Raw genomic sequence first — 72,089 nt, forward strand, 5'->3', positions numbered from 1 at the left:
ATTACAGTTCCAAGTGTATCAGGAATTCTCACAAACCACAGATCGTTGCATTACCAGCAAGCTGCGCCTCTTTCACATACCATCGCGTCGTTATCGCTCCGTTTGGCATTTGAACTACACTAATTGGGGTGAACAGAATTGTCCATTGGAGGTGAATCACTTTTTGGACTTTCTCGAAGAACTGAATTCCGTGCGCATGGCTTCGGCAAACGAAGTGCCACCGGGACATAACACCAATCCGCCAGTGTTGATACATTGTCTGGAGGGTGGTGGACGCTCGGGCGTAACGTTGACCGCTGATTTGTTACTCTACACGCTGGATCATAATGAGGTGTGTATTGCTGTGTATCTGCGGTACATTGTACTTCACAATTATTTTAATGCAAAATTTTCGTGTGTGTTTTCAGGATTTGGATATACCACGCGTTATAGGTCAACTACGTGATCAGCGCGATAGCATAATACCGTCCTTAGCGCAGTATAAATTTATTTATAGTCTACTCATAACATATTTAAAGCGTACGCGTTTAATTTGAGCGCCAAAATGTGCCTTATAAAAACAAAAGAAAAACAAGCCCTCCAAATCCCAAACTCCTCACTCCCCACACTTGTGGCCATTATTACGAAATTTAAGCAATTCTAAATTGCATTAGTTTTAAAACAGCGCGCTAACGAAATAATATGCGTATCGCAGTTTTTTTAATTTTAATTTACAGTTAGCTTAAGTGACGATATTTATATTTATACAAAAACAAAATGAGTAAGCAAAAAAGAGAAACGAAACAAAAACAATAATAATTTAGAACACAATGTGAACGAACAATTAAAAATATGCGATAAACTATTGATTAAGCAACATTGTTTACAATACATTTTTTTTATAACCTACATACATGATATATGGTGCTTCCATCGAAAAAGTGACTGACCGATAAATACACTGTAGACCCCTAAACACATAAATAATCTGTTGATAAGACACTATACACCCTAAAACACGTAAAAATTTGTTGATAACGAAGCTTTGTTGAAAATATTGAAAACCAATTATTAGGCCAAATACTTTTGAAAATGCGAAAAAGTGGAAAAAATTATAGTACAATGAAACTCATTGAAAAGCAAGATAAAATATAATAACAAAAATTATAGGAAAAAATTACTGCGATGAAAGCCATTGAACAAGCAAGATAAAATATCAAAAATGAGAAAAAAAAATTACGAATGATCTGTGGTCCGGAAGTGGAAGATTAGTTCTCCGTGGTTGAATTTTTAAGGTTTAAAACGTTTAATGTCGATTTCGAACAAAACTATGAGTCCTTTAGAAAAAGTTATATGGCAAAGTTGTAGTAAACCAAGAGATTTACGACTTTTGTATTAACACCTTTCTCACATAACCTCAAAATTTATTTTTTTCCATTGGAAAAGCAAAATAAAATACCAAAAAAAAAAGAAGTACGGAAGATTTGAAGTCCGGAAGTGGAAATGAAAAGAGCTACGGCTTTTTTTTATTAATACTTTTCACACATAACCTACAAATTTAGGTGAAAAGTATAATAATACTTATGAATAATACTGCGGAATAATAGGTATAGATATTTTTGCTTTTTCTGAGAAAACTTTCCATAGTAGTGCATATATATTTTTCATGGTATTAGAGAGTTTAAATTTCAGAGACGACATTTTTGAAAAGCAAGAGTTTTTGAGAGAGAGTCAAAAAACATAAAAGTCATAAAAATGTTTCACAAGAAGTTTACACAAAGTAAAGTTAAAAATAAAAAATCCAAAACAATTTTAATTCAAAAAATAATTTTTTAAAGTTGAAATTAAAAATAGAAATTCCAAAACTTTTATAATTTTTCGATGATTGAAATTTGGGTTTTTTTTCCGATATGAAGTCAAAGTACATAAAAAGGTTACACAAGAAGTTTACACAAAGTGAAATTAAAAATAAAAATTTCAAAACGATTTAAATTTTAAAAAATAAATTTAAAAATTCAAGTTAAAAATAAAAAATCCAAAACTATTTTAATAAACAAAATGTTTAAGTATAAGTTAAAAATAGAAATTTCAAACCTTTTCGAATTTTTCAGTATTTTGAGGTTATGTGAAAAAAGTAGATCTCATCATTGCCAACAACATTTTCATGTAACTTTATTCTATAGAACACGTAGTTTTGTCGTAAATCGAAATAAATCGTTTTTAACCAAATTCAAATACACCCCGCAGCTCTCACTTCACGACCTTAGATCTGCCGTAAATTATTTTTGCTTTCATTTTTGTTGTTTTATTTTCGTTTTCCAATGCATTTCAATTTACTTTAATTAAAATTTTTTTTTTTTTACACTTTTCACCATTTCAAAGATTTCTACACTTTCCTAAATCAATTATATTGAAATTTATAAAACTTGTTATTATTGTACTGCTGACCTTTCATGCAAGTTTCACACCATTTTACCACTATTTATATTAATAAACAAATTTATATAGCATTAAACGCAATCACTTTACACATTATACAAAATTATACGAGAATTATACGAAAATTGGCATACCATTTTATAGCCATTATGTCATTGCATTATTGAACACTAAACACACATAAACATAAGTTATGTATTTAATAGCCTGTTTACTTGTGCGCTTTTAAAAAGCCCATTTATCAACATAAAATTAACTTAATTGTATGATTTGTGTAATTGTTAAAGTTATGAAGTTTTCCATATATGACGTATTCTATGTATGTATGTGTGCACGTATGCATGTATTTAGTTAGCGTTTAGTTTAAGTGCATTAAGTGCCTGTAGCCGCATTGGCGGTACAAATCCGTAGACAAGAAATTTAAAATTATTGTTATGAATTAAGTAAGGCGTTTTTTTTGGCAGCGTCATGCTAACTCAGCGTAGCTGATTAGAGAAATTTTGTTTTTTTCTTTTGTTTTTAACTTTAAAGTTACATATCATTATAGTCAGTCAGTATCGTATTTGTAATTGAAAGCAATATTGTGTTGCATATACGTCATACATACATACATATATATAAATAAAATTTGTAATAGCAGAAAATACCGGCTTTTTAGTTACGTTAATCGGTAGGGGAAATTTGTATAGTTGACTATTAAAAATTTTGTACCTGATGAATTCCACGATTCCGATGTCGAACTTGTCATAAAGCTCGGCACTCAAAGAGGAAGTAAAGAACCGTTTATTTACTCCCTTCTAGTTTCTAACTTTAGCGCTTGCTTTTCAAAAGAACACTGCCCCGTTAAAGTTGCTGTAAGTCTAAAAATACTATTACCGGACTTATGTAATAAGCCCTTGGTTCTAGTCTTATCATACTTGGGTCATATCTGCTTCGTTACCTTGCAGTTGGTTATTGATTTCCATTTACAATTAGCTATTTATTCAGTGAGTATGAAGCTCTCTTTTGATGTTGTTGTAGTGGCAATATTCTGTCGAGTTGACAGTTCTTGACCGGATAAAAAATTCGGGTCCGTTCCGGTTACGTAGACCTCTCTTTTGATCATTCACAGCGAACACGCTTCGGATTTATTTAAAGAGGCTTCTAGTTTGGCCAACACGTCTGTCTTTTCGTTAACAAAAATGCTTCTGTGGCCGGGAACCCAAATTAAGGACAAGTGAAGTTGACTCGGCAGTGAGCTAAAAGCCTTGTAGCACCCCCAGAGTTGATCTAGTGACTGATGCTCAGAAACACTGAGCATACTGAAATTATGGAGGCAACTGTCTTCTGAATGGCAGTGAAAACATAACACCAGGAGATGGTGAACCCGATTCCCCAATCGATGTCGATGGAATAGATGTTCCATTGCGTGACTATGATGAGATTTTAATAGCAATTATCCGCCTGAAGAACAACAAAGCGGCAGAGTCCGATGCATGCATAAGCTTTTTTGTAGAATATGATCGGACGAAAGCATGCCAGACAATTGCAATTTAAGTGTGCTTTACCTATTACACAAAAAGACTCCACAATATGCGCCAACTACCGTGGGATAAGCCTCCTCAACATCGCATATAAGGTTCTATCAAGCGTAGTGTGTAAAAGACCGAAGCCCACCGTCAACAGACTGATTGGACCTTATCAGTGTGGCTTTAGGCCCGGAAAATCAACAAACTACCAGGTTTTCACCATGTGCTAAATTTTGGAAAATACGCTTGAAAATAAGTCCGACCCACACTACATTTTCGTCGATTTCAAAGCTGCTTTTGACAGCACGAAAAGGAGCTGCCTTAATGCCGCGATGTCTGAATTTGGTATCCCCGCAAAACTATTACGGATGTGTAAACTGACGTTAAGCAATACCAAAAGCTCCGTCAGGATCGGGAAGAACCCCTCCGAGCTGGAGAAAATAATTCGAGCTGAACAGCGAAGGTACAATATTCTAGAGACGTGTAAAATTGCGGTCGTACGCTGACGACATCGATACCATTGGCCATAATAACCGAACCGTTAGTTCTGCTTTCTCTAGGTTGAACAAAGAAGCGGATTAAATGAGTTTGGTAGTGAACGGGGGCCAGACGAAATATCTCCTGTAAGCACCCACGTCACTGTTGACAGTCATAACTTCGAAGTAGTGGATAATTGAGTCTATCTTGGAGTATTAACAGCAACAACAATGTCAGTCTCGAAAACCAAAGCAGATTGACTCTTGCCAACAGCTGCTACTTCGGACTGAATCGGAAATTGAGAAGTAACGTCCTCTCTCGACGAACAAAGACCAAATTTTACAAGTCACTCATCATCCCCGTTGTTGTACGTCGTGGGAACTGTCCCCGTCCTGCTATATGGTGCAGGGGCATGGACGATGACAATATCTGATGAGTCGACGTTATGAGTTTTCGAGCGAAAGGTTCTGCGGAAGATGCATGGTCCTTTGCGCATTGCCCACGGCGAATACCGTATTCGATGGAACGATAAGCTATGTAAGATATACGACGACATTGACAAAGCTCAGCGAATTAAAAGACGGCAGACACGCTCGCTAGGTCATGTCGTCCGAATAGATGAAAACACTCGAGCTCTGTGTATTCGACGCAGTACCCCTCGGGGAAAAAAAAGATCTCCACTCCGTTGGAAATACCATGTGGAGAAGGACCTGGCTTCGCTTGGATTCTCCAAGTGGCGTCACCTTGCGAAAAGAAGAAACGACTGGCGCTCTGTTATTAACTCGGCTATAACCGCGTAAGCGGTTTCTACGCCAGTAAAGAAAAAGAAGATGTATATTATAAAATGGAAAACACAATTCCAATACATTTATGATATTTGTATATTGATTGTTTTTATTGATTTATTCAATGTTATAATTAATTAAATAGCGAGAGCAAATTTAAAAGATTAACTTACTTATTACTACTACAAACGAAATGGTTAGCGATTGAAGGCGAGAGAGCGCGTTTAGCAAAATTTTACAGGCGACGTACATATAATTAGGTCTTTTTTATTATACTTATGCTTAAAAAAACTAAATTAAATTAAACTAAGATAATTAAAAATTGTAATTAATTACTTTAAACAAATTAGCTAATTTAAAATGAATTTTCACATGAAAAGAAAATGACTATAATGCATGGAACCAAGAAGGGCTACGAAAATAAAATTAAATCAAATAATAATTTTTACAAATAATTTCGAAATTGTAAAAATTTCTAGTTAAAAAAATATATTTTTTTAAACAAATAAAAAAGTAAAAAATACATAATTAAAAATTTTATTATTAAAAAAATAAATAAAAAATAATAGTATTGGAAGAAAAATAAACAAAAATATTTTTTTTTTTAAATAAATTTGCATATTGTAAAAGTTTCTTGTAAAAAAAATATGTTTAACCCAAAATAATAATTTTACAAAAAAAAGTTATATTAAAAAAAAGGAATTAAAAAAATATATATTTCTTATTTAAACACAATACATATAAATAATTTTTATTAAAACAAGCAAAATTGCTTGTAAAGGAATTATTATTATATTATATAATATTATTTTTAAAAACCATTTTTATCAAAAAACATAATATTAAAAAAAATAATAATAAATTTTTTATTAAAAAAAAATTATTTGTTATTAAAACATAAAAAAATAAAATTTCAAAAAAAATTTAAATAATAAAAATAAAATTACCAAAAACAAAAAAAAAAATTCACGTAGTGATAGTAGTGGCGAAAGGCAAAAAATGTGTGCAGCAAATGCGACTAATATTAATATTAATAAATTACATATATGTACCTTCATAAATATATTTATATAGTATGTATAATATAACATAATAATATGTTTCATTCATTTTTAATTTGTTTGCTTGTTTTTTTTTTAATTTTTTTCAAAAATTATTTTTTTATTTTTTTAAGAGTTTCATAAATGTGTAAAATATAGATTCTTGCTAATATTTGAGTCATGATTTAACGTTTTTCAACATTATTATATACGTATTTGATTTGATTTTTTTTATGCTCCGTTATTTGTATTTGCTGTGCGACAATTAACTAGCTGAACAATAAATTCATTACATTTAAATATTTACAAGTATAAATTTGTTCGAAAGAAAAGTGAATTTCAATTAACTTTTTAAATATTTTCAATTTTTTAATTCGAACGACACAATAACTTCATTTTTGTCTGCTTGTTTTATATTAACGCTTATGCTTAAAGATGTTTTTTTAAACATATTTAAATATTTTTAAAAAATATTTTCTTTTTTTGTATACATTGAATGTAAAGCCAGCTACCGGAATCCACATATCCTCGGTTTTACAAAATAATATGAGAAAAAAATAATAATTATGAGAATTAAATTTCTGTAAGATAAAAAGAATAAAAAAAAACATACTAAAAAAATTTTATTTTTAAGAAAAATTAGTTTTCTAGTGTTTTCGAATAGCAAAAGAATAACACTTCATACAAAAATACATTTATATTTTTTTCGAACAATTATAATACATTTTCGATACAATGCAAATGTTTGCACATTTTGCACAATTTTCTGTTTCCGTTTGCTTTTGAAATACATCGTGTGGGGGAAAAACTGTAAATTTTTCAAAAAAAATCATTTATGCAGTTTGCACAATTTGCTATTTGCTTTTGGTGTTGAAATAGTATGAGAGGAAAACTGTAAATTTTTCAAAAATTTCATTACATTTTATATAGAGCTGCAAATTATTATTAAAATGTTTGTTTTGTTCGATTCGGCGATTCTCTACTCATTAAATTTAAGTTTAACTTTCTTATGCGAAATAATGAGAAACTAGAAATTAATTCAGTTGGATTTAATGAAATGGTGTAACCAGTTTCTTGACCTTTATTCCCATGTTCGATTCGCCCCTCTACCGGTTCGGTAAATCGTATAGCATTTTTAACCTCGCTTTTTAATTTTTTGCCAGCAAGTATATTTTAGGAATTAATTTGGCGATAAAAAACTCTAATTTCCAAACTTTTAAAATGTTTAAACTTTTCTGCTTTGTTTGGTGGGACGGTAAATCGAATACTGCTGAAAAGATATTACTTTTAATTTTTTTGGTGATAAATATTATTGGAATTTCACTTGGTGAGTAAAAATTCAGAATTTTTTCTTAACTTTTATTAGTTATATAATTAATTCTGATATATTATATATGTATATGTACATATATATGTACATATATATATTTTTTTGGAATGTAAACATTAGTTAAATTAAAATTTAGCAGCGCTTTCGCAGAATTCAATTTTGGAATATTTGGGGTCATGAGAAAAGAAATACTGTCATTTTAAAAAAAAATATATATTTTTATGATTCCAAAACAAAGTATGTACATATATTTTTTAATTCATAATTTTTTGATAGCAAACATATTTTAGGAATTTCTTTTGTCGAGAAAAACTTCTAAAATGTTAAAACTTGTTAAAAAATGAGATGATTTTGAAATTTTTGGTATTAACTATTTTATGAATTTCATTTGTTGAGCAAAAATTCGGAACTTTTTGAAAATAAATTTCGCTTGTTTATAAAAATAATTTCGATATATAATTTTTTTTTTGAATTTAAACATTAGTTAAATTAATATGTAGCATTAAAAAAAAATGTAAAATTATATTTTAGAATATTTGAGGTTGTGAGAAAAAAAATATTACTGTGATTCGAAAAAAAATAAAAAAATATGTTTTAATAATTACAAAAAATATATTTTCAAATATTTAAAATTTTAAAATAAATTTACAAAATCCAAAAACAAATATTTTTAAAAATTGTAATTATGATTCCAAAAAATATACTTTTTAAATTTTATTTTAAATTAAAATTTTTTTTTTTATTTAAATTTTTATGACTTGAAAACAATACTAACAAATATACGCATTAAATTCAATTTCCTGAGTCAAAAAGCATAATTGAAACAAAAAATCCTTACAATTTTCGGAGTAAAAATTTAATATACACAAAACTAAAAAAAAAAAATATAAATAATAGTAAAAAGTCTGTGATTTATGCTGCTATGCAATAGTTTTGAAGATTTCGAAAATATTGTAAACTATTTGATTAAAAAATATAATCATTTTTTTAAGTATCTTCTCACACTGTCTTACAATAATATATGAAAGTAAAGCTTTATTTATCATTTATCCATAACACTAAAGAAATAATGAAGGATTTGAATAGAATAAAAACAGAAATAAAAATAAAATAGTACATTTTTTGATGATAAATTTTTTGATATACATATGTATGTACATATATATGTTTTTTTTTTTATCGAAAATAGAACGAAATGCCAAAACTTACTTTAAACATTTATAAGAAAACTCTTACTCACTCAAAAAAAGTTCGAAAACGTTTTTGAAAAATAAAAATAAATATTAATTTTTAGTTCAACACTTTGCAAAAATTAATTTATATAATAATTTAAAAAAATATGAATTAGAATAAACTAATAAAAAAAAATATATATAAATTTTTTAATATTCTTCCATGATGCAAAATACAAAAGTAACTTGTGTAGTAATAAGAGCATGAAATAATTTCCCCAAAGTATTTTCAAAAACACTTTCAAAAGTTTTTTGGCGACAAAATTAAAAAAAAATTAAACATCAGTGATGAAAAATGAAATACATACATACATATGTATGTACATAGAAGCTTGTGCAGATAAAAAATTATATAATTCTTTTTTTTTCAAAAACATTTTTGAAAATTTTTTGATGGCAAAAAAATATTAATTTTTAATGCCAAAATTTTCTAAAAATAAAAGCAAAAACTCTTACTCACACAACAAAAAATGATTTGAAAACGTTTTTGAAACAAAAAATAATTTTTAGAGCAAAACTTTGCAAAAAATAAAAGCAAAAATTCTTACTCACTCAAAAACAAAATTTCGAAAACGTTTTTGAAAAAAAAATTAATTTTTTGTGCAAAACTTTGCAAAAAATAAAAGCAAAAATTGTTACTCACTCAAAAACAAAATTTCGAAAACGTTTTTGAAAAAAAAAATTATTTTTGGTGCAAAACTTTGCAAAAAAAAAGCAAAAATTCTTACTCACTCAAAAACAAAATTTCAAAAACGTTTTTGAAAAATAAACATTAATTTTAAGTGCAAAACTTTGCATACAATGCAAAAAAAACGAAATCTTTTTTGAAAAATAAAAATAAATTCGAAAACTTGTTTTTTTTAAATAAATTAAAATGAAGTATTAAAAAAAAAATAAACTTAATAACAATGTTTTTCCTCCAGGCTTTACATTCAATTATACTAAGTTGCAAATTATATGTATGTATTATTGAGAGCTTCTTCTTTGCTTGCTTGATATGAGAGCGCTAGCTAGCACGTGCCCTGCTAATTTATGTAGTGTAACCAACTGTCTACTTAACAACTGCTTAGTAAGATATTCCATATTTCTTTCTTTTTATGATATTAAAAAGCAGTGCAGAAAATAAAATTACAATTTTGATTGCATTTCGAAAATTAGCAACGCACATGCGTGCTATGTGCTCAACTACTGGCCTGGCCCTCGCTTGATTGACTTCACTTAAATATTAAGCTATACACTTGTACTTTATAGCCTACATATTTGTATGTAGGCAGTTTACTTTTCGCTTTTGCTCAACCACACACACACAGACACATTAATGTTGGCATGCTTAAATACTAATAAAATATATGATTTCTTGTTTTTGTTTTTTATAAATATTGAATGTTTGCATTTAATGCTGCTAGCCAGTTAGCAATGTTATGAAATACATATATACATATAATATTTTATTTTGTAATAAACTTATTGATGAAAATTTGTAAATGCTATGAAGGTTTGTTGCCAGTTTTATGGTTTTCGACATGAAAATGTGCGCGTCAGAGATTACTTATTTGCTTGGGATTATAAATAGTTATAAATTGTCAGTCAGCTTAGTTGCAAAATGACAACTTTTTGTCTTTTGCGTAAATAAAAGCATGATTAATTATTGAGTTTCCAGAGCTAAACAACATTTAGGCATTATGTGACTTTATTTAAACGCAGCTGCGTCCAAAGAATGTATATTACTCGCTTACTAGACCAGGGTACATAATTTTTGAAAGCGAAAAATAATGATAGTTAAAACTCATTGGAAAAGAAAGATAAAATAACAAAGATTAAAAAAATTATTAAAAAAATGATATATTTTTATCTACACATAAATAAAAATAATAATTTACGGTCGATCTTTGTTCAGAAAGATGATGGAGAGAGGCGTTTAGGATTTTTAAGGGTTAAAACGTTTTATCATGATTTCCGGGATAATAAAGAATAGCATCTTTAAAAAAAAGAGGTCATCTTTTTCACATATCAAATTTTGTATGACATTTTGAAAAAGTTTTAGATTTTGATCTTAAACAAAAATAATTTTTTTAAAAATTGGTATAAGCTTTTGAAAAAAATAATATTTACAAGTTATAAAAAATTAATTTTAATGGTTAAAATTGAAACTTTCAAATACATTTTTTTTTTAGTTAGGTTATGTGAAAAAGGTGTTCACACAAAAAAATTTGTGTGAAATTTTGGAATCCCTAAATTTTAGTGATTTTATTTTCATCTTGAACAAAAAATTCTTTCTCTCACGAAATTTGGTATAAGCTTAGCTTCTGGTGAACCAAAAACAATTTTTATTTCAAATATTCATTTTTATCTCATTTTGACTTAATAATCAAAAATATAATAAATTTTTTCTTTCAAAATTGTTCTTTAAAATATCAGATTTTTTAAGAAAGTCATTTTGAGTTCGTTGAAATCTTTATCTTGAAATGGTATAAAAAATGTTTATTATTGCGTTTATTTTTCGGAAAAAAATTCATAAAAAGTTGATCATTTTGGAATTTAATGTTTATTTAAAATTTTCACATACATTTTGAGGTTATGTGAAAAAATTTGTTAGTAAAAAAATTTAGAAATTTTTATTAACTGCACTTTGCCATATACAGTTTTTTTATAGAATTTTGCGGAAATTGTTTATTCGAATTTTTCACTCAATTTTTGAGTTTATGTGAAAAAGGTCTTAGTACAAAAAATACATTTTATGTTCGTCGAAATCTCTGTCTTGAGATGCGACCATTTTTCGCAAAAAAATTCATAAAAAGGTGAAAAATTTTGGAATTTAATGGTTACTTCAATTTTTTATATACATTTTGAGGTTATGTGAAGAAGGTGTTAGTACAAAAAATGTTTATCTTTTCATTACCTGCAACTTTGCCATATAAAGTTTTTCTACAGAAGTTGCAATTTTGCAGAAAATCGGGATAAACCATTTTAACTGTTAAAAATTCTACGCTTTCTTCCTCTACCCGACCACAGATCGCCCGTAAATTATTGTGCCTTACATTTTTGTTACTCTATCTTTCATTTCCAATGGGTTTTATACTACTATGAATTTTTTTCAGCTTTACCATTTTCAAAGGCTTCTCATTAGCCTATCAAAAGTGTGCTCGCTTACAGTGGCGCTTTTCGTATACACACACGGGTAGCACTGGCTCTTGATTTGAGGGTAAATACTCGCGTACATTTAGTATTTATTATTTATTACTATATTAATAATTTAATATTTTTCACAATGTGCACTTGTTTTTTAGCAACTTTAAATATTTATATTTATTTTGTATTTTTTTTTCTTTACATACCTAAAATACAATGCGACAAAAAGACAATATTGATTAATTATATTAAAAATAGCGTGCTAAAAGCGCAATATTTCAGTTTAATTATAAGCAAAAACTAAGAAAGAAACAAAAAATTAAAATCACTTTGATTTATTAAACCTTAACTTACAACTAACTATTTTTTATTAGCAATAAAATAATTTTGGAATTACTATTATTTTAATTAAATATTTTTTAATGTGTGTTTACTTTCAAAAAGGTAAAAAGTTAAAGTATGGTAGAAAGTATAAATATATTACTTTCCATAGCGATAAAACTTAAAAGAAAAAAAAGTTGTTTTTGTAAATATATTATGTATACATTATATAAAAGATCGCACAAATGCCATTGATTATGTGGGTGTGTCTATAAAGGTAAGTGTGTATGTGTGTAAATTTTGTAGTTTTTAGTAATTTCTTTCCTTTCAATAAATTTCCTTACTTTAGCTATATACTTATGTACATTCACACGCATGTCTTATAAACTTTAACAAGCAATTCTTTAATTTTAAAACATTTAGTTTGCTTTCTTCAACTTTTTAAATTTTTTTTTTGCACTTGCTGTCAGCATATACATACATATGTGTAGGTATGTATTACTTTCTCTCATTTGGTTACTTTGCTTTAGTCTCAGTTAAATACATACGAAAATAAATATTTGTGTATATTACGTTCAAAAACGGTGGTGGCATCTTGCGGAGTAGGCTTTTTGTTTGCGTTTTTCACTTTCAATGGACGACAAAGTTTCATTTAGCATCTCATTACCGAATAGGAAGAACAGATTGGCTTATTTTTGGGGTATAAATAATTTGCAGTCAATTTGGTTTCCAGTGTGTTTTTGTTTGTTGTTGTTCTAAAATAGTTTGGTTGTCACTTATTTGCATTTTCAACACAACCAAAAAGTAGTTTTGGCATTTTTGGTTTTTTTTTATCCTAAACTGAAAAGAAAAGAAATAAGTAATTGAGTAAAAATATTTCAAAAACATTTTTAATATATGACATAATATACATATATGTGTATTTCTTAATAAATAAAATTAATAATTTTTTTATAAGAACCTATTTTTTCTAAAAAATTTGTTGTTTAACTATTTTTTTTGAAGCATTTTCTACTAAATTTTTGTTTTATAAGAACATTCGTTTGTCCTTATGATAATTTTGGCTCGATGTAATATACATAAATGATCATGATGACGAGACGAGTTCAATCCCGAGTGACTGTCTGCCTGTCCGTTCGTCCGTGCAAGCTGTAACTTGAGTAAAAAATGAGATATCTTAAAGAAATGCGCGTTCCTAGGCAAAAGCACAAAATATTACGAGTTCGTAGATGGGCGTAATTGAACCCCTGCCACGCCCACAAAACGCCAATAATGGAAAACTTATAAAGTAACATAAGAAAAATTCTTATAAGAATTATTACCACTAGCCATATAACGGTACTAGTTTTTAAACAATTTCAATTTCAATCAAATTCGGTACATAACATTCCTCTAACATTCTTATTTGACATTGCGAAAATGGGCAAAATCGTAGTCATACGTCGCATATGTTTCTGACATGTTTGGAGAGGAAGCGAGAAAGTAGCTTTCTCGTGCCATCGACGTGATTCACTGCATCCAGGCGATGTAGGTTGAAGTTGAACCGTAACGGTCCTCATCGACTTGTATGCTGCCAAAAACGTTTCTTTTTTCCCCATGTGTTGCCGGCTGGCGACTTGAGGACTTTGTTGCGACTCTGTACTTTGGCAATAATCGCGGACGTGTGAGGAGGGAAGGAGCACAGACTGTCGAAAGTCACACCTAAAATCTTAAAGTTATTAACAGTCGGAATCTTAAAGTCATCGACTGCTTTCAAGGTCAAGTCTGTACTCTGGGCTGTTTGGAATATGGTCGTGCTGGATTTTGGTGCAAAGAGTCGGATTAAAAGATAGCCGAAAAGTCGGAAAGATAGCCGTTTACGTCTGAACACATGCCATCGACGAGATGATAGAAGTTTCTTTTGGTGGTTCCATGAGTTTCGAGATGTTGAAGTTGAACCGTAACGGGGAGAGGACACCACCCCGCTGAATTCCCTGTTTAATTCTTCTCAATTTGAAGTTTTTAGCTCGAAATAGTACGGATGATTGATGACCGCTCTGGTAGTTCATAGTCCCCCTCTTCAGTGCTTGAGGGAGCGTGAATTTTTCGATGTCCTCAAGTAGCGTTGTGTGATTGACTGTGTCAAAGGCGTTTGACGAGTCTAACACTAAGAGGATCGTCTTTTCGCAGGGCGGTTTTTGGTTAAGGCCATGAACTATCTGGGCGTTTATGGCACTAAGTGCAGTGGTGGTGCTGTGCACTTTTGGTGCACATTAGGGCCAATGGATTTGGATGATTTCGCTTTGTTGAAAATACTTTGAACCTCCTCATCGGTGAAAGTAAGTGGTGCGCAGCCTTTTGTGCAGCCGTTGGGTAACGCATCATTTGGCTCTGTCTATCGAAAGGTGCAGTGTAAGTTACCGGCTAAAGTAGCTCGCGCTACTGGATTTCAATTCGGTCATCAAGTCTCTTCGGATTAGACAAAGCCCCTACACAGTAGTCCAGAATCTCCAAATTGAGATCCCTTATTCGATGATCACAAGGATCGACATGCTGCTTCGGCTAGGAAATTAAAGCGGATTACCAAGATTCTTCCAGCCGAGATGAAGCGTGCGGTAGTGTATCACCTTGCGGAATTGACGCACGCCGACGACTATGTCCATAGAAATGGGTAAAGCGATGAAGGTGCTCTCGGTAAATTCTGTGAAGCCGACCCAGTTAGCTTTGTTAAAGTTAACGACGGTGCGGTTGTGAGGGGAGTTCAAATGTATATAAAATTGCTTGAATTCCTATTCTCTGATAGACGGTTTGCACCTTACGGTATTTTTCTGGCTTAGATTCTTGCAAGTGGCAAGAGTATACAATATGTGTTTTAAAGTAAAAAGAACTTTTTGAATCTAGCGCCCCCTGGTGGCGACATCTATATGTCGACTAGTGCGTTAGAATGTGCTATCTTTATCGATTGTCCAGTGAGAATTTCATGACATTTCATTGATTGGAAGTGAAGTTATTGCGTTTTAAGTGTCAGTATGTTTGTGTTATCGGTGCGAAAGTGAATTTCGAACAAAGAGCCAACATTAAATTTTGTTTTAAAATTGGTAAAACTTTTACCGAAACGTTTCAATTGATGAAACAAAATTATGGCGATGATTGCCTATAGCAGAGTGCACGAGTGGTTTCAACGTTTTCAAAGTGGTCGTGAGGACATAGATCGATCAACATTTTGGCCAATCAAAATCTGTGATCACCGGAAATTCCATCGAATCTGTGCGTGAATTCATCAAAAATCAACCGAAATCATCACTAAAATTCATGGAAATGGAGTTGAACATCTCCAAAACATCGATTTATCGCATTTTGACCGAACATTTGGGCTTACGAAAGGTGTGTGCACGGTTTGTTCCGCACAAATTGACTGACGACCAAAAATTGCTCAGAATCCAACATTCGATCGACGCTTGTGACCGATTATTTTACCAAAAATCACATTTTATCTATTAACCACTCCCCGTATTCACCTGATATGGCACTGTGCGACTTCTTCCTTTTCGGAAAAATGCATTTCCCCATGAAAGGAAAGCGTTATGCAGACGTAGAGGCCATTCAAAAGGCTTGCACCTGCATACTGGCGGCCATACCGGCCAACGAGCTAAAACACTTGTTCGACATGCTTTTGGACCGTGCAAAAAGCTGTATTGAAGCAGAAGGAGACTATTTTGAATAAAATAAATTGATTTTGCCGAAAAAACCATTTGTTCTGTTTTTTTTTTAAGTCCTGTTTACTTTGGAACTTGTATACTAGATTATTAGCTGAGCTATGTTATTATATAAATATATTGGTTTATGATGGCAATACTTACTCTAAAAATTACACATAATCTCAAAACATGTTTTTCAAACACTTTACTGATTCATATTTGATGGTGGCGACATTGTCGGGCACATTGGGCATTTGTTGTTGCCATCAACGAAACTCGGAGTGCCACCTGTAAGATAAACAAAAAAAAAAAATCATTAATAAATACAGTACAAAAAGCAGAACTGAAAATAAATTAAAGTGATGTGGAGTAAAAAAAAAATTCTTAAAAAAAAATAGTTTTTTTCGCTGCTATTGACTTGACTTGCGCACTTGCTTACTAACATTTTGTTGTTGTATTGTTTTAGTAATAGTTTACATTAGCCATTGCTTGCCCCCACATAAATTTATTGCACTTTTTTCGGTTTTTCCTTTCACTTTATGCCCACTCTCCCCCGCGTACGTGTGTCGACTTACCATGCATATTGGAATGTCGTGTGTGTGCCGGATGCATCAGCGGCGCAACCATGGTCTCACCACAATGCAAGCGCGTGTAGGGCGGTGGCGGCAACGGTGCCGCACTCGTTGCATTCGCGTGATACATGCTATTGGCGGCATTGTGTGCAGCGCTGCGCAACATGTGATACGGTGGCGGTGGTGGTACCGGTGTAGTTGGTGCGCTGCCATTGCTGCCGCTACTACTATTACTGCTGCTGCTAGTGCTGCCAGCGCCGCCGCTTCCGCTCAAATTGCGTGCCGCCGTATTGGAGATTTGCTGGAGCAGTCGGCAATCGGCGGCGGTGTAAACCGAGCTACTAGTGTCATGTTGTTGCGCATATGAGCCGTGTCCGCTGTCGCTGGATGACACCGAGCCTATGATGGATGATGTTGATGTGATAATGTATGTATGTGCAAGTGCAGTGTACGTGTAGTGTTGTTGTTGTTATCATTGTTGGCACGTCAGCGGCATTGTGTTTAATTGTAGCGTGTTATTTTATCCAATTTTTTGTTGCATTTGTTTTTGTTATGGTTTTTTTGGTGTTTTTTCGTCGTTTGGTTTGTTTGGTTGGTTTTTGGTGTGATCGGTGTGAAATAATGATGAGACAACAGAAAATTATGTATTGTAAACTAAAAAAAGTTAAAAATTGTTCAAATACCCAACTACAGTTGCGTCTCAATTTTTGCAAAACTACTGTGTATGAATGTATGTAAACGTGTTTACGTGTCTACGTATCTACGTAGTGGTTGTGTGTTTGTAAGCCGACACGCTGTTATACATATTAAATTAGATGATCGGCGTCTACATACGTTTCGGGAATGGAAGGGGGAAAAAAGCCAAAATAAACAAAAGAATAGTAAATCATAAAAAATAAGAGCAAATTATAATCACACACCTAAAGTAGTAAAATATATGTATATGTATGTATGTATGTAGCGTTGTTAGTATGCAAATTCGACAGTAGCATATTAATTAAGATAGGGTATTGAAATTTTATTAAAGCAACTTTCTTAAATGTTTGACTTTAATTCCACGCTTTTATGAGTAATCAGCCATCTAACCTAACCTAACTCTCTTAAATAATATATAATATTTGTAATAAGTTTAATATAATTTTTCAAATTTGAAATATGCACATAATTTTCTAATTGAAGAATCACTGGAGAAATTTGTATCACAAGAACTGAAGCCGCTTGACCTTCCCAAATGAGATTGCTTCGCTCTATGGGCTCTTGAAAAGTTCTAAGAAGATCCGACGTTTCCGAACAAAAATTTTATTCAACGATGAGGCCCATTTCTGGCTCAATGGTTATGTAAACAAGCAAAATTGCCGCATTTGGAACGAAGAACAACCTGAAGAGATTCAAGAGCTGCCATTTCATCCAGAAAAAACAACGGTTTGGTGTGGTTTGTGGACCGGTGGAATCATAGGTCAATATTTCTTCAAAAAATGATGCCGCTAAGAACGTAACTGACAATGGCGACGGTTTGATGTCTGAAATTGAAGCTCGTGATCTCGACGACACTTGGTTTCAACAAGACGGCACTACTTTCCACACATCGCATCAATCAACGGATTTATTGAGAAAACACTTGGGAGGACAGATAATTTTAAGTTTTGGGCCGATCGATTGGCCCCCGAGATTGTGTGATATCAGACCGTAGGACTTTTTCCTGTGGGGATATGTAAAGTCTAAAGTCAATGCAGACAATCCCGCTTCGATTCAGACTTTGTAACAAAATATCACGCGTGTCATTCGCCAGTTACCCGATGAAATGCTCGAACAAGTCATCGTAAATTGGACCCAACGGATGAAATTGGAAGATAACACCGCTTACTCCACATATAACAGTACTGTTAAAAACTACTAAAAGCGCAATAAATCAATAACTAATTACGTGAGAGACATTAAATTTTACCTCCGAGATGGTATGGGAGGCCTTTAATGGAGTTGGGATCAAAATTGGACGATGGGCGTGGCATAAATTATAGCTATAATTTTAGATTTTTTTCCTTAAAATTTTGAACCAATGAACCTGGCTGGTTGTAACGTATATATCTACTACAAGTTGCTAATGGGGGTTACAACCTCAGGAGTTTTAAATATGTAATCAACATCCTTAGGGACAAATGCAGATTACTTGTCGCATTCTCCACTGGCCACTGCAAGCCGAAAAGCTTCTTGCTCCTAGCCGGTTCTGCGACAAGGAGCCTGAAACTCCAGGACACCTGCTAATAGACGAACCACGTCCAGGACGTCCATCAACATCAACACGTCAATAAACTAAAGGAATTGGTGCTTGAGAATAACAGAGAGAGATCTTACTGACATCCTTGAAATATCGGAAGGAACAATGAAAACCATTTTGAGAGATCATTTAGGCCTAAGAAAAGTGTAAGCATGATTGGCTTCAAAATCTCTCAATTTCGAAATACTACAGCCTCGCGTTAACGTCTGTGAAACAATGCTTTCCAACTACCAGGATGTCAGGAAACATATTATTGCTTACGACCCGGAAACAGGCGATCAATCGTCCGAATATCGTGACAACGGAGAGCCGAAGTCGAAAAAACAAGTCAAAGCAGAGTAAAAATCAAGTGTTGACAGTTTTATTCGATTATCGATCAGACTGTCAACTAGGAATACTAGGCGTCGTTTGCGCGAAGCTATACGTTAACCGGAATTATTAGGCGACAACTCTTGGTTTTTGCGCCACGATAATGCACCGTCGCATACTGCATTGATTCTTCGTGAGTTTTGCGCCAAATTTTCAACCAATATCGTGCAGAAAGTGTGACTTCTGGCTAACGTGATCATAGCCGAAACAACAAACGACCGCTGGCGCGGGAAAATTGGTCAATTGGAGAAAAGCGTCGAATACTTTCAGAGCTGGAGTGTTTCATCCAACCGGACAACATGTGTATCAAAAGACCGCTCCGGGAAAATTGTCAATTGGAGAAAAGTTGGAACATTACTTTGAGGGGGATGACCTAGATTTTGAAGAATAAATTAAGAATTTTAAAATATGAATAAAGTCTTACTTCCTTTTGTTCATGTTAGTATTAGAGCTGCCATTCTTTTTATTGCTTGGAATAGCTGTTCAGCTGTCAAGAATTTCGAAAAGTAAAAAACAAAAATTATGAATCTGTAAGGGGATATCTCGCAGCAATACTGCTGCTCATTAGGTACCAACACCAGAACATGCAAATCAAACAAATTGCTTAAATTTTTTCGCTAATCAATATATTAATATTAAATAATTAGTTTAATACGTTGCTATTTTTGTAAAAACGAAATCTGCTCCTAAATAATCCCAGTACAAATTATTATTAAGCTTTGAGTACACCTTGTTTAAATATAATATATTATAAAAAGGTAATTACTTTCACTAAAACAGTTATTTCCTTAACCGGAGCTTCAACCCTTTACCTCAATGCAAGCAAGCTACTGCTGGCAATTTAAATTTCAAATCACTAATATCTTTCTATACTAGATTGTTGTTAGTAAGCAAGAAGGGAAGTTAAGCAATACGAGTTGTGATAATAAAATTCCGCTCAACCAAAAAAATATTGAAAATATTGTATAAATGAAAAGCCAAAGAACTGTTGCTTACCCGAAGTCACAGATTTGCGCAAAGGCAAGTCACGAAATGTTGTAACGCTGCTGCTTTCAACTGAGAGATCAACAGATGGTAATGGTGGCGTTGGCGTATCCGAATTTGAACGTTCATGTATGGCCCGAACGGGTACCATATTACCTGTGTGTGAATTGCGCATTCATTAGTATAAAAAGTTAAAAGAAATGAGAATTATTGCAGTCTCACCTGTTGGCATTGAATTGCTGCCGGATGCCAGACGTCGATGCGTACACGGACTTGGCGTTGTGGAAGTGCCAGTAGCGGCAGTTAAAGGCATGCCCGCTGGCGTGTTGCTGTACGCATGCGCAAGCATGTGATGCGGCGTATTCACTAGCAGTGGTGGCGGTGGTGGTGGCATGCCGGAATGACGCGCTGTAAACGGCTGATGTGGACGCACTTTCGTCGGATCGGATAGCGCCAGTATCTTTTTGACGGCTTGCGGGGAGGCGATTCCAAATTTTGAGTTATTATTGTGCGCCATATTGCGGCGATTATGATGATCGCTGGTCGACGATGTTGAGCTGGTGGTGGAGAGTGTGGGCGATGAGGGATGACGTTTGCGCAGCGACAACGATGAATTCGGTGCCGATGAGGATGACGTGTGCGAATAGATGCTCAGCTGATCACCGCTGCGTGTCGATGAGTTGCCGGTGCCATCACGACCCAAACCGCTCTCACCACGCGTACTACCGCCGCTGCTGCCATGTGTTTGTGAATTGGATGACGGTTCGCATTCAAGCGAGAATTTGTGCAGTGCATCCTCATCGCTGATGATTTTCAAATTATTCAGGTATGCCTTGACGCGACGCACCATTTGTGCCTCTTCGAACATTTTCTTTGGATTCGGTGCCGCTGTAGACTTTTTGCGACGCTTAATAGTCGATTGGCCGGCATTAGCGGCAATAACGGTGCTGTGTGTGCCACCGGCATTTTGTGAAGTGGACAGCTGATTGAGCGAGAAGAGCGCATTCGAGGGCGATTGACCTTTAAGTTCGAGTATGGCGAGCAGATCGTAGGGCGATGAGCACATATGCGTTAGTAGACGCACCTCTTTGGCGAGCATACGTAATTTTTCAAAGTTTATGAGACCTTCGATACGCGTGTCATTGCCAAGATGAATGAAGGTGAGATCCTTCTTTACAATCGGATAGAACGGTATGATGGGGTGTTGTGCGAGCAGCTCGGAAGAGACAAGTTGGCGATATTTTGACATGTTGCGTGAGGGGTCCATGAGATCCTGCAAGTCGGAGAAGAGCCGTTGATATTTAGATGGTAGTTTTTCCCAGGTAAGACGCAAGCGTGATACAGCCGCATGTCCGAGTCCGGATATGATGGCGAACATGGAATTGAAGTTGCGACACTCTTTGCAGTGACGCGCAATCTTTATAAATTGCTTGACAATTTTCATGCGACGCACAATATTGTGTTCACTGCAGATCTCGGTGACGACCCAAAACATTTCACGATTAACGAGTTCGGCAAATTTCGTTAACATTGGCACACCATATTTCGTCTTCAGATTGAACAGATCATCGATATACTCAGTCGATTCGATTTGCCGAAAGATGGCGAAGTCCTGCAGTGTCAATTGTATGGCCAACTCGTAGGCGTTCAGCTGCAGAAAATGCACACTCGACTCACGCACCAACTCGAGCGCCAATTCGTCGGGCACCAGTGTTTCGGTACTGCCGTTTGTTTTCAAATAGTAGCGCGCTGCAAAACCAATACGTTCGGCTAAGTTCTGCAGTTGATCGGGCAGGCGACGTTGTTTCACCATGCCACCCTCACCGACGCTAACCTCACAAAGCGAATAATTCGAGCTGGGGTCATGTATGCCAAACTCTTGCAGCGCCAACATAACAACTTCGTGCGCCGTCGTCTCCTTATTGATGAGCAAATACTTGCATGACTGATCGGCTTTGAAGACTTTCAACACATGCTCGGGATAATCGGGCAGCATAGCGGAGCTTGTTGTGGAAACGGCCGATGGCCGATGCATGGAGGCAGTCAGATAGTTGGGTGTTGGCGTAGGCGCTGTAGCAGTGCTGGTTGTTAAAGAAGTGGCATCTTCATACAGCAGTGATGAACTCAAATCCGGATTGGATTGCGATTGGTATAGGCGATTACCGCCGCCAACACCGCCGCAGGTAGATGAGGAACTGGAAGAGGAAGTGGTTAATTTGCCGGCTTTTTGTGACATCGTCTCCGTGGGCGTGGCTATATCGACAGAATCATTCAAACCGGCGCCACCGATGCTTTTGTGCTGCAACAAATTCATTTTCGCTAGCGCTTTTTGTATGCGACGTCTTGGCGCAAGCGTCATAAAACCGCCACCTTTTGAGCCGCCACCGCCGTCATTGCAATTAGCTTGCGAGTCTTTTCGCGCCGATGCATTACTAACGCTTTGCAAAAGATTCGACATAAAATTACTGGCCATATTACCACCACCGCTACTCGGCTGTTGCGGCATAATCGGCGGTGGCGTGGCTGGCGGACAACAGTCTGTTTGGTCCGTGGGCAATAACATATCGACTGAGCTGAGTCGCAGCATATGCGAACGATTTGTGGTGGTCATATCGTCCAACATACAGCGTCCATGTAATTTGGCAATGTCGTTGGCGCATATACGACGTGGACTACGCAATGATTTGCTGCCTAGCGAGCCGCCACTGCTGCCGCTGCCACTACCGATAGGCGTGCCGGCACCATTGCTACCACTGCTGCCATTGCCACCTTGTTCAATGGCTAACATCATCTCTTTGAAGCCAAGCAGATTGCTTTTTACCGTTATGCTCAGATGTGTGCTACCCATCAGTATTTCCATTGCACGTTTACTCGTCACATGTTCGAAGGACTGACCGTTCACCTCGTGTATTTGATCGCCACGCTTGAGACCCACATCTTGCGCCTTCGAACCGGGCACTACATGTGCTATGTATATGCCACAACCGCCACCGCCGGTTGCTGCGGTAATGCCGCGCATCTCATAACCGCCAATAATATTGAAGTTTAAAGGTTCATCACGTGACGAACGTGTCAATGTACAACTACGCATGCGCGCTTTGGCCGCACATGCTATATGCAGCAAACGCAGCTGACTCAGCAGTCGCGTGTGCTCCAAACCAGCCTCGAATACCTCCAGGAACTCCATCATTTCATGATCAGCCTCAAAATCGGTAAAATGATTGTTCACCCACAACAAGACGACGCGTGTGACACGGTCGCGTATCTCTTGTGGTGACGCTGTGCTGCCCTTTGGCGGTTCGGCATCACATTCGAACCAGGCGAGCAGCTTTTGCGTTACCTCTTGTGGGTTTTTGATGAAAATACGTTGTGTGAGCAAAAAATCCTCCACATATGTCGGATCAGTCATTGAATTCTCCTCCACCAACTGTTGCAGCAAACGTTCGGGTGTGCCGCGTATCACCACATGACCACGCTTCATGCCCGCGGCGCTGGCGGCGCTCGCATTACTACCTGTTGTACCATGTTCATTGCTGCCGATTTGACGCAATTCCGTGACCATCACTATGCGCCCATCCTCATCTTCGTGTCGTCGTGTGTTTTCCTCACCCTGATGCTGTATGCGATAGTAATCGGTTTGTGTTATGCAAACGAACTGACAATCGTCACATTTCGTACGCATTACACCACGATGATATAGCTTATCCATGGTGGGTAGTATGCCAAAGGAATCACCCATTTGCAGTTCTTCACGTGTGCCATTCGCATGCTCAATCTCGACGGCGCCATTAATAAGCACCGACCAGGAATCGAGCTCTTCACCATCGGACATCACCACTGTGCCTGCTTTGTCGACTACAGCAAACACCATGACGGCACAGAGTGCGCGTCGCACCGCCAACGTTATATTGGTGAAGGCCTTCAAACCTTGTGTGAATTCCAGCAGTATTTCGACATCTTCCTCTGTGCGTTCAGAGGGATCTTTCTCCAGGCAATCACGCACCGCATCGCGCACATTTAGACTCTAAAACAACCATAAATATTTGCATTTATAAGTAAGTGTGAAGTAGTATATAAATACATGCAACTCACATCCATACTCTCCGCCAAGTCCTCCTCATCGGAGTCCACCACCGACTCCACCAAACCGGAGAGATCGATCTCCTCCGCATCCATTGAGGAGCCGTATACAGACGCCATTGTATCGCTGCCACTATACGCTGAGCTTGTGTCACTCGAATGTGAGCCGCGATTGCATTTTTGTTGCAATTCGGGACGCGTGGGTGGATACTGCGGTAGAGAAAAAGACATATATTAACAGTTTTTTTTTTTAAATTTTGAAGAGGTTTAAGTTTGCCACGAAGTTTCTCTATAAAATATATATGTATGTAAATGATTAGTCTGACGAGCCAAGTCGATTTAGCCACAACCGTCGTTATATGCGCGAGCTAGTGCCTCAATTTTGGAGATGTTGTTCTGAAATTTTACATACTGCCTTTTCTCCCAAAGAAGCTGCTCATTTGTCGGAGCCACTGACTTTGGATCTCTATGGCATATGGCTGCCATACAAACCGATTGATCAAAATCAAGTCCTTGTATGGGAAATTTTTTTGTAGGACGAGATATCTACCCGAAATTTGGCAGCGATTATTGTCTAAGGCAAGGTTACAAATTTCGAAACAAAATTTTAAGATCGGACCACTAAAGCATATAGCTGCCATATAGAGTAAACGGTCAAAAGCACGGTCTTGTATGGACAACTTTTTTATTTGACAAGATATCTACATGAAATTTTGCATGGATCATTATCTAAGGCAATGATACAATTTTCGAAAAAATTGTTAAGATCGCACCACTATAGCATACAGCTCCCGTACAAATTGAACGTTAAAAAAGCAGATTTTTATAGAACTTTTTTTATTTAACGATATATGTACATATATATTTATATTTTACGTTAACGTCAGAGGTGCAAACATATATAAGTGAAACTTTAAACGCGTTTTTCTCGAAACGACATTTTTCAAATATATTTAACCGATATTTAAAACTGGATATAGTTGAATACATTTGCTATACAATAGACTGCGATCTTTTTGATTGGCTGAAAATTGTCAATTTGGCATTAAAAAAACGACATTTTTTTTCGTAAAGACAACGATTTTTTTTTTCAAAATGAAGCCATTTTCTTAATTTTTGATATTTTTCAAAGATCGTAGTCCATTGTATAGAAAATATATTTAAGTTTAATAAACATTTTGAATTTTTTTGTTTTAGCTAGTCGGTCAATAAAACTACTTACATGATGTCTGATATGATGATATGGATCCATTAGTTGCCAACAAATATCACTTTAGCTGTTAATATTGTCGCAAACTTGGCACTTATGGTGCCACTAATGTAAATATTTACTGTTTTTTCTTCTAAATTTATGCGTTTTCTAATGCAGTTAAATATATTATGATTATGTTTTGCTGATGTGCTTGTCGCTGTTGTTGTTGGCCACGTTGATAACGTGAATGCATTAAAACTGTGTCTGATATGTATTTCACTTTATCACACACCTACGGCTAGTTGTGTTGCAAGTGCGTTAAGCTTGAAAATTCTCTGCACAGCGCTTTCGTCGCACTTTTTACACACACTTATATGTATATTTGTACATATGTTTGCATGTATGGGAATGATTTATATGTGTGTTTGTTGCAGTTAATATGCAGATGACTTTGGCTTTGCATTGGAGACTCGAGACTTTCTTCAGCAGTACTTGCACTTCTTCCAGTATGTATATATGTTTGTGTATATGGTTAATACTAAGCTGTCGCTGCTGCTGCTGCTGTTATGGCCATCATTGTCGGTTTTAATTTCCACTTATAGCTTTGCTTTAGTCCGTTTTTGTTATTTTTTTTGTAGTTGTTGTTAGTTTATAATGTTTACTTTCTAGGGCGGCATTCAGCAGTCAGTCAGCAATCAGTCTGACCGTCGACTGTTGATTTGAAGCTCTGCGAAAAATACGAAATAAAGTGCTTTCAATTAATAAACACATACAAACATACATATGTATGTATATTGCATATTAACACATTAAGTAGCTAAATAAATATATAATATGATTATTGTATAATAAACTTATTTGGGCGCATGATACAGACAGTACCGACAAATTGCAATGTGTGGATGGGAGGCATAATTTACAATACCATTGAGGCAGCTGTGTGATAGGGATGAGCAATATCATAATAGAGCGCTTAAATAAACCAATATTGTGTGCCCACTTGTGGCTGCAGCCGTAACAGTACCACCCACACTCAAGTTTATAGGACATAAATACATATTTGCGTGCTGTAGTCAGTGCCTAGCTGGTGTTTCCATTGTGGTACACACGCTTAGCATATCACTACACACACATACAAACACAAATTTGTCAGGCCCTATATTGCTTATTTGTCTGGTGCCACTTGACTGCCTGCACAGCGTTGCTATGCACTCATCTCCCCTTCCAACACATCAGGAGGCCACCTTCCATTGAGCGTCAACATTGATTTGCATTTTTCCGTTTTATCACAAAAGCAACATTCTTGTAATACCGAAGAGCAAAAAAATAGAAACCAAGTAGAAAGCGTTAATTGCGGTTGCACCGAAGTTATGATACCCTTTACGAATAAAAAAAAGTTATCTTTAAAAGAACTTGTGGTCGGTTAGTTTATATGACAGTTATATGGTATAGCAACTCGATCTGAACACGACAGTCGGGTCTATGTAATCGGCCATTAGGCAAATAATCCATGTCCATTTTCGTGAAGTCAATAAAAACCAGTTTCTTACAAGGACTTGAGTTGGATCTGTTAGTTAGCATGACAGCTGTAAGCTAAAGTGTTCCGAGTTCAACGGTTTCCACAAATAAACAGCTCCTTAGAGAATAAAGGACGTCTGTCAACATTCAGATCGATATCTCAAAAACTGAAGGACTAGTTCGAGCATATGCAGACAGGCAGTTCATGTTCATCCTGCTAAACATTTATAAATATATTTTACAGGATCTCCAATATTTTCTTCTGGTTGTTACAAACTTCGTGGCATACTTAATACATGACATATTTCAGGGTATAAATTTAAATATGTACTTATGTATATCTATATAGTGCACCATATCCATAGATGAGCATGTATGTATGTATATGCGCCGCATGAGACGCAGTTGACTGGAGCATAAGATCACAGGAAGCTCAGCGCTGCCAAGTGTGTATTGTTGTCGGTCAGTGACAATTAGGGCATAGCAAAATAACAGCGAACAACAACTTTACGAACTGTGAAGTTTTGAAAATGCTTCTCAGAGTCAATTCAATTGAGTATTGAATCACATCTACTTCAATGTTGTTGTTGTTGTTATAATGATATACGAAACCCGATGAGTTGTCATCACATGCAATAGAAGGTATGCCCAGAAAGTAGCTGCTTCAATGGGATTGGGCTAAAATGAGGGAATATATTAACCAGCTCTTGAAAGTTTGCCGGTTTCTTGTGGAGGTAATAAATGGAAGTTTATGTTCCTTATTGGCGATGCTGGTTCAAAGACCTTCTAGTGTTTGCTATGTTTCTACAGATATTTTTGTGGTAGATAATTCTCTGCTGATATCCATGACCATCACAAAAGCTGTATTTTGGTGACAAAGAAATTGGACTTAAGATAGTAGGACCACGCACCAAACTGTCAGTGCCGACAGGCAGCAAAAAAACAATAATTGTTATAGAAATTCAAATGTTTTTTATTTAATGTGAGTTACAATCGAAAAAATTAAGTTCTGAACATAACATCGTTAAATAGTGAATCCGATGAACTCAATTTTCGAATACTTTACAAGGGTTCAAGTAGTATGTCATGAATAGCACGTTTTGACTTCTAAAGTTTGAAGAGCGTATAAATTATTGCTAAAGACCAATGACTTCAAATAACCCCACAGGAAGTAGTCTAGTCCTAGTGATAATAAAGCTTCACAATGTTAGTTGAATGCATCAAAAAGCTTAGCAAGAATGTCATGTAAATCACCATGCCGTCTTTTTAGCGAAAGAAGGAAACCAAGCCAATAGGATCGGAACCTTTCTTTGCTGTGGGCCCCGCGAAGCTGCTTTTGGAACAGTTCAATACAAAAAGGTACAAGTAAATGATTGTTCTCTACAGAGTAAAATTAAGACAGCTGGTAGGGCTTTATGCAGGTCACTGTAGACTAAGATGACATATGTATGTATGCTGGATGCATTAGCAGTTTAAACTAAATCTGTATGTCCAGCATGCAGGAGTCCACGCATGACTCTAACTATGTACCTCTACTCATCTGATACCTACCCTCTGACCACGTTGAATCAGCACGTTTCCTGGGCCTACCGTTGGAAGACCAACCAACAACAACATTAACATGACATATGCACAGTTTGAGATACTGTTCTGCAGATCTGTGTCGGTTGTGCGACCATGCCGCAAAGACACCAAATTATGATTGACTTCGTGCAATTGGTTCAAAGTGCCTCCGGGAATTTCAGAGGGTTAACCGTTATATATAACCGTAGTAAGTAAACTGTGTCAAAATATTAAAAATTGCAAATTAGTTTCAATAAAAAAAAAATATTAATTCCTAGTACTATTTGAAAATTTATCTCAATGAAATTTTATTACTTCACAAAAATCAATGAAATTTTATTATAATTTTATTACTTTACAAAAATCGAAATTCGACGTGTCAAATTAATTATGCAATTGAGCACACTTTTAAATTATAATAATCAGTCGCACGTGATTATATAACTTCAAATTGCGCAACGCGCTTGTGGGAACCGCCACGAAAGAGAAAACAAAAGATATTGAGTAAAATAATTGTTGCATTAATTACCTTTAATTGTTGTTATGCATTTGTATTGATAATTATAATTGTAATATGTGGGAAATTCAATTTCGCAATTATTAGTAAGAAATGCAAACGTTGATAAGGCAACTACTTACAAACATATGTGTGTATGTACATATATGCTTAAGAATAAGTATTTTAAAAATGAGAAACATTAAAATGATGATAAAAAAATATTTGTATATTATTTGCTGCGGTTTTGTGGTCTGAGTTTAAAGCAATGCAACTGTTCAAATGATTTAGGTAACATTTTCTGCAAACTAATACGTTACTGTGCCAAATTTAAACATAACTTGAAAATAAACTGGCATTTTAATAAATATTATGACAAACAAAAAAATGTCAAGTTCGTTTGCACCGAAGCATTATATTTTCACAAATAAAAGAGTTTCTTGTTGTTGTAGTGGCAGAAAATAGAAAGAAGAAATTTCGTGGATTGGTGCTGAGTTAACAATCCTTGGCCGGATAATAAGCCGGGTCCGTTCCGGTTACTTTGGCCTGTCCTGAAAACGGTCCACACAAGACCTTGCTGTGGGACGGTAAGCTATTATGGTATAGCTGTCCGATTTGAACAATGTAATCAGTGGATGTAGAGATGGCTTGAATAATAACCTATACCAAATTTCGTGAAGATATTTTAACAAATATAAAAGTTTTCAATATCCATTGTGGACGGTTTCCTGTTATATTTTATATAGTAGTTGACATAAAAATCTCGAAAAATATGTGATATATGAATAACACTAAGTATTTATAATTATAAAGTAGACTAATACGGATTTTGATATGAAAAAAATCTTTGCTTGAGATTGATTCGTCTTGAAGTTACGGCCTTAGTATAGAATAGAAAGTTAATAAGATATGCATTGCTGCTTGTGGTAGTGTCCTCCACTCTTTCACAAATACTCATTTAGTTCTTATATATTCAAGGATCGTGATATGTTGTAGAGAGTAGATGAGTTCGCTTCTAGGATATGTGGATCTCTGGGCTTTCTTACTGACTTTACGGACTGCTATGCCCTCTTGAAGCAGATGCTCGAGAGTTTCCGGCTCTATTTCACAGAATTTACACATTCCAGTTTACACTATGCTTATAATATATAGATTCCTATATATACCTTGACCCTGCAATGACCTGTATATTTTGAGACAAGGATCCTGAATTTAACTTTAGACTTAACACTTAACCTCTTGAGGTTGCACAATCCCAGTAGCAGTTTAGCTTGACGCAATCCCGGTTCGCGCTGCCAATACTTTGATGTATTTGCCCTTTCCACATTCCGGAATAATTCGCTTAAGGTATGTGGATCCACTGTATAAGAGGGTTCTGGTGCCGTCGGCTTGGTAGTTCGTTTTAGAATTGTTTAAAATGTTGTAAAACTGGTGTAGAGAGTGTACTTAAAAAACAAATATCGAAATTGTGCCAAAGGTTGTCATGTTGCCGTTAGAAAGATTTCATACGATCTCAGATCCTTTATAGATTGAAAAAATTTATATTTATTGATGTTTACTGCTTAAAGCGCTGCATCACAGAGCCTTTTGAAGGAAAGAAGGTCGAGTAGAGGTAGCAAAAGAGAATTTGGCTAACGAAAAATAAGAAAAGCTATAGAAACAGTTGTTGTTGTGGTTGTTGTAGCGGCAGAATTCTGTCGAGTTGACAGTCCTTGGACAAAAAATCCGGTACCGTTCCAATTACGTAGACTCGACAGTCGTGGGAACGAGCTATAGAGGCAGTTTTTTTTTTTTTTAATATAGAGGCAGTCATCTTACTCGCTAGCTCCTTTTTATTAAATAATATGCAAGTTCATATTACTTGTAGAAAAAGTGTTACACACTTTACACTTATATAAACCACAATAATTTGGCCTAACCTCAACTTCCTTAAACATTTAATTGTTGCCCAAAAATCGCTATTTAACCTTCATTTTCACAATGAAAACGGCCAAAAACACATTTATCTCAAAGTATGCACCTATATTATTACATATGTATGTATGCATGTATACAATACAAATTTATAAGTATATACAAACATACAAATAGTAACAAAAGTTTTGAAATTTTAAACATATCACATGAAAAAATATGTAATAAGACTATCTGACAGCGCAACTCTTCGCATTTTATTTATTATGACATACGAGTGGGCGCTAATAAGCTGGACTTTGTATATTTGGACAGGCAGCGCCAAATAAAAAATTGCGAACAACAGTCATTTAGACAGCTTTCTTTCTTTCCTTTTTGAATTTTTAAGCACAAAGACTAAATTGCGATACACAAATTATTTGATACACATACATACATTCATTTGATTTTCCTATATATAAGTATATCTTATAGATGTTAAAAACGGTCATTGTACATTGACTGACAACCAGCTTCAACTTTGAGCGCTTCATAGCTTATTAGATAGCTTGTACAATACTATTTTATATTCATACATACAAAAAATATACATTATATATGTATATGTGGTTATCTACATGTGCATGTACTTAAAGTAATCACTTTATATTACGCTAGTACTAACTAGTACAATATTATATCGGATCACATGTATCAGCACGCGAAAATTAACCGCGCGCTTGTATTCAATCGGATTCTTTGTACAACTGAGTTTTATACCACATTGACAGACTGACAAGCAAGGCTATTTAGTCGGACTAGTATGGAAAATAAGGGGGAGATAAAATATGGAATTGAAAAAATATATATAAAATAAAAATCTGTTTAGAAATGTTCCCTTAGTCATATAAAAAATTTGTTTGTATGTACGTTATATGTATATATTAAATGTGTGACATTTGTAGTTCAACAAGGCAGTAATAGGCAAGCAATTTAAATATTTTGTTTTCCTTGTTTTTCCGTACTGATAACGCACAACAACTGATTGGGTGTCGCAATATAACAAGATTTTTTTTGACGTGATGAGTTTAAATATTTTGCATAACACATTGACGTATATTTACTTTTTATACCCTGAACAGGGTATATTATTTTTGTCATGAAGTTTGGAACAGCCCAAAGAAAACTTTGGAGACCCTCTATTGTATTAGAATGGTATGTATGAATGATCAGCATGACAAGCGGAGTGGCTCTAACCATGTCTGTCCGTCTGTACGTGAACTAGTCCATCAGTGAGATATCGATTTGAAATTTTGCTCAGGTCACTTTTTCCTAAAGAAGCTGCTTCACAAAAATTGAGATATATTTTTGTCCAAGGCTACGCTACAATCTCCGAATAAATTGTTCAGACGAAAATGCTATATCATATACATACATACATATATGGTTGCCATACAAGCTGCCGGATCTAAATTAAATTTTTGTATATAGAACTTTTTTTAATTTAATTGTAAAGGGTATTATAGTTAACGTGTTTTCTTGTCATATAAATCATAATAGGAACCCTTTTAAATTAAGGGAATTCAATGTATGACTTATTGCACATATTTATTTCCGAGAAAATAAGCATTTTTTATGTTCAAGATATCACATTAACAAATATGAGGAACGTCATCGTGGAATTTTGCAAACCTTCGACATCGACATTTTTCAAATATGGGAAATTTACTCTTCAAATATTTTCTCAGCAAAAATTCTGAAGACCTTATGTTCGTTGTTGCTAAGTTTGAACAGTAATTATCGAATAAAAAACATTTTATATAGCATTATTAAATTCGAAGCTGGCTTAATCTGAAAACCGTTTGAAATATGCATTCCCAAATGAAGTCGTAAGTGAATTGCAAACGAAATGTATTCATGCAATACTTTCAAGTATTGTTTTTAAAATATAATGCAATTTTGTAACCCAAGTTGTTGGTGTAACTTTATATTATGCGTAAGATACATTTATATCATTGAATCTATATTGTTTGTATATGCATTATAACATATGAGTTTTAATAGTGTATCTGATATTCAAAGTGCAGTTAATCAAAGCTTACACTGCAATTGCTTCAAAAAATAAGTGCCCATATCTTTCTCTCCGTGAGATCTATACAAAGTGCATTTTTATCAACAATATTCCAAGGCATTCCACTTGACTTGCCGCCCAAATAGGCAAATAGTTAACCAAACTCATAACTACTACAGAGTAAGTGTAAAGCAGCGGAGAAAATTCAAAAAATCACTATATTTTTTCAAGTTTAGCCTGTTCGATTGGTGGTACCCTCCACTAAGTTGTACCAGTTGAATGCTCTTAGCGCGCAGTGTGACTGACTGCATGCCACACCAAATAAGCAATATAATCAAGTGGTACCAGTGTGGTGGCAATGACAACAGTAGGACGTCCAGAGCACACCTGATGTTTATAGCAAGCACAGATATGTGGAAGGGGTGATTGTAGCGTTAATTATTGTAGGCTGTTACCTATACTTATAAAAACAGCTATGGTACCAGCAATATATGTACGTCATAAGTTGACAATCATTAATACACATACTTTCTATTTTTTTATTTATATTAAGTGCGAAAGTCATACTATTTGTTTGTTGTTTTTTACTTGCAATTTCGTGTTGTATTTTACTTAGTATATGCATATTGTTATAGTATATTTTTTTCGTTTTGTCATTGAGTTTACTTGTTTATTTTTTGTTTGCTTTTACCATATACTTATGTATTGTAGCTACTACCAAGGTTTTCAATAAAAAAAATTTAATCAGCAACACAAATGTTCTGTACGAACTAAAACAAAAAACAATTTGTTTTACATTTTCCCCTTAACACAATTTCACTTTCATTTTCTCAGGAAATCCAGGTTTTGTAGTTTTTCTTTCTTCCTTATTGGTTTTCCTATAAAGTATTTTACATAGTACAACTTTTTAAAAGTAATCGCAAAAAATCAGGAAGAGGTTTGTGTAATTTGTATTTCTCATTTTATTGTCATTTATTATAAAAAGTTTAAAATAATTTTTGCTGTTGGAAACTTATAGGTTTGAAGGCGCCTTGTGAAATAGTTGCCATTTTATGAAGATTTTATATTATAAAAAAAAATAATTTTAACATACTCATATCATTTTCATTCCAAAATTAGTATACAGACATTTAACATTTAACAAATTTGACCTTTGTCATTACACCCACTACCAAATTGGCATCTCGACTAAACTTTTAAATATGTATGTTTTCTTGTTTTGCTTATACAACTTCAATTTACTGTCTACGTCACATTGTGCGCGCAATAAAATATTTCTTTTAGTGCAATTAAGTTTTGGTTTCATTTAATGCATTTGAAAGTTTTTTGTGGCACTATTTCGTCGTTATTGCTAACAGAGAACAATATAAACACAGTGGAACAAAAAAAAAGTTTCAACGGGCAATTCGCTACAGCTGCTGCTCGGCAGCAGAAACAACTTGTAGCGTGTGAGATGAAGTGGGAGTTAAATTGTACAGCAGCAACACTGGCGTTGGTGCTGCGCTACTGAATGTATGAATGAATGGAATGGGGCGATGGTTGGTTGTTTGGATGACTGGCTTGCGCACTGCGCAACATGTGAACGATATGCGGTGCGGTACGGGCGGCGTATCCAAACACTATAGCTATAAAATCTTGTACAAGTACAAAGGGGAACAGAACGAGGGCGTTATTTGTATGCTCTCGTGTGCTGTTGTAAGTATTTATGTATGTATATCGCTATTTGACGGGAAAACAAGTGGGCGAACTACTGACATTTACTTTAAACTATATTCCATAACATTTTGTTTATATACATTTAAAATATTATGTGCATGTTATAATGCTTAAATGTCATATGTCAGACTTAGAGGTATGATACATAACAATAAATGTTAAATAACAATAATTGTGTCAATTTTTGTGGGTATCTTATGCGTGTGAAATAAAATTTAGATATATTGTTAAGTTAAATATAAGCATGACTTATACAGATTTGTAGAGGGTATAAAGTTTACGTAGTTCACGATAGTACTTTTTTGCACGTTTGTCATTTTCACACAAAATTTTGCACGTTTTGCAATTGACCGCGTTAAGTTTGAGAACTGATTTTACAACCATAGCGTCACTGCATCCGTTTAACTGAATTAATTTTGTGTTTTTCTTTAACTGCATGGGCGTAAAATGCCGAAAACATTCGAAACTCAAAACTCACCAAAGGAAATTACTTTATACGTACAAAATTTACGATTTGTGAATAGGTACCTTTTTACTTTTTTGAAGAGAAAACGGAAGTAATTAAGTTTCTCTGTGCATAAATTAATTACCATTCAAATGTAAATTTCAACAACACACATGTTTTTGTTTTCAGTCTTTTTGTTAATTGTACACAAAAGATAAGGCAACTAATACAGCAACAAATAGTTGAACTTTATGCGAATAATAAAAACCAAACGCACCAAACAATTATTAAACATTTTGAGTTTTCTCTATATTTGTCTATGCAATGCAATGTGTTTGTGACAATTTGTTTCACGCACAATGGGTTAATAATGACGAAGGCATGCAGCGAATAAAATCGGAAAACTTCACCGTACGCAGGTAGATGGTCCCTATGTTGTCGCTGTTGTTGTTGGTTGTACCCAATCCAATAAGCAAAAAAACTTTGCCAACACACTATACCAAGTGCAAATTTAATATATTTTTTAAAACAAATTTAACTATTTATTATTTAAGTTTCCTCGTACCGTTGTTCAATTGCATATTTTATTTGATATCTACGCGGAGTTACAATTTTCGGAGCACAATTTGTCGCTATCTCTGCTGCGCTGCTATTTCGCTGCCACTGCAATCAACCGAACGAGACGGACTACGCGACGAGACAATGAGCAAGGAAACGCAAGTAAAAATTCACTTTAAAATATATACACTCAATTTTGCACAATTTCACTACAATTTATTGTATTGCATTATGCCGAAATGCATCAATGCTCATCCAATTTGTTTATTTTAAAATGCATTTAAAGCAAATAAATAAATAAAAAACGAAAAGAGCAGCTAAATTCTTTCCGTACGCGTCGACGTTTTCGTTTTCGTTTTCTTTTCACTGCTGCTGTCTGCACTGGTGGTGTTGCCAATAGACTGCTGGTAGTAAGGAACGCACCGAATTTGCGAAACAATCTGATCGTGTCAAATTGTAAAAATGCAATGTTATAACATAAAATAGTTTATAATATTGATAAATAATTTGAAATAAAAACCATCAGTCTACTTTTAGTATTGGATAGAAATGTAATGTCTGAAATACAAATTGAATTAAGTACGACTGTTGTTTCTTAAAAGTATGGCAGCACTAATTATTGTTTAAAGATAAACCGCAAGTGGCGCCCTCTTTTCAATTGAGAAGTGAAACAACATAGAGTATTGCCAGTATTAAATGAGAACAAAGTTTTAAGTTAATTGAAGTTAGTAAAGAAAAATAAACAAGTAAGGAAGGGCTGAGATCGGGTGTCACCGAACATTTTATACTCTCGCATGATAAAGTGATAATCGAGATTTCATTATCCGTCATTTACTTATTTTTCAAATACCATATTTGTGTAAAGTTTTATTCCGCTATCATCATTGGTTCCTAATGTATATATATATTATACAGAGAAGGCATCAGATGGAATTCAAAATCGCGTTATATTGGAAGAAGGCGTGATGTGAACCGATTTCACCCATATTTCGTACATGTCATCAGGGTGTTAAGAAAATATTATATACCGAATTGAATTGAAATCGGTTGAGTAGTTCCTGAGATATGGTTTTTGGTCCATAAGTGGGCGACGCCACGCCCATTTTCAATTTTTATAAAAAGCCCGGGTGCAGCTTCCTTCTGCCATTTCTTCCGTAAAATTTAGTGTTTCTGACGTTTTTTGTTAGTCGGTTAACGCACTTTTAGTGATTTTCAACATAACCTTTGTATGGGTGGTGGGCGTGGTTATTATCCGATTTCTTCCATTTTTGAACTGTATATGGCAATGCCTGAAGAAAACGACTCTGTAGAGTTTGGTTGACATAGCTATAGTAGTTTCCGAGATATGTGCAAAAAACTTAGTAGGGGGCAGGGCAACGCCAAAAAAATTACGTCCAAATATGCCCCTCTCTAATGCGATCCTTTGTGCCAAATTTCACTTTAATATCTTTATTTATGGCTTAGTTATGACACTTTATAGGTTTTCAGTTTTCGCCATTTTGTGGGCGTGGCAGTGGGCCGATTTTGCCCATCTTCGAACTTAACCTTCTTATGGAGCCAAGAAATATGTGTACCCAGTTTCATCATGACATCCCAATTTTTACTCAAGTTGCAGCTTGCACGGACGGACGGACAGACGGACGGACGGCCAGACAGACATCCGGATTTCGACTCTACTCGTCGCCCTGATCACTTTGGTATATATAACCCTATATCTGACTCTTTTAGTTTTAGTTTTAGGACTTACAAACAACCGTTATGTGAACAAAACTATAATACTCTCCTTAGCAACTTTGTTGCGAGAGTATAATTAATGGCTGGGTTTGAAACTTCTGGGTATTTAGGTAAGGTTAAACTGTCTGCCTTTTAGGCCATAGAGAGATCTACTGATCCTTAGTAATACCAGATGGTGTTTCAATTTAATTCGTGTTGAAATATTCGTCATACAGGACGCCAATGCTTTTTGCGAACTGTAATAGCGTTATGATATCTAACTCATCTGGTCCCTTGAACTGTGAATGCTCCTAAGACGAGTTCTAGATAAGACAGAACAGAAGCATAGAAGGTGTTGTTTTCCTCTCATGTCTACTTTCCTGTACTTTCTGCGTGTACCGTTGTTGTAACGGGTCCCTAAGCCCCGTTAGGATGGTAATGATTAGCTAAGTTGTCGTGGACGTCATCCAACAAAAGGCCCAAGAAACATCCTGTTTTGAAGGAGTCGGATCAAAGGGAGAAGGGTGTCAGATGAGTGAGGTTGGTGGGGCATGCAAAGACGTGTTCAGTGTCATGCGGAGACTCATTGCGCGCAGGACATATGTTGGATATGTCGGGGTCTATTCTGGATAAGTAGGAGTTTAACCTGCTACAGTATCCAGAACTAATAGCCCACAACAGCTGGTTCTACGCACCGGAATTGACCAGGATTTTATCCGCCCAAGGGCTGTTATTTTGAAAATCTAACCCCGTTCATTCCGCTCGCATGTGGTGCCGATAAGTTGTGACCTGCCATTAGGCCTGTAATCATTTTTAGACCATGTGAATAAAAAGCATGCGTGTTTTTCTTCGGAACCTTTGTACATGATTTTGACGATCCTGCATGTCCTTAAGACATTCTATCTTACCTTTCGGAAAATTCATTGTTTTTCGTTTTTACTTTACTTACGTATTTCCAGTACCGGTTCGGTAGACAGGCGAATGACATTTTTGGCAATTTTATGAGCTATTAACGTTGTAAGCTATTTCAGCCGCCTTTATAACCACAAAGTCATCCGCCTGGAAAATACTGCAGTATTCCAGAAGCTTGAAGGCTCTCTTGAAATCCAGCGCAGAGCAATAGATTCCGGCGCTGACTCCATTATCAATTTTTCAGTGGCATACTACTGCGCCTTCCACCCTCATCTAGTGTGGCTTTGAACCTTCTATCCCAAAAAAAAAACGTAAGGGTATCCGATCTATTGCATGAACTTATCGAGCTATACCGGAAGGTTCTTGTTGAGAAGTCTACTGAGTAGGATACAAAGAAGTTTTAACTGTGTGGAAAAAAAGTAGAACAAATAATGTTTCCTGTAATTGGATTGCTTGTCATGATGTGAGCTAAGTGATTCTCATAAATTTCCTCATAATTCAGAATAAATGACCGAAAATTACTTTTATAGGAGTTAGAAAAAAAGTTAACTCTTATTGATTGAGTCGGACTTCAAAGTTTATTTAAATGGTACATAAAGAAGTGATTTCCATGCTTATACCATGACCCTCTAGAGGTATTTCCGAGTAGAACATGTATGGATAATTGGCATAGAGCATGGAAATAGAGAGAGTGGATGAATATTTTGTTGTTTTCTGTTTAGGTTTTTGTTAATTGAAATTAAACTACATTTATGGAAGAGTCTCCGTAATAGAATCATTCAATCTCCACAACAGCTGGTTCCCTAAGACCTGCTATTTCGGTTATTAAATTTGTTAGTGTTAGGGTAAGTAGAAATATAGTTCTTCTAACGATACACAATTTTGGGATTAAAACATTTACTACGATCGCTTCACCGAATAGAGTTATATACATACATACATATGTATGTATATATCACGATGATGAGATGAGTTGAAATTCCATTGACTGTCTTTCATCCGCCCATCCGTACAAGTTGTAACTTGTGTAAAATGTAAGATATGATATGAAGATGTGTGGTTTGTGTGCTGGAATAATCGGTCCATATTTCTTCAAATATGATGCAATGATAATCTCTATTTGATGCCTGAAATTGAAGCTTGTGATCTCTGTTAAGTTAATAAGTTTGTATGATATCAAACCATTAGACTCTTTCCTGTGAGAATATGTAAAGTCTAATGCGGACAAACCCGCGCGATTCAGGCCTTGGAGCAAAGCATCATGCGTATCTTTCGAGGCATCGAAATTTGGACTCAACGGATGGACCATCTGAGACGTAGGCGCGGCCAATATTTGAAAGAGATAATTTTGAAAAAATAAATGCCAAAAAATTTTATTTCGAATGATAATAAACATTCCCCATTGGAGTTGAAATTTCTGTGTTTTTTTTTTTAAGGTAGGACCCCTCAAAATGGATCACCCTTTATAATCCACCTTTTAAATTTCGATGTTTTGATTAAGTTTTCCTATATCATATACAGAAAACCAGAATAGTGTACAGGGCAATGGCTTGACTTTTAAGTGACTTATCTCCTAAATCCGGTGCGGAATATTGCTCTTTGATAAACGTGGCTTTGGTGTTTACGTTGTAGAATTAAGCGAAACCAAGAAGTTCCGAACAGTTTGAGGACGGACTTTTGCAATACCAGATTCCTCCAACTTCTTGGCGTTAGCGGCAGCGAATATTTTGGGTGTTCCTAGACAATCCGAGCAACTTTACTTTCAGTCTGGGGCGTGCAATTTTTTTTATGTAGCACTTTTCATTTAAGAGTTTCCATGTAGGTTTTCACAAGTTTACCAACGTGAGGCCAAGCTTTGTCATGCAGCAGAATCATTTTTTCGTGCCTCTGCTGGTAATGAACTCAAGTTCTTTGTTGCCGAATCATTCCCAGCATACGTACCTGCAGTAACACGCTGAAACCAAGATTTGGCTTGATAACGAATTTCCGGACACTGTCTCAGGAAAACCAACCATCATGGATTGGTATGTTTAGTTTAAAGGCGGTGAAATGAGCACCGAAGACGATGAAGGTAGTGGACACCCTAAAAAGGCTGTTGCCGACGAAAATATCAAAAAAGTCCATAAGATAATTTTTGATGAAGTTGATCGATATAGCAAGCACTCTGTAGATGTTTTGCGTGGTAGAAAGTTCTGTGCAAAGTGTGTGCCGCGCGAGCACACTTTAGACCAAAAACAACGACAAATTGATGATTCGGAACAGTGTTTGGAGATGTTTAAATGTTCATGTAATAAACATAGGTTTTTGTGTCGATATGTGATAACGGATGAAACATGACTCGTTAATTTCACTCCGAAGTCCAATCGACAGTCATCAGAGTTAATATAAAATTGTCGAGGTTTCAAAAAAAGCACAGAAACTTCAAATTTAATGCCAAAAGTATATTATCATTCGAAAAAAAACATTCTTTGGCATTTATTTTTTGAAGATTATCTCTTCCAAATTTGGCCGCGGCTACGTCTCAGACTGTCCGTCCGTTGAGTTCAATTTTCGATGAATCGTTCTAGCATTTCGACTGGTAACTGACGAATGACACGCGTGATATTTTGCGCCAAGGTCTGAATCGAAGCGGGATTGTCCCCTTAGGAAAAAGTCTAACGGTATGATATCACACGATCTTGGTGGCCAATCCACTGGCCCAAAACGTGAAATTATTTGCTCACCGAAGTGTTCTCTCAATAAATCCATTGGTTGTTGCGATGTGTGGGAATTCTTGTTGAAAACAAATGCCGCCGAGATCACGTGTTTCAATTTCAGGCATCAAATAGCCAGATATCAGGGCGCGATAACGGTCATCATACACGGTTACCTTCTCAACGGCATCATGTTTGAAGAAATATAGACTGATGATTCCACAGTCACACAATCTACACCAAACCGTTGTTTTTTTCTGGAGGAAATGGCGGCTTTTGAATCTCTTCAAGTTGCTCTTCGTTGCAAATGCGGCATTTTGCTTGTTCGCCTACCAGCTAGACATGGACTTCATTGCTGAACAAAATTTGGCTCGAAAACGTCAGAGCCCATAGAGCGAAGCTATGCCGCTTGGATAGGCCGAGCGGTTTTAGTTCTTGCACAAGCTGTATTTCATATGCTTTCAATTTAAGATCTCTGTAAAATGCGCCAAGTCGTTCCAAACGTCAGTCCGAGTTTCTGCAAACGATGCCAAATAGATTCTCCAAGGTCTTCGTGTAAACTCTTAGCTATTGCTGCTATATTTTCTTTACTGCGTTCTGGACGTGGTCTATTCGGTCGAATATTATTCAATAAAGAATTCTGGGTCTCAAGATTGGTAATGGTGTTGCGAATAGTACACCTAGTAGGTAGATTATGTAGGCCATAAGTAGAGCGAAGCGCACGAAACATATTCTTTACAGAACGTGAATTTTCGTAATAAAATTGAACATTTGTAAACGTTTTTCAAGCGTAAGTATTTCTATGTTGAAATACCAAACAATACTGAACAAAAATAACATGTCAGGTTGACACGAGTTACGCATAGGTTAGGTTAGATGGCTGATGGAAGATTGCACGTGGACTACATTTACGATGCCTTGTATTGTGAGGCAAGTGTGGTCTTTTCTAAAATCTTCCACCTTATAAAGACTCCATAGAACACAATGGTCGTAACAATGGTGTCGTAGAGCTAGAGGACTACTTTCGGTAAGAGATTCCACTTTTTGCCAATGGTTCCTTTATAGCAGTACAAGGCAATCCATGCCTTTTTTGCTTTCTCTTGGATATTTAATTTCCATGAAAGGTTTCTATCCAAGGATGAGCCCCAGATGTTTCACTGTGTCCGCTGGTTGCAGACGGATGTCTCCCATTCGCGGCAGCGGTGCCGCACTAACATTCCGTTTCGATCACTCTGTCGCACAGAAGATTGAAAATGATGTGTTTGAGGTTTTATTCAACCCCAAAACCGTCCATAGCAGTTAAGACTGCTTCTGGCAGGACATTATTGAAAACTCCCTCTATATCAAGGAAGGTCCCAACAGCGAATTCCTTAAGCCTAATGGCTTCCTCATGCCATGGCAGGATAGTTTGCAGGGCAGTATCCACTGACTTGCCTTTACAATAAGCATGTTGTGCTCCGGTTAAATAGTCCCTCAAAATGTGCCCCAATATATACCAGTAAATCAGTCTCTTCAGAGTTTTTAGTAAGAAGAAGAAGAAGAGGCTGATGTGCCTGAAGTCTTTCGGGATAAACGTGACTCTGACTCGTCTCCAGGCCCCCGGGATGTAACCCAGCCTTATCCAGTTCCCATGGATACGTGCCAACCAGTTGCATGACACGACTGAGGCGTGATCTGTCAAAAAAAGGCGATTGAAAAAAGTATCTCTACTTAAATCTCCCGTTAGTGGTTATTGCTTTTTTCTGAATTTAAGACTTTATTTTGTTAATATTCTTATTGGAAAAGAAGTTTTAAAGAAACTGAAAAAAACAGAATTTACAAATATTTAAAGGACTCTAAAGAAATGCGCCACCTTCAATTGTGATAACCTTAATCCAATAGAAGCTTGTCTACTTCAAGGCTTTTGATGCTAAAGATGTTAAAGCAAAATGGCAACCGCAGTCACATTAAGTATGGAAATACATAAATACTTGTTTGCATTCAATAGAAAAATAAACAACAACAAAATACAAACAAGGGTACACGCTGCCAATCAGCCGCAAAGCCTAAAAGGCTGCTTTACTAGCTGCCACCAAAGCCGGTAGTCTATTTGTATGCATGTCTATGTGTATAGCAAACACAAATAAGCATTCAAATAAAAATAAAACAATGTAATGCAACAAACGAATAAAAGAAATGCATTTGGGGGTAAGAAAACAAATTTTTTATTGAAAATAGTGAGTCTCCAGAGAGCAAAAGGATAAAAATATGTTCCAATTCCAAATATGGCAGCTAACAAGACAACAAACAAAAATAAAGTTGAACAAAATGTTAGGGCGCTGAAGTGCTTTGCTGGTCAAATAGTGCATTTCGGAACGGTTGTTGGAAGAAGGTAGTCGAGGAAGAAGGTTTGTGAAGGAAGGGCGTTGACTTTAAGCTCTGCATATGCGGGTGTTATTGATGAGGCTTTACATTGGGCTAACATGTAATGGGGAGGGTAATAGCAAAAGGAACGAGCATGTGGTGCAAATAGATGTGGGAGTGTGAGTGGGTGACTCTGATACACGGCGCAGCAGGGGTGGTTGCATGTCCTGTGCTGCCTCGTTAAGCTTAAAGGCTATGCTTTCGCGATGTTGCCACTGCGTGCGTTTGAGTGTATGTGACATGTGTAAAACTACCATAACCAATTCTTTTTGCTATGCACTCAAAATGCGACTAACATATGCGAAGACTATGCCATTTGAACGCATCGCCACATAACCTTAAATACTCGTAAATGTGTGTCGATATACGCTACTTAGGTGAAATTTAACCTTTAGCCTCGTTGTGTACGAAAGCCAAAACCACGACAAGCATGCAGGCATGGCCAAGTGCAAATGTACCCCAGCGTCTGCCAAAAGGTGCGGCACTCATTCACATATCTACACATCTACATTTGCACATTTGTTATGTATGTTCATAAGAAGGGCACAAGTCAGCATCTCTTCTTTCATTTCCATTACCATTTGGGGGTAGTAAAATTCCCATAGGTGTTAAAATAGTATTACGACGCTGTTGCATTGGCTTATGACGGCTGGTTTGTTTCGACACCGTGTCTTAATCAGACAGAGTGAGCTTGAAATGTAGATGGCATACACCGCAAACATGACCAATCCGTCGAGCTTTAATAGCTCGCAGAGTTTGTGAGTTACAATGGCACAGTGTGGTGAGTGGGGCAAGTGAGGTGGTGAATAAAATAATGGATTCTTTTATGAAATGGTGGAGTACAAAGTACGTTCAGTGGGGCTGAACTGTTCAGGTATATACTTTTAGGAGTGCGGAATTGCACACAAGGTTTCAAGGAAAAGTACTAATTTTCAATCCAAAAGAGAGGGTTCAATGATAAGCCAGGTGTAGACAAAATATTTTCTAAATGAAGATCATAAGAAGCTCATTAGTATTAGGGATACCTCAAATTAAACTTAAGAAGTCTTTCTGAAGTTTATTCTAAAAACACTACACAACAAATCTGAAGGAAAAATTTGTGACTAATGTGCTAAGAGATCTGTGGGGTATTTGAGGGTCATGTCCATCTATTTTTGTCATTTTAGTAAATGGTGGTGGTTTAACCCCAACACTCCTTGACTACAACACGAAAACTACTATCTACGTATCATCTTAAACTAAACGAGATAGATAGCGGGTTATATATATGTATAAAAGATCAGAATGAAGAGATCAGTTCAAATCCGTTTGATTTTCTGTCTGTCCGTACCCTTCTCTAGGTTTGATGTTCTTCTCTTATAGGTTCAATCTATATATCTCCTAATCCACTAAAGCTACAACAACTAAATTCTACCACCGTACAGTTTGTCGGGAAAGTAATAGGACTGATTTTTTCCGCCGCGACTGTACTTCGGAGCATGCGCGCACCGACTGGATTCGGTAGAGGGCGTTTCTAGCTAACGAACGAGCGGCTGGTCAGTTGTCTCCGAGCTCGTGGAGAGTTAGGACAAACATTCTCACACGACTGTGTTTCTGTGAGTGGTGCAAGCCGAAAATGCAGCGTTCGTTAGAGCAGAGGTACGCGATTAAATTCAGAGACGTTTGATATGATTAAACAGGCTTACCCAGATGTTGCTTTATCAAGAAGTGGTGTGTTTCGGTGGCACCAGGACTTTTTAGAGGTTCGGGAAGAGGTCGTTGATGAAGACCGGAAGAAGGAGCAAATCCACAGTGAAAACGATGCTCATTGTCTTCAAAGGCATCGTCCACCATGAATTTGTTCTTCCTGGACAAGCCGTCAACACCAAGTTTTACGTGGAAGTCCGCAAGAGACTCAAACGAAGGGTCAATCGGGTCCGACAAGATATTGCAGCCGATTGGTAGTTGACCCACGATCGCCTTTTTTGAACAGTTACCTAACCAAAGACGGCATCCCAACGCTTCCGCAGGCGACCTACAGCCCAAATGTGGCCTCCGGACTTTTTTTGTTTCCTTGCCTGAAAAAGCCGACGGAAGGGGATCCAAGCAGCATGCACTTCGGCTCTTAAGGCTATTCCGGAGAATCCTTCCGTGACGCCTTCAATGCTTGGAAATCATGCTGGCAGCGCTGCATCGACGAAGGAGCCTATTTTGAAAGTTTTTAAAGAATTGTAACGATTAGTCCAATATTTTTTTTTTTAAATCGACTCAGTCCTATTATTTTCCGGACAAACCCTGTAAATATTGTGGTTTTTAATGGAGCTGGGGTCAAAATTGAACGATGGGGATGGAACCGCCCATTTTGAGAAAAAATCACATATTCCTGCTCGACCGATTTCAACCAAATTCTGTAGGAATACTCTTCTAACATTCTCATGTAACAGTCGGACTACAACCACGCTCACTTTCCATATAACACAATTTTAAATTCCATCGCACTTATTTTTTCCAGTGTACAAATCAAGAAGCAATTAATATATATATATAATATTGGGAACACCAACAGAATAGATCAGATTCCTGATTTTTGTTTGGTTTTAAAGAGACACCTACTACCCAAGAATCCTATCTAAAATCATAATTCCAAGCCCTCTTAGGCTGTGTTAATAAGAGCTCGTTGACAATGCGCTCACAGCTAGTAAGGAGAGTATGACCTCGTATTAGCAATAGCATCAAGGTCCTTCCATATTAGACTAGTCAGGGTGCCTGGCTAAATTGGCTGAAACTGTAAAGCTAATGAATGTGCAACAAACTCCTACCCAAAAACTGTTGTAGAAACATTCTATCAGGATGAAGACGAGCCAGTATTCCATTGTGTTCTTGCAATCTGCTTTAGCTCTATGACCTCGCGCAAGCTTAGCAAGCGTTGCTCCGCAATCAGAACAAGTGAAAACTCTGAGGTTTATTAAATTACTAGCTCTTACCAAAGTTCATCTCTTCGCATTGACAGAATTTCTAACTGGACACCTCTTATTGAACCAACTATTTGTATACTCAAGGTACTTTTTCGCTATGCGACGGTCTCATTGGTCCATATTTCGGAGCTCTGAACATCACAACGCACAGGCGTCTCTAGTCGTTCAAGTGGGATATTTCCCAGGAATATTTATAGTTTTCCAACCTAAAGTTCAGAGCTTTTTTTGTAAAGTATTTATGAAATAGCAATTCTGAAACATACTTTGAAGATAGTTCGATAGTTAGCGTGTAAAGTTAGCACACTTGGATAAAATTATGTTTAGAACACTAGAGAATTAGATTTTTTCACCAGATGGTCCTGGAAATGCTGAAGGATTCTCCATGCGAAAGTGATTTACTTAAATTTGGTTGAGTTTGCAAATTGGACATTTTTGGACTCAAAAATAACTATCAATGTTTAATTTAACTTAGGAAAGACTTGTAGTGTTCATTGATGGGATTATGTTGGTTCCAAGTTCGTACACCGCTTTTTATGGTTGCACTCGACTCAAAATGCAGTCCACGAAGAAGATATCTTAGCTTGGGTAACTGGAAAATATCAGAGGGAGAAAAATCTGGTGTTATACATACTAACATAGTTTGGGTTTGGTTAGTAAACATCGCTTTTTTGACAAACTGAACTTTTGGCTTAAGTCACTCAGCTTAATACGCATAAAATCAATCAAATTGTGTGAAGTTGATCCAGAAAAGATACTGAAAATCTTCGTAATATATTCTCGATGACGATTTCTCTTGTCATCTTCGATACTAGATTTGTTTAATCTGTTTTGACTCTCATGATGTTAGTTCTCAAAGATGTCTTGACCTCAGAATAGTTTTACAAACATTTTTGAACGATTTTATAATGAAAATTACTGTGTATCTTACATACAGTCTTATCCAATTTTTTATTCGGTACAAGCGAAAACGTAAGCCAGGCAGCTTAAAATGAGAATATAGTTTGTATTGCAAATAGTTGGACTTGTGAAAGTAGTATAAATCGGCCGATACTGCTCAATCATCGATTACTTGTTGGCATAGACCATAGACTTGACGTAGTCCCACTAGAAATAGTATAACGGCGTCAAATCCCACTAGATTTTCAATAAATCGATAGTGACATTTGCTGCGTAGCTTGTAGCGCCATCCAATTGGAATAACATATTGTCCAAGTCCATATTATCCAATTCGGGCTAAAAATATTCGGTTATCATTGTAATATACCGGTTTTGATTATCACGAAAGAAGTACGACCCAATGACGCCGCCGGCCCATAAACCGCAGCAAACCGTATTTTTTTCGGAATGCAATGATGACTCATGTAGTGGCTGTCTGGACAATAACGCATATTTTGCTTATTGACGAAGCCATTCAGCCAGAAATGATGTGGCTCATTGAAGATGATTTTTCGATCCGGATTCCGCACCACTTTCAAGCACAATTTACGAACATACGAGGATTCTGGTGATCAAGCAGCTTCAGTTCTTGCCTCAATTTGATTTTTTAAGGATGTGGGCCAAAATCTTTTCGCAAAATTCGCCACAACGACGTCATAGAGATGCCCAATGCTTGAGAACGACGTGTCAGAGACTGATTTGGGTCTTCCTCAATTGATGCGCTAGCGGCAGCAATATTCTCGACATTACGGGCACTTCTTTGTCTCACTGGCACGGAAATATTTTTTATTGTGCCCGTGGATTCAAAGTTTTTCAACAGACTCTAAATTTTTGATCTGACAGGAACATTATGATAACCATAAATTTTACCACTGACTCCGAATTTCGGTAGTAAATTTCAATAATTTCGACTCGTTGTTGAATCGTATGTCTTACCATGATGAAATGGCAAACCTTACTAAAGTGGAATGTCAAAAGAGCGGCAAAAATATGACGTCGTTTGCTTATGTAGCGTTTTTATGAAAAAGCCCTGTATATACATTTTATTTAATTTTCTTACGGCACCGGCCCACTGTGCTTAGTTGCGTCGACACCCGTTTTTCTACACGCTTACACCCATAGCGTTAAGATAGGCTTTACTTGCCGCCTGCTATCGGCTTCACCGACTTATGCTACCGTCTTCAGCTTTCTTTATTTCACTTACATTTCATTTTCCCCTCCGCATCCACACCATTGCGATTATTTTGGTGTTGTCTTTGGTTGATTTTTTGTCAGTTGTTTGGTTTTGTTAATGTTTCTTTTACAAGGCATAAAAAATCATAGCTTGTCGCATGTCGTTTTAAGAGTGCAAATGTGGGTTGACTGCTGTAATATCCACAACCAAGCAGCCACGCATACACACATGCAAGCAATATGCGCAAGTGGTTGTAAAAAAGGGGGTCGTGCAGTGTGCACATTGAATTAAATTGAAATGCATTTGGTAGTTGTTAAAAGAAATATGACCGCCGGGCGTTCGTAATGCGACAAGTTGCTTTGAGGGTTGCGCGCATAATGCAAGGAGCAGTGTGTGAGGTGTGTGTGCCTTGTCGAAAGCCAAAAGCCAGGTGTACCCATGTGGCGGGCGTTAGGCGGACGCGTGCGGATTACAGGTGTGGCGCAAGGGATTAGTTAATATATTTTTTGAAATGTGCCTGCAATGAAAACTTATATCGGGTGATTTTTTAAGAGCTTGATAACTTTTTTTAAAAAAAACGCATAAAATTTGCAAAATCTCATCGGTTCTTTATTTGAAACGTTAGATTGGTTCATGACATTTACTTTTTGAAGATAATTTCATTTAAATGTTGACCGCGGCTGCGTCTTAGGTGGTCCATTCGGAAAGTCCAATTTTGGGCAACTTTTTCGAGCATTTCGGCCAGAATAGCGGCTTTCTTCGGAAATGTTGTCTTCCAAAGCTGGAATAGTTGCTGGCTTATTTCTGTATTTTAGACTTGACGTAGCCCCACAAAAATAGTTTAAAGGCGTTAAATCGCATGATCCTGGTGGCCAACTGCCCATGCATCCCGAAAAATGCACTGTTTGGTGTGGTTTGTACGCTGGTGGAATCATTGGACCGTATTTTTTCAAAGATGCTGTTGGACGCAACGTTACGGTGAATGGCGATCGCTATCGTTCGATGCTAACAAACTTTTTGTTGCCAAAAATGGAAGAACTGAACTTGGTTGACATGTGGTTTCAACAAGATGGCGCTACATGCCACACAGCTCGCGATTCTATGGCCATTTTGAGGGAAAACTTCGGAGAACAATTCATCTCAAGAAATGGACCCGTAAGTTGGCCACCAAGATCATGCGATTTAACGCCTTTAGACTATTTTTTGTGGGGCTACGTCAAGTCTAAATCTACAGAAATAAGCCAGCAACTATTCCAGCTTTGGAAGACAACATTTCCGAAGAAATTCGGGCTATTCCGGCCGAAATGCTCGAAAAGTTGCCCAAAATTGGACTTTCCGAATGGACCACCTAAGACGCAGCCGCGGTCAACATTTAAATGAAATTATCTTCAAAAAGTAGTAAATGTCATGAACCAATCTAACGTTTCAAATAAAGAACCGATGAGATTTTGCAAATTTTATGCGTTTTTTTTAAAAAAAACGTTATCAAGCTCTTAAAAATCACCCGATATAATAATTATTTAAGAGAAATGCTTGCTTGGGCTTCTAGTGACTTATTTCGTTAAAGCAACAATTAATCTTTTCTTTCTGCTTTCATCATCATTTTTCATTCCCTTTGTAGTGCGCAAATTAAGAAAAATCATAAATAAAAAATTATTTGAGAGAATTGAAATTATTCATAATGATATTAGTAAGTTTCTTTCAGACCTGATGGAGCACATTTTTTTATATATGAATATAGTAATGTGTTTCCCTGTTAAAAAAAAAAACGTTTTTGGGATTACCAATTGCTAAAGCAGTCTTTATGTTAATTAACTTTGAGCTCAAGAATCTAACAAACACACTGTGAGTTTGTCTTAAAGGGATATTCTAACGGGTGATCCAACTAGAGGTTCTTTTTCTAATACCCTCCTTTTGGCAGATCACGTGTGAGTCGTGTCCAACTGTCATGTTATTTTTTTCAGTACTGTTTGGCATTTCATCATGGAAAGATTTACGCCTGAACAACGCTTACAAGTCGTTTACAAAATTCACGTTCAATTCACGTTCTGTAAAGAATGTGTTTCGCGCTCTTCGTTCAACTTTTGGTCAACATAATCGGCCTACTGAGAGTACTATTCGCAAAACCATCACCCATCTTGAGACCCAGCATTTATTACTGGAAAATATTCGTCCAACACGCTATGAAGAAAATATGGCAGCCGTAGCGTGTACATGAAGATGTGTACACGAAGACCGTGGAGAGTCGATTCGGTGCCGTTCGCAGCAATTCGGAATGACGTATAGAACGACTTGGCGCATTTTACGTCGAGATCTTAAAGTGAAACCTTACGAAATTCAGTTTGAGCAAGAACTGAAGCCGCTCGACCTTCCAAAGCGGCATCACTTTGCTCTTGAAAGGTTCCAAGAAGATCCGACGTTTTCGAGCCAAATTGTTGTCAGCAATGAGGCCCATTTCTGGCTCAATAGATATGTAAATAAACAAAGCTGCTTCATTTGGGACGAAGAACAACCTGAAGAGCTGCCATTTTATCCAGAAAAAACACGGTTTGGTGGGGTTTGTGGGCCGGTGGAATCATCGGTCCTAATTTCTTCAAAAATTATACCGATGAAAACTTAACCGTCAATGGCGACCGTTATCGGTCGAAGATAACCGCCTATTTAATACCTGAAATTGAAGTTTGTGATCTCGGTGACATTTGGTTTAACAATAGAAAAAAAATATATATATATATAAAATAGATTTATTGAGAGAACACTTCGGTGAACAGATAATTTCATGGTTCCTCAGTCGATTGGCCACGAAGATCGTGTGATATCACATCGTTAGAATTTTTTCTGTAGGGATATGAAAATTCTAAAGTCTATATGGACAATCACGCGTGAAATTTGCCAGTTACCAGTTGAAATGCTCGAACAAGTCTTCGAAAATTAGACTAAACAGATTGACCATCTGAGCCGTAGCCGTGGCCAACATTTGAAATAGATAATCTTAAAAAAATAAATGCCAAAGAATGTTCTTTCGAATGATGAATGAAGATTACCTATTAAATTTGAAGTTTCCTTGTTTTTTCCCACAATATGTAATACACTCATGCCAACGATTTTCCTTCTCCGATCTCTCGACCGTCTTTGAAGGATTTATACCACTCGTAGTCTTGTGTTTCTAATAGAACTGAATCACTGTACACGAAAATTGGTTAGAAATAGAAAATTTTAGACAAATTCTTTGTTCGAAATTTTTATCCATTGTAAAAATCGCAAAGCTCTACTGAGGTGTACCGACTTAATCAGCTGCTGTAAACAAACTGGTTGACAGATCGCGCTCATATTTGGCATAGTAATTAAGGACAGTTCTACCAACTTAGCAAAATACATTTTTGTGAAATACAAGTACTATTTACACGAGGAATTTTAATTGTAATTTCAGAGGGCTTTTTGTCCCAATTTATAGTGGTTCGATTTCGGCGCTTCCGACAAATGCGTAGTTTCTTAGGGAGAAAAGAACGTATGCAAAATGAACAGACAGACGGTTGGCTAATTCGACAAAGCTCTTTACGCTAATTCGTTATAAAGTCTCTGACGTTTCCTTCAGGATTATAAAAACTTCGTGACGCATGTTATGTAGCCTGTTCAGTTTATAATAACAAAACATGAGAAAATATGGTATTTATTGCTTCCAAAATTATCTTGCGGTTGACAAGTAGTGTCGTTTCTATATTCAACTAAGTTTATTTGAGAAAATTTCGAACTATTTTGCCTCCATTTCTTATGCGAAACTATAAGTAAACTTTTAAATGATACATCCTATTTTCTCACCTAATCTTATGGATAAACAAATAGATGGTCTATAGGGTTTATATCGGGACTTTGAGGAAGCTTCGTTAGTATCTAAAATAATGCAATCTATTTAAGTCTAACAAGGCCCTTAGATATACTGTAAAAAATTTATACTTCTAGCTAAAATTAATACCCAAGAATACTCGTATAAGGTTCCTTTGCAAATAATTAAGGTATCTAATATTGGAGGAAACTTATTAGATACCTTAATTATTTACAAAGGAACCTTATTTTATATTCAACTTTTTTTGAGAAGTTCTTCCCAAAACCCATCGTTGTAGTTTCAGCAGCTTCTTACCGAAAAGATCTATTTGGTCTATTTTGTAACTATAAAAAAATCGGGAAATCTGGAATGTATTTTTTTTTACTTTAAGAGGACTGTAGGCACAAGTCTTTAAATTAAAAGAGGGAGTATAATAAATAAAATCACTTTTTATGAAACAATTAAAATCTATTTTTTAAAAAACAATAGTAAATTACAGTTTAACATTTAAAGAATATTTAGCAAAGCTTTTATGGAGAAATATTAAAAAATACGGCATTTTATGATTCGAAATACACTTTATTATTCAGTATAATCTCCCTGAACATTAATACACTTGCTCCAACGATCCTCCAATCTGTGGATCCCATCCCTGAAGTGAGATTCCGGAAGGTCTGCAAAATACACTTCAACAACCGTTATGACCTCTTCATTTGACGAAAATCGCTTGCCACGCATAAATTTTTTGAGTTCTGGAAACAAATAGAAGTCGCTGGGGGCCAAGTCTGGTGAATACAGTAGATGCTCCAACAATTCGAACTTTAATTCATGGATTTTAGCCATTGTCAAAACGCTCTTGTGACACGGTGCATTGTCCTGATGAAAAATGATTTTTTTCTTCTGCAAACCGGGTCTTTTTTCACGAATTTTTTCCTTCAACTGGTCCAAAAGGTTGCAATAATATTCAGAATTAATTGTTTTACCAGTTTGGAACTACTCCACAAACAAAATTCCTCTCGCATCCCAAAAAACTGATACCATAACCTTTTTGGCCGATTTCCGGACACAAACTCTTTACGAAGCCGAACAACCAGGTTCACACCATTACTTAGCCTTTCGTTTTCGTTCAGGATCATGCTGATAGACCCAAGTCTAATTCATAGTGATGAATTAACGCACAAAATCAGCCTTTATCCTTTTTAAAACGCTCCAAATGTTGCTGAAAAAGTCGCATTCGAATGTGTTTATGTTTCATTGTTGGCGACTGCGGCACGCAGTGTGCACACAGGTTTCAAAAACCCAAAATTTCACTTAAAATATGGCTCACACTGCCTAATAAGATGTGTAAAGCCTCTACTAAATCTCTCAGTCAATCGGCGATCTTTCAAAACCATATCCCGTATTTTGGCTATGATTTCTGGTGTTGATGCACTTTTTGGACGTCCTTCACGTGGATCGTCTTTAAGGCTTGTACGACCACGTTTAAATTCAGCAACCCATCTTTCTACTGTTTTAATTGTAGGTGAACAATCATTATACATTTTTAACATTCGTTCGTGAATTTCTTTTGGTGCTACACCTTCCAAAAATAAGAATTTTATCACTGCATGATATTAAATTTTTTCCATTGTAAAAAAATACTGTAACACGGCGACACTAAATGGCTTGTAAACAAAGAATGAATAGACAGATTGAAATGAAACTCACATACGTTCATATGAAGAGTGCACCAACAAAACAAAAAAATAATGTTTTTCTAGTAGCATCGTCCTCTCTTATCGAACGACAATACTTACTGAACAACTTGGTACTCTGTAGGCTTCCTTAAAAAAGTTGAATTATGGTGTCCCTCATAACTCGAGTGTGGATCATCTGAAATCAGAATTACATAGTTATAATATATAAGTAATTGCTATGGATAACAATATTTTTTTATACTCTCGCAACAAAGTTGCTAAGGAGAGTATTATAGTTTTGTTCACATAACGGTTGTTTGTAAGTCCTAAAACTAAAAGAGTCAGATATAGGGTTATATATACCAAAGTGATCAGGGTAACGAGTAGAGTTGAAATCCGGATGTCTGTCTGTCCGTCCGTCCGTATGTCCGTCAGTCTGTCCATCCGTCTGTCCGTCCGTCCGCAAGCTGTAACTTGAGTAAAAATTGAGATATCATGATGAAACTTGGTACACGTATTGCTTGGCTCCATAAGAAGGTTAAGTTCGAAGATGGGCAAAATCGGTCTACTGCCACGCCCACAAAATGGCGAAAACCGAAAACCTATAAAGTGTCATAACTAAGCCATAAATAAAGATATTAAAGTTAAATTTGGCACAAAGGATCGCATTAGAGAGGGGCATATTTGGACGCAATTTTTTTGGAAAAGTGGGCGTGGCCCCGCCCCTACTAAGTTTTTTGTACATATCTCGGAGACTACTAAAGCTATGTCAACCAAACTCTATAGAGTCGTTTCCATCAGGCATATACAGTTCAAAAATGGAAGAAATCGGATAATAACCACGCCCACCTCCCATACAGTTAGTCACATAAGTAAGTATACACTAGGTATGACGGGATTATTCACCTAACAGTTTTGTTAAATAACACAAAATAAAATAAAATAATGCTTTATTTACTCGAAAGAAACGTAGGGATCATCTCCAGTACAGAAATATTTACAGAATGACTAAAATAAGTTTTTTTTTTTGAATTTTATACAAAATCTGATATAAATTTATATCACAAAAGTAAGTATACGATAGATTAAGTGGTAGAAAAAGTAAGAAAAAGGCTGTATTAAAGTTATATTCTAATACTTGGTTGGATAACCTTTAGACTTAATAATAGCTTTAAGTCGTGATGACATTGATTTCACCAAGTTTTGTGTTACTGCTGGCGGTATTTTATTCCACTCCTCGTCAAGGATATTTTTTAGCTGATCCTTATTTTTTATCGAATATTTACGTACTTGACGCTTTAAGTGTTCCCATAAATGCTCGATAGGGTTTGTATCCGGTGATTGTGGCGGTGTTTTCAATTGTTTTGGCACGTTATATAAAAGCCATTCTCGCACAATATTCGATGTATGCTTGGGGTCATTGTCTTGCTGGAAGATGAATGACCCCTCCATGTTCAATTTAATAGCACTTTGTTTTAAATTGTTTTTTAAAATGTTTAAATAACCGTATCGGTCCATAGTGTTCTCAATAAAAACCAAATTACCCACCCCTTTTGACGCCATGCACGCCCAAACCATGACCGAACCCCCATCATGCTTAACAGTGCCAGTCATATTCATAGGATCTAACTCTGCGTTAACTTTTCTCCATACCTTTTCACGACCATCGGATCCACATATACTAAATTTGCATTCGTCTGAAAATATGACTTGGTTCCAGAATGTTTGGTCATGCTTTTCGTAATCTTTTGTAAATGCGATCCGTTTATGTCGGTTGACGGTACTCACGAACGGCTTTTTCCTAATACTACGTCCATGATAGCCAGCATTATACAATATACGTCGAATAGTTTGGATACTACAATGTTTTCCAATCTCATTTTCCATTTCAGATTTTAATTTAGGGGCACTAATTTTGGGATTTGTTCTTACTTTGCGTACAATTAAGCTATTTTCCCTATGACTGAAGACCCGTGGGCGACCGGAGCGCGACTTATTTGCTGTGTTTCCCACAGTTTTATACTTAGTAACGATCTTTTGTATTGTAGCAAAACTTTTATCTACTAATTGACCGATTTCACGTAAGGATTTATTTTCTTTGTGATATTTTATTATCAAAGTTTTCAAATCGTCAGAAATCTCTTTTCCTCTCGGTGCCATCGCTGAAAATTATGTCATAAATTAAAAATATATATTTCTTCTATTGTTTAAACTCACTTTCTATTGTTTATTGAAATTGCTTGAACTTTTGTAAATCAAAACGAAAAATAAGATACATAGATTCACCAAGCAACCCATTCTGTATACTAACTTTTGTGATATAAATTTCATTCTCATCACCAACAAAGCCATGTGTGCCTAACGGGTTATAAAATTAACAGTTAAATTTGTGTGCTTATATAACCGCATACCAATACTCACATTCCTTGAAAATTTTTTTTGGATTATATTTTGGAGAAATGCGTTAATTCCAACAATTTGTAAAGACAGAGCTGGTGTATACTTACTTATGTGACTAACTGTATGTTGAAAATCACTAAAAGTGCGTTAACCGACTAACAAAAAACGTCAGAAACACTAAATTTTACGAAAGAAATGGCAGAAGGAAGCTGCACCCAGGCTTTTTTTTAAAAGTTGAAAATGGGCGTGGCGTCGCCCACTTATGGACCAAAAACCATATCTCAGGAATTACTCAACCGATTTCAATGAAATTCGGTACATAATATTTTCTTAATGAAAATATGGGAGAAATCGCTTCACAACAATGCCTTCTTCCAATATAACGCTATTTTGAATTCCATCTGATGCCTTCTCTGTATAATATATACATTAGGAACCAATGATGATAGCGGAATAAAACTTTACACAAATACGGTATTTGAAAAATATGTAAATGACGGATAATGAAATCTCGATTATCACTTTATCATGCGAGAGTATAAAATGTTCGGTGACACCCGAACTTAGCCCTTCCTTACTTGTTATTTTTTATTTTTGAAATTTAGACACAAAATTATAAATAAATAAATTAAAATCGAAAAATGGAAAATTGTAATTTCTCCTTAAGATATATGTATGTCGTATGCCGTTTATTAAGACTGAATCCAAATGTCAGTATATAACTGTATATTTGTGTAAAGATCTTTAAAACTCCGACTAGTTGATCATTTCGTTAACAGAAGTTCTGTTGTCAGAGGACATAGGGGCTGTAAAAGGACCCTTTAGAAAATTTATTGTATGTATGTATGGAATTTGGATTGCGACCATTAAATAAAAAAGCAGTCTAATATTTACATTTATAAAAATAAATAAGTTTTTTAAAATTTCTAAAATTTGCAATAATTTCGTCTTTGCCAGAAACCAGATATTCATCATTTCATCACGCAGGTATTTCAGCTCTACCTTCCTGCCTACCTGGAATCCATACCTCACCATGGTATTGTAGGTACATTCATACATACATACATACGCTATTGTTCCACTCTGCTGTTGTGCGTCAGCCACCACTAAATTTAATGAAGCGTTAGTAAAATGCTTGTGTATAGTTCTCTCATAGGTTTTGTTGTTGTTTCATTTAAACATAAAGGACCTTTTTCGTATATCAACATTTTATATGTTTTCTTGCTTTCAGAACACTTGTCTTAGTTCTCAACCACTTTATCACCAGTTCATGTTAAGAATCTGCCGTTTGGTTTGATAAAGTTAAGACTATACTTCACAGGATCATTTCTGTAGTCAGTCTTCATTTACTTTCTTTGCAAATCGAAAGTATTAGCACCCGCGATGAGGAGGTATATCGTTTTATCTGACAGCGTGAGGTTTATGAACTTCATCACTAATTTTGTCATATGACATATTTGAGATGATGTTTCTTCGATGATCGCTCGGTTTTAACGGATAAAACGACTTCTGAGTGGTCTAAACCAATTTTAAACTAATAAATACAAGAGTGTTGGGAAAATGTATGAAGGTATAGATTGTTTTGTTGTGGTATTTGGTAGTAATTTGTTTCCCAGGGAAATGCAAGAATGATAGAATCATTCTTGGGGAAAATGTATGAAAGCGTAGACGGAGATGATGAGATACCCAACTCTCCTTCTGTAATTTAAAATGAGAAAGCAAACTCACCTCTCACAGTTGATTGGGTCGGCGGTTAGGTTTAATAAAAACATCGCTGAACTATGTCAATGCCATTCTATATCTCATACAGCTCATTGTTCCATCGAATGAAATACTCGTCGTGGTCAATACGCAAAATACCATAAATATTCCGCAGTACCTTTCTCTCGAAAACTCGTAACGTCGTAACGGGATGTTGAATGACTTGTAGGATTTGGTCTTAGTTCATCGAGAAAGAACTTTACTTTTCAATTGCCCACTAAATCCGAAGTAGCACCTGTTTGCAATAGTTATTCTGCGTTAGATTCTGAGACTGACATTGTTGTTGCTGTTAATACTGGTTCCAAGATAGACGAAATTATGTACGACTTCGAAGTTATGACTTCGATGACGCAGGTGTTGAGGCCAATGATATCAATATCATCAGTGCCAATGATTTTTCCAGTCCTCCCTTCCCTTTTTGGGGTAGGCTTTAGCTCCTTCAGCGAATTTTAGTTTTATCTCTTTGATCGATCCACGGAACGTCGATTTCAATGTAGGGAACAAGAAAAAAATCACACGAAGCCAAATCTAGTGAATATGGTGATTGATCAATAGTATTCATTGCGTGTTTGGCATTAAATTAGACCACAATCGTACTCTTTTTGCAAAAAACTCAACTTTATAGGGACGAGTCGAGCAAGAACCCGTTTCATACCCCAAATATCCACCAAATTATACAAATGGACTCTCTAACACTTGCCTGACGATTTTCAAGCACTATTCACTTTTTTGATATTTATTTTAATATTTTTATCAGTTGAAAAGGAAATGTGAGATAGATTTGCAGAATACAGTGAATGCGAAAGCCAAAATCATGGAGCAATGCCATCGTTTTCTCTGTCGTGTGGCACAGTACATTATCTAGGTGAAACAGCACTTTCTTTTTATTCAAATGCGACCGTTTTCGTCCTTCAAACGGTCCAATAAGGCTATGTAATAGTCGCTGTTGATTATCCTTCCTTTTCAAGGTAGTCAATAAAAATTATTCCCTGCGCATCCCAACATTCAGACGCCATAACCTTGCCAGCCGATTATTGCGTTTTTCCAAGCTTTTGGTCGAGTTCATCGTGTGCAATCGAATGACTGTCGAATGGACTCTGGCTTGAATTGTTTTATCCATTGTCACAAGAGTCTATTACGCTCGAAAATCTTCAAAGACTGCTCCGAATAATCAACTGGTCGTTGTTTTTAATCAAAAGTGCGCTCGCGTTGCACTCACTTTGCACAAAGCTTTTTCATGCCAAAATATTCTTGAATTATATGATGTACAAATTTAGTTTATACCACATCTTAAGAATCCTTGTTGCTTGATTTTAGTGTCCAAAAACTCAGCATCAAGGGAAGTTTTTGTTTCAACTGTACTATTTTCCTTTAGAAAGCAATAGCTCCTACTGAGTTGAATCAGTTGCCTTTGATTATGTAGGAATTCGGAAATCGCTTGCTAAGGGAGCTTTCCATAGGTGGTTTTTACTCGTTAGCACTTAAGGTTTTCTGTAGTTATGTCTAACTTTCAAAATACCCCTATATAATTGTCATAAATGTCGGGCAATTGATTAGTGGCTTATATAACTTTGAGGCTAAAGAGCATCGAAGACAATGAACTCAGTGGACGTCAAAAAAAGCTGTAATAGACGAAGACGCTGAAAAATCTATAATAAGATTTTGTATAACAGTATTTAAATTATTGGTAAATCAATTGAGACAATACGTAGTGTCCCATGGATTTTGAATTGTATTCGCATACTCCACATCCTCCAGATATTTCCGCAGCGACTGTTTTCTGTGCGCAGACCCCAAAGGTACGAATAAGGTATTACCGATACTAAGTTCTAATTTGACGAAAAAGACCAACTACACTTCCAAAATGATATCACAGTAACCGGTGTACGCCTCCGATTCCCACTGCTACTACGCTTTTCTTTCGTTCTCGAAACCAGAATTCCATTCGAGGGGAATGCCACCCTGATAAAAACCCCTAAACGATAACAAAAGTTTACTTGTATAGTAGTGCTCCACAAAAGAAAACTTGAAGAAATATGAACCAATGATTTCTCCCCATTGAGCATACCAAATAATGACTTTTTGAGAATTTAACGGCGTCTCAAACATGTCTTGTGGATTATCTTCACTCCAAATGCTATAATTTTCTTTATTCTTTATTGCTCAAGATCGGTGGCTATCTCGTTTTGAGCACATTCACCGAACGTGCGACACGCTTGATGGTCGCTTGGTTTCAATTTTTGCTCAAGTGGGATTTTGTAGGCCCACAATCTACGATCCTTCCGCAAAGTCTTCCATGAGATGGCGGATGAACTCATATGGGTTTTCTTTGATACCCTGCTCCACAATTTGCAAATGTTGTTCCGGAATAAGTCTACTCTATCTGAAATGGCAAACTAAACTAAGTAGAAACGAAATAACAGCTGTCAAAAAAAAAAACAAATCCTTAAAAAGTATGTCCAAAAACAAGCACTCCTTAAGAACTAAAGGATGAAGCCATGCCTTGAATTCACGCAAGTGAGGAAAGTTCTCTGAGTGCTTCAGTCCACGACTTCCGGTCTAAGACCAAGTATTTTCTGGATAGTCAAAAAACATCCGTTTGAAGGCGTGCTAAAGTGAGAAGGCGAAGAATCCCACTACAGGTTTGTGCGGTGGGTTTGCGACCTGCCACGTAAAAACAAACCGAATGAAAAGAAGGAAACTGCCCCGGATGAGAGACCCCCCGTTTTGATAAAGACTGCCTACTTTGCAACGTTACAATCGACGCTAACACGTGCGGGACGGGATAGATAGCGAGAGTTGAAGAGGGAAGCTAGACCCATTTACAAAGAAAAAAGTGGGAGGCCGAAATTCGTCAGTACGAAAAGCTTAACAAGCTGGGCGACAGGGTAATGCTCAAAACTTCCTCGAAAAGATGCGGCGACTAACAGAAGGTTTCAAGAACGGAACATACTCTTGTAGAACTCCTGGAGGTGATGTGGTGACTGATGCCCAGAGAATACTGAAATTAAGGAACACTTCTCCAACCTGCTGAATGACAGTGAAAGCATAACACCAGGCGATGGTAAACTAAATTCCCCATTCGATGACGATGAATCAGACGATTTCTGGGCGAGCTATTCAAATACGGCGGCGAAGAACTGATAAGGAACATACATCACCTTCTTTGTAGAATATGGTCGGACGAAAGCATACCCGATCATTGGAATTTAAGGGTGCTCTGGCCAATCCACAAAAAGGGAGATCCCACAATCTGCGCCAACTACCGTGGGATAAACCTTCTCAACATCGCACATAAGGTTCTATAGAGCGTATTTTGTGAAAGATTAAAGACCACCGTCAAAAAACTGATTGGACCTTATCAGTGTCTTTAGGCCTGAAAAATCAACAACGGACTAGATATTCATCATGCCCCATGTCTTGGAAAAGATTCGTGAAAAGCAAAGTGAGTAGAGAAGGTACAATCTTACCGTTATACCGTTAGTTCTGCTTTCCAGACTGGATAAGGAAGGAAAGCGTATGGGTTTGACGAAATATTTCCTGTTACCAAACAAACAATTATCGCAATCCCGATTTGGCTCGCACGTCATTGTTGACAGTCAGAACTTTTGAACAGAAGTCGTAGATAATCTCTTTTGTCTTGGAACCAGTATTACCTCCAACAACAAAGTCAGCCTCGAAATCGAACGCAAAATAACTCTTGCCAACCGGTGCTACTTTGGATAAGTATCCGTTGGGGAAGCAGAGGAAGAGGAAGACCTCCACTCTGTTCGAAAGACCAGCTCGAGAAGGACCTGGCTACATTTGGAATATCCAATTTTCGCCAAATAGCGAAAAGGATGAACGACTGGCTCGCTATTGTAAACTCGGCTATAACCACGTAAGCGATGTCTACGCCAATAGAGGAGAAGATTTGAACCCATAGCCTGTCGAATAATTGTTACGCACTTAATTCACTTGGCAAAATTGACCGGCAATGGTCAGACTCACTATGAAACAACAAAAAAAAAACAAAATAAAACGAAACTTCAGTTACCCCTTTTAACCCAACTTTTATTCCCATTACGCAGGCATTAACTACTATGGCACTACTTTCAACCTTTCATTCATTCATTTCATTTGAGCATAATCACCAATTTTTATGGCAATCTGTTCGAGGTCTCACCAAATCACTTAAAGCTTTGCAGATAATGACATTTTTTGTGTCTTTCATGTGTGTTAAAGATTTCTCCATATTCCCCCGTTTACCGTAACAAACTTGCAATGCCACACGGACTGCACATTGCGAGTTTAACCCAAGCCAAACCGAACCGAACAGTCAGTCAACCAAACCGTTCACTCATCCAACGCCAGATGACAGATGGCAACATCGCTCTAAGACAACTCATCCGTTTGCATTTATTGTACGTTTCTAGGCCGTTTGGGGATTGACTTTTTCTACTCATACGTCTTTGTAGTAAGCACTTTTCCGACTTTCCGTGCATTTCGCTTTTCTTGCTTGTCGCTCTTCGTTGTTTCCTTTTGTTTTTGCAAACCAATCGTTTTCTGCGCATTTGTTTTTGTCTCCTTTAATTTCACTAGCTTTTGTTTTTATTTTCCTATTTGATTCTATTTATTGGAGATTGCTATATTGCGATGAAGCACACAGCGGTCTCACATCCTGTGGGATTGAAATTGTTTTCTTTCCTGTCTGGCAGTTTTTCTAAATCAAAGATTGTGCTGGGATTTAGTGGCAGTACCCAATAGCCGTAGGCGCCCCGCTCTCTCTCTCTCGCATCTCGTTCAGCATAGCCAAACTACTTGCGGTTTTAACCGGCATTAAGGCGGCATAACCCCGCAAGCGCATGAGAAGGGAAAGTAAGTTGGGTATGAGCTTGGTCGCTTAAGTCCGAGATCAATGCCTTCGTCTTGTGTCCTGTGTGCTTGTGTGCGCACTGACGTCTTATCAAAGTCCAATATCGATGATTTTGATTGCTTTTAAGTTGGCAGCACACACACATATAAATATACACCCACGAAATGGGGTTAATGGTCGAAATTGATAACTAGGCTATATTGGTTGCCGCTTGCGCAGCGGTGAGTTAATAAAGCCATTGGGAGAGCGATAGGTTGCGTGGGGTTGTGTCCAAAAAAAAAAGGCAGTTGCGTACACAAGCTAAGTAGATACAAATATAAGCGAGCATAAAAAAAATGCGAAATGAGGGTGAAAGTGCATGTCTTGGGGAGTTTGGTCTCTTTTTTTTCATCCCAGCATCTTCTTTAAAGCCGACTCTGATTCTGTGCTGTCGGTGTGTAAGTCAACACTAAAGCGAAATTCAATTTTCTTAAAGTGACTCTGGTCGGCATGCTCGAAGCGGAATTTGAATTTATGCACCGGATATGCTTGGCGTCGGGTAGATTGTATGTGAAACCACAAAATCGGATTAAGGAATTTAAAAAATTAGACTTTTTGTATATGTTTGTATGTATATATTGGCAATGAAGCAGGTTGAGTGGTGGTTTTTCTCTTTCACGAAATGTCAATTAAATGTCAGAAATTTACTACTGCTTACTTATTGGCTTCGGCGTTTGATGTGGGCTGCCTGGCAGCTGAAAGGGATATCTGCGTATAGACAAAAGAAAATATGCTTAAAAGCATAACATGACGTAAGAAATGCAGATGAGCCGCGTGCACTAAGCTTTTGTGCATATTTTATTGAAGAAACCGCATTGTAAATTTGATACTTTTAATGGTTCGCTGTCAGTCAAAACTTGTCAGTCGCACAGCTTATTAATAAATTTGGTGCATAAATTGATGTGGCAACTACTTACACGTGCTGGGGTTAAGTGGCTTACTGGTGTTTGAATATTTGATTTCAAATAGATTTACAAAAGAGGTGGGCTGAAACATTCGTAGCGAATAAAATATTTTTTTTTTCTGGAAAAATCTAATTTGGTTACTCAACTTAGTAGAGTCCTTAATGAGTTCTAATAATATTCCTTGTTGTCAGTTTGCCCGGTCCGTAGGAATTGGAACAACTCGATAATCGAAAAAAATGTCAACATAACCTTGATTTTTGACCTATTTTGACGTGGGTTTTTCGACTTCGGCTCACCTTTCACGAATCGATAGATCGTCTGTTTTCGCGTCTGAGCATAGATCCAAGACCCATCGTCAGTAATAATATTTTTCAGGACATCCTGGTAGTCAGAAAGCATTGCTTCACAGACGTTTGCGCGACGCTGTTTTACGTAAAAAATGAGTTATTTTGGTACCAATTGTGCTTTCACTTTCTTTAGGCCCAAATGATGTTTCGAAATGGTTTTTACTGTTCCTTCCGCTATTGCAACGATACCAGTAAGATCTCTGACTGTTAATCAGTGATTCCAAAACTTCAATTTCTTTACTTTATTGATATATTGATCATCAGTTGATGTTGAGGGCCGTCTTAGACGTGGTTCGTCATCAAATCGGTTTTGACGCGAAATGTAAATTAAAAGGCCTTCTTATTTTTGGCCCACAGTAATGTAATCCTTCAAGTAGGCTTCACACTCGGCAATTTCTTTCCAGCCTGCATTATGGACATAGGTAATCTGATATTCATAAGTAACTCATCGTCACATTTAGTGATAGTCAAGCAGTATTACTTCTTTATTAAATACTATATGCCTATTAGTACGTAATTCTGAATACCCCATATAGATTACTCAATAGAGAAATAAATTGGAGATCATAAAGTTACAGAATTTGGCGACATTTAAGCTGATTAAGCCCATATAGGTTTTATAGCGCCTCGATATATTACTGGAGAAGAGTTCTGGGAAAGAAAACGCCCTTCGACTTCAAATTCTGGAAAGAAAGGCGCAGACTGTCGTGTTATAGGTGCGCACAGTCACATTCAAACTTCATTGATGTCTTTGAGCTATAAATGTGGCGTCCGATCCTGAATCAATGAAGGCTCTTGCAGAATATCGCTGGCCATTATGTTCTACCTGAACTATTGTAAGGCCGAGTGCTTGAAGCATTTTCAGCGGTCGAACTAATGGCTCTTAAGCCTTCCGGAGTGGATTCAGGTCGAGGGCTGGATTTTGTGAGATTTAGGACACGAGTGTTTGCTCATGCGTTTCTTGCAGCTATGCGATAAGGCTAATCAATTCCTGCAATATCTCTATTTTTTGTTATTCTCTAATTAGTGTTGCTTTTTGAAGTGTCCACAGATTTTGCCTCTGAGTTTGTGTGTTTGGGGGCCCAGGGTTTCGAATTCGTTAACATGAAACGTGTTATATTTTTTTCGTCTACTATTTTACCTGTATCTGGTTGGGATAGAAATTTTTTTGCTACTGAAGCCTTACAATTTCCTCGAAAGAGGCTATAACATGTACCAAAAGATGGGCCAAGTTGTATAATGCCCCTACAAGATGTCGGTGTCGCATGTTGCAAGTTGACCTGTGGGAGCGAAATCTATCATCGTGGTTACGAATGACAGTCTCCCGCTCTTCCTTGAGGATTCCACTCTAGCGCTATTCTAGTAACGTCGGCATGTAAATTTTCCAAAGTATGGTCGACGCATTTAAATTTAAGTCGTCCATATTCGATATATACCGGTAGTTGTTTGGTTGCGGTTCAGAGTTTATTATTGCTAATAACGCTTTGTTAGACTAAGCGCATAATCTTTCGAAGACATCGGTTAAGAAAAGATTGCAGCATTTGTAAAACACTCGCTGTAATGTTCCACTTCTTCCAGCCATAGAGGACAACATATTTCACGTCTTAATCGCATATTTTTTCTCTGAAAGTCTGGGGATACATATGTTGATCTCTAAACTTTATCCAATATGTCGAATGAATTCTTCTTTACTTGAGAACATAATCTTCTTAAGATAAACTGAGTTGAAGTACTTAGATATAATACGTGCTCCGGTTACCCTTTCTCAATATGAATCTACGACTACCTATCGTGTGACTTCTTCAATCTACTGATGGAGAATATAATGCTATGTATTTCGAGAGAAAGGTTCTGCAGAAGATTTCTGGTCCTTTGCGCATTGGCAAAGGCGAATACCGCAGTCGATGGAACGATGAGCTGTATGAGATATACGGCGACATTAACATAGTTAAGCGAATCAAGAGACAGGCGTTGCACTGGCTTCGTCATATTGTCCAAATGGATGAAAACACTCCAGCTCTGAGAGTATTCGACGTAGCCGGAGGAAGCAGAGAAAGAGGAAGACCTCCATCTAGTTGGAAAGACCAATTGGAGAAGGACCTGGCTGCACTTGGGATCTCGAATTGGCGCCAAATTCCCAAAAAGAGAAACGATTGACGCGCTGTTGTAAACTCGGCTATAATCGCGTAAGCAGTGTCTATGTCAACAAAAAAGAAGAATATTAATGTTCCTATATTCTCCTATATGTAACTGAAGATTCTTACCTCTCTTTTCAGTTTTGTATTGTATTCCCTTGTGAGTTACAGTTGAAATGTTAGTTACCTTTCTGAATTCATATCATCATCATTGCTATCAAATAAAAACTATTTTAACTTTAGTTAATGAGCAAAAAAGTGCCATAAAAGTGTCGTAAATGAATAAAAACCAACAAAGGCAACAACTAAATAGACAACAGACACAAAGGAAATCAAAAAGTGAAGCATGTTTGCCAAACACAAAGTAAATGGGAGAAAAAGTGGAGTTGCATGTCAATACAAAAATTCGTAGACAGCATTAAGGGATGCATTAAACAAAAACAGTTGCAACAACAACCACAATAAACATAGACTATTATAAATAATTAGTATCCGTACTAGCAATAGCGGCAAGGAACAAAGTACATTTATTAATTGAAGAGTTTGCTGTATTTTTATACCCTCAACAGAGTATATTAAGTTCGCCACGAAGTTTGTGGCACCAAGAAGGAAATCTCGAAGATCCCATAAAGTAAATATGTAAGTGGGTAAAGTAACTATCTGACAACACATCTAGGCCGTCAAAAAGCTTATTTTGCAATCACCGAGACCAAAGTCCTCTCACTCTATTGTCTCTTCCCTGAACCACTTCGTGATCAGCACAAAAAGTTTTATCTCTGTAACCTACCTTTACAGTCGCACAGAAGATGTTATCTCCTCTTCTTTTAAGTTCTGATAGGTTCTACAGTAGTCATTATATGGCGTTCCACTGGCGAGTCTGCCAATAAGACTGTGATGGGTTAGCACTTCTACTTGAGTCCTTAAGTCATACCTTTTGAAATAGCCAGCAAGTGCGGCCCATACTCTATTCATGTCACTTTTGTCTGCTTGTGAGCGAGTTAGGGATTGACTCCGATGAGACTCAGTTATATTTGTAATGTTCTTATCGATAAGATATTTACAAGTAGTCAAAGGTGTACAAATTCCCTCTTTTACGGGCTCCAATTATAGGGTAGTGCCCGCTCTGGCTAGTTCATCTACTTAAAAGTTACCACTAACGTCACTATTTCCTGGAACACATCGCAGTGTTATCGTAAAATTAGATGTTAGATCCACTAAGAAATGAAAGCATTCTTGTACTATCTTTGACGAAACTCTATGAGACTTCAGTGATTTCAACGTCGCTTGACTATCCAATATATTGTTGTGGGTACACTCCTTGTCAGAACAAGAAGGCTTGCTTTAACTGCTGGGATCTGGGAACGTGCTTTTTGTATCTAATTTTGTTGAACGGACGATATCTCCCGTTCGGTTATCAACCTCGCACGTGTGATTTGCTCCAAAACTCCAAATAAATCCATGGATTGATCAGATGTGGGGGAAGTGGTGCCGTCTTGTTGAAACCAAATGTTGCTAACATCACAAGCTTTAATTTCAGGCATCGTTGGTTATCATGGCGCGATAATGGTCGCCATTTACGTTCACACCAGCATCATTTTTGAAGAAATATGGACCGACGACTCCACAAACCACCGTAGTTTTTTCTGGAAGAAATGACAGCTCTTGAATCTCTTTAGGTTGTTCTTCGTGGGCCACATCGCTGAACAAAATTTTGCTCAAAAACTTCGGATTTTCTTGGAACTTTTCAAGAGACCATAGAGCGAAGCGATGTCGCATGGGAAGGTCGAGCGACTTCAGATCTTGCACAAGCTGTAGTTAAGATCTCGACGTAATATGCACCAAGTCGCTCCATACCGCAATCCGAGTTGGTACGAACGGCACCGAACCGGCTCTGCACGCTCTTCGTGTACACTCTCAGCTAAGGCTGCTATATTTCACTGCGTGCTGGACGTGGTCTATTCGGTCGAATATTATCCTATAAAGAATGCTGGGTCTCATGATGGGTCGTAGTGTTGAGAATGTGGGTATAGTTGACTATAAGTTGGGCGAAGTGCACGAAACACATTACTTACAGAAAGTGAATTTTCGCAATAAAGTTGAACGATTAGTAAAAAAGGCCATTAAAAAAGTACCTCTACCCCAGTTATATACCCGAACTACGCCCTCAGCTCTTTAAAATTTCGATTTGTAAATATTCCTCCGTTCATTTTCCCCCAAAAAAACTGCTTATTTGTTGGAATTGCAGATATTGGACCAATATAATAGTTGTTATACAAAAACAAAAATGAAGTTTTTGAATGGAAACTTTTCTGTGAATGGTATTATAGCTTCGCTGCCAGCGAAGTTAAGGTTTTTTCTTGTTTTTGATTGTATTAGACAAACATTAAGCAGCAAAAAATTAAAATACATGCAACCAAGAACAACAACAACAATTGTGGATTTAGCGTGCTAGTGTATGACAACGCGTGCCGCACGCAAGATGTCCCCGAGGAGCGGCTTTGGCGCATCGTTAAATCCTTAAACAGCTGTGTACAAAGCGCAATGAGCAGTGCGCCACTGTCCGAGTCGGTACTTATGGGTATTTAACGCTCAGTGCTACCCGTACCAACGCCATTATCATACAACCAACTATTGGGTGAATGCCACCCACTGTCGTCATTTGCGTCTGATGCGTTTTGTATGTCAATTTGTTGCTACTCTCACGTCACGCCACGCCATGTCACGCCTCATACCACGCTGGTGTTGCGCGCTTTACGCTTAATCCCAACGGAAATTCCACATTTGCTGTCACAGCCCCATAGACTGACTGTGCGTTGCCTGCCAAATGCCGCTGCCAACTACCAAGTACCAACTACCGCCGCTGTCTCCGTCTACAGCCAGCCAAGCGACCAGTCAGCTGGCTCCCCAGACAGCTCAGCAACTTTGCTCCAGCTCCAGCTCCAGCTGCTGAGGTTGTTGCTGCTGCTATCTACTTGCAAGTAAATAGTTGTACTGAGTACTTGGGCGTTGGCATTAACGAAGGCAGGCATTGTGTTGGCGTCCAACTGTGCTGGGCGCTCACATTTCTTGCGAAGATGCGTAATTATGGTGCGGTTAGTGTCATTCACTTGCTAAATGTGTTCCGAGCATTAGAATTGTGAATTGATGCTAATTGAAAAAAAGCAACAACTGCAATAACATTCAACCGGATGTTGAGTAGAAAGATGGCAACAAAAAAAAAAATGGAAAAAGAGAAATGGTAGACACAAAAGAGTAGCTGTGGTAGCTGTTCTACAACAATCCGAATTGCTACAATTTACGAGCCCAACCGGATCAGTGTAACAATGTACTGTGGGATTTGTAAAAGTCACTGAAGACTGCAATTTGTGCACACCGAATTTGTTTTGTTGGCTTGAATTTTGTAATTCACCTAATTTGATAGGATTTTTATTTGCTAAGCTACACTTTGTTCCCATAGTTATTTATGTATGAAATATGGGTTATTGTGGTTAGTAAATTTGTTACAGAGTTTATGCTGCTTGTGCTGGTAGAGCATTATTTTTTATTGTGTAAAACATTTAATGATATAATATTATATATTATCTATTTTGATCCAATACCTTCTGCAATCTTTCGGGCAAGATATTGATTCCTTTTTTTCTGTTTGGCGTACACACCGCTATAGCCGAGTTAACAACAGCGCGCCATTCGTTTCTTCTTTTCGCAATGTGGCGCGAATTGGAGATTCCAAGCGAATCCAGGTCTTTTTCCACCTGGTTTTTACAACGGAGTGGAGGTCTTCCTTTTACGCTGCTTTCGACACTGCTTCGGACGACATGATCTAACCAGCGTAGCCGCTGTCTTTTAATTCACTGAACTATGTCAATGTCGTCGTATATCTCATACTGCGCATCGTTCCATCGAATGTGATATTCGCTGTGGCCAAAGCGCAAAGGACCATAAATCTTTTGCTGCAGCTTTCTCTCGAGAATTCGCAACGTCGACTCATCAGTTGTTGTCATCGTCCATGCCTCTGCACCATATAGCACGACTTGTAGAATTTTGGTTTTATTCGTCGAGAGAGGGCTTTTCTTCTCGATTCTCTACTCAGTCCGAAGTAGTACCTGTTGGCAAGAGTTATCCTGCGTTGGATTTCGAAGCTGACATTGTTATTGCTGTTAATACTGGGTCCAAGATAAACGAAATTACCTACGGTATGGCTGTCAACAGTGACGTGGGAGCTTAGTCGCGAGTGCAACGACTGTTTGTTTGATGACAGGAGATATTTCATCTTGCCCTCTACCAGACCCATTTGTTTCGCTTCCTAATCAATTCTGAAGAAAGCAGAACTAATGGCGTGGTAGTTGAGCCCTATGATATCATTGGCGTACGCCAGCAGCTGTACACTCTTATAGAAGATGGTAACTTCTCTATTTAGTTCTGCAGCTCGAATTATTTTCTCCAAGCAGCAGATTGAAGAAGTCGCACGGTAAGGAGTCTGAAACTTCGTTTGGTATCGAACGGCTCGGAGAAGACCTTCCCGATTCTGTCGGAGCTTTTGGTATTGCTCAACGTCAGTTTACACTGCCGTATTAGTTTTGCGGGGTTACCAAACTCAGACATAGGCGCTACGACGAGTAATTGCTTTAAGAACTTCTTTATGGTCGGTCACTAGAATGTTTGTGAGTGATTTAGACACTACAAAAACTAAAAGAAAAAAATGTAAACAAAAAGATGAATCTTGGAGCTCCCTCTATAGACCGACGACCCAAATAATACGCTGACCAACAAATTTATTGTTTCGTGGATGTATGGCATGTTATGCCACTTTGTTGGAACCAATGGTCGTCCACTTCCACTTTGCCCTCTAATTCAAGCTCGAGTGATTAATCATGGTTCAATAGCGTTCCCCATTAACCATGGGCGGTTTAATTTTTGCAGAAATATGAACCAATGATTCCCTTTGCCCATAGACCACACTAAATTTCACGTCAAAATATTCATTAATATTTGAGATACGCGTTGTTTTGTGAGGCTCTAAAAGTGAATTCTTCGATTTTTACTATGTCTGAATTTATTGAACAAAAAAGTGCGATAATGCACCATCTCATACTGCATTGGTTATTCGTGATCATTTCACCGCATTCGCCTGATTTATCTTCGTGTAACTTCTGGCTATTCAGCAAATTTACATGACCACTCCGAGGACACCGTTTTGACTCAACTGAGGATATAAAAGCTGAATCGAAGAGGCTCTGGTGGCCATCACGACGGAGGATTTTTCCAAGTGCTATGATGATGCCTCTAAAATTCGTTGGCATAAGTGTATTGCAGCGAGAGGGTATTACCTTGAAAGAAATGAAATGGACAACATTCACCTTTCAATTTGATTGACGAGTAACTATTATTCATGACTTAACTTCGCCACTTCAGTCAAGAGATATGTTGGTACATATTTTTAATGCAGCCGGTCCGGAACCGATGCGCTATACCGGTATCACTCCGGCTAATTCTTACCTTAGGTTACTTTCAATCTACCGGTAAACAAAGATAAAGCCGAAAATGAGCTGGCAGATGACCCAGCTCGTTAAACAACAAAAGTTCAGACGAGGCCGGCGGCCCCTATTATTACATCGGATTGGAAACATGTTGGGTCTTCGTTGTCTTCTTGCGCTTTAGCGTTGGATCTCTGGACTTCGTTTGAGCTTAGCAGGCACTGGTCAACAATTAGTTAC

General features: G+C 36.8%; 2 protein-coding genes and 1 non-coding gene across 15 annotated transcripts in view; 2 read left to right on the forward strand and 1 right to left on the reverse strand.

The window, feature by feature from the left end:
• Positions 1-1,355, forward strand: part of LOC126753208 (tyrosine-protein phosphatase non-receptor type 14) — a 23,442-nt gene extending 22,087 nt beyond the window's left edge. Inside the window, exons 7-8 of the mRNA XM_050464456.1 lie at positions 8-331; positions 408-1,355. Of these exons, the coding sequence (XP_050320413.1) occupies positions 8-331; positions 408-536 (453 nt within the window). The 3' untranslated portion in view covers positions 537-1,355. The remainder of the gene's footprint in view (positions 1-7; positions 332-407) is intronic.
• A 10,084-nt stretch (positions 1,356-11,439) lies between these two features.
• Positions 11,440-35,998, reverse strand: LOC126751970 (rap guanine nucleotide exchange factor 2). 13 transcript variants are annotated; one of them, XM_050462460.1, is made up of 8 exons: positions 35,657-35,998; positions 25,420-26,116; positions 24,210-24,407; positions 20,340-24,141; positions 20,130-20,189; positions 16,493-16,888; positions 16,080-16,205; positions 11,440-13,080 (listed from the first exon to the last, which is right to left on the reverse strand). In XM_050462460.1, exons 2-7 carry the CDS (start codon positions 25,447-25,449, stop codon positions 16,123-16,125), a joined length of 4,569 nt encoding a protein of 1,522 aa, XP_050318417.1. In that variant the 5' UTR covers positions 25,450-26,116; positions 35,657-35,998; the 3' UTR covers positions 11,440-13,080; positions 16,080-16,122. The 13 variants fall into 13 exon arrangements, 12 of the variants coding, with proteins under 12 accessions (XP_050318417.1, XP_050318409.1, XP_050318410.1 ...); XM_050462452.1 differs by having other exon boundaries at positions 20,130-20,273; XM_050462453.1 differs by lacking the exon at positions 35,657-35,998 and adding an exon at positions 35,507-35,649 and having other exon boundaries at positions 20,130-20,273.
• A 21,639-nt stretch (positions 35,999-57,637) lies between these two features.
• On the forward strand, positions 57,638-57,851 carry LOC126754309 (small nucleolar RNA U3). The gene has a single exon (XR_007666289.1). It is a non-coding gene; the product is annotated as a small nucleolar RNA U3 (small nucleolar RNA).
• The last annotated feature ends 14,238 nt before the right edge of the window (positions 57,852-72,089 follow it).

This window comes from Bactrocera neohumeralis, chromosome 3 (assembly GCF_024586455.1).
Source record: "Bactrocera neohumeralis isolate Rockhampton chromosome 3, APGP_CSIRO_Bneo_wtdbg2-racon-allhic-juicebox.fasta_v2, whole genome shotgun sequence".
Taxonomy (NCBI): Eukaryota; Metazoa; Arthropoda; class Insecta; order Diptera; family Tephritidae; genus Bactrocera; species Bactrocera neohumeralis.

Bases quoted from the DNA above. Each gene is read 5' to 3' on its own strand.
- LOC126751970 (XM_050462452.1), bottom strand. From the start codon at position 25,449: ATGGATCCATATCATCATATCAGACATCAT. The intron at 24,408-25,419 runs GTAAGTAGTTTT...TCTCTACCGCAG, and splicing joins ATCATCATATCAGACATCAT to TATCCACCCACGCGTCCCGA. The intron at 20,274-20,339 runs GTGAGACTGCAA...ATTCACACACAG, and splicing joins CAGCAATTCAATGCCAACAG to GTAATATGGTACCCGTTCGG.